Here is a 72,089-nt window from a genome sequence, read left to right as displayed (position 1 = left end):
AAACTGAAACCTTACATAAAGTTAAAGAATTAAAAGTAATTTTTTTAATTTTATAATGTGTCTCACATTGGTCGTTTAATTTTTATTTATAATTTGTTTTCCTTACCTTTACTTGAAATTTTCAATTTTCTTTCTTCCTTTTATTTTAATTTTATTTTTTAAAAAATTTTATTATGCTTCATTTGCCCCTTAATTTTATTGTTTTTCTTTTTTCATTAATTTTGAAAAATACTAATAATATTTTATCTAGAAATTAATTAATACACTTTACAAGCAAAAAAATTTGAATGCGTTGTTGATAATGGATGAAAGTGAAATGTAAAAAAAAAAAAGTGAAATGTAAAAAATATAAAAAAAATTAAGTAGCATTAAGCAAAGGTATATAAAACGAAATAAAAAGTAAAAATACGGGGAATCCAGAAAATGCATGTTGATCAGGACCCTATACATACGTATATATATATATATATATATATTCATTGCCAATCGTATCATAAGATTACTTGAAGTCATCAATAGTGAATGCATTTATAATCCTCACGAAATAGAATCTGTCAATATAAATACATTTACAGTTCTTTTGTCTATTCTTTTCACATTCTGAAAGCCGATGCATCACAACCTCGTTTGAAAATTTTTAATATGGCTTAATTTTTTACAGACCTTTTTTGTCCCTACGAATTCTCAACAAATTGTATTTGAAAAAAGTCTAAAGTTTTAATTCAAATGGTTCAAAGAAAAAATGTTCGAAAAAAAAATTGATATCAATGAAAAGATATAGGTTGCAATATATAGCTGGTAAATAAATCTAGCCATGCCAATAGTTTGAAATAAAACAACAAATTCACGAAACATTTTCCAATACTTCCATTAAAAAAGAAAAAAATGTTTTCCTTAAAGTATGGATATTATTTTATGTATTTGTAATTTTTTAACAAGATCTTGATGTGAAAGGAATGACGTGTTTTGATGGGCAAAGAGGACTTTGACTTCTTCTTTTTTTGTCATTTCACATGCGACTCAAAATACCTCAGAAGAAAATAATGAACGTGATAAGAACATACCACTTGAGTCATGAGTGATGGTGATAGTTACAGAAAAATTAATCATGCTTTTAATATATCATTTATCTTTCTTGTAGAGAAAGACTTGTGTTTATGAAGTCTCCAATGACATTATTTGCTCCGTGGCACTTGAGCTTGACTTGGGCATATTCCTTAAGGTCTCAAGGCTGTCAAACTGTTCATATTAATAATGGTGAGGATTTTTTATTAAATTTTAGTTACCTCTCATATCAATTTGGTCCTTTAAATTAATTTTTTATTGATTTGATACCTAATATTTTTTAAAATTATCATGTGAGTCCTTTAAATTTTAAAACACAAACTGAGTCTCAAATTAATTAATCTAATGTTTATTAACTTTAGTTGTGACTTGTGAGACTTTTTTCTCTAATATTTTTCCTATTATTTTCTCTCCATTTTCTGCTTATTCTTTTTGCTTCAGCTTGTTCCTCTCTTGAGTCTCAGATTTTTTCTTATCTTCTCATTTATTTCTTCTTTTTGCTGGTTTTTTCTCAGCCCTCTGTTCCCCCCCTTTTTTTCTCTTCCTTTCTTTTTTGATGTATTCCGAATTGATCAGCTCTTGATATCATGCCAAAAAAGTGATATACATAAGACTCGTTGGAAATATGGATCAATCATTAATCTAAATAATTATAATTAAAATAAATTCAGCTTGGCAACTCAAAACTCTGTTTTTTTTTTCTTGATGAAATACTACAATCACGTACACCGAATTTACTTAGATGATAAAAAAATGTATACAAATGTGTTTACGTTTTAGCTAGAAAATTATGCATCTAGCTCTCACTTTCCCAGAGACGATGGACAAGAGCTCAGCTAATGTTAAGACGTGTGTGAAATGCCTCTCTTCCACCCCCTTTTTCTTTAACTCAAGTAGGGTAAACAGGTCATTGTCACTTCAACCTTATTTACGGTTAAGTCCCAGGAACCTCACAGCTATTGCCTATTTGTGCATTTAGTGGGACTTTTAGATGTTTAGAATAGTTATGTGGGATTTTCAAGTGGTTTTCTATAAGGTAGTGTTTCTCTTCATAGATTTGGATTTAAAATTTAGATTTAAGGCCTCACATTTCGAATCCATATATTCAAAATTCTACGTCTATGTAAATGCAATAATAAAGATTATTATTAATAGTATTCAAGGGTATATATGTTTAAAGATTTGAATAACAAGAGTTTAGAAAAAAATTTAAATTATGGAGTTAAGATAAAATTTAGATTTGCATGAATGTTTAAAAGCCCAAATTGAGGATTTGACTCAAATCCAAATCCATATATATATATATAGACAACATAACATAATTGGTTTGTTGGACCCAACTATGATAAAGAAATTATGATTTGCTTCCGTGTCCTTTGAATTGGCTAGAGTATATGATTTAATATTATTGGGTCAAGTCGAGGCTAGGCTGAACTTTTCAGGATACAACAGGGCAATTTCTTTGAAGGGAAAATAGCAATGACAAATCACTGGAGAAAATTTATGTTAGTTAAGGACTACTTATTGTCAAAATCTAAATGAAAAAAAGCTCGATAGACTGTTATTAATTTGTAACAAGTAATTGTTAAAACCTGAATAAATACTTGTTAATAAAAAGCTATCCCAAATTGACAAGTATCTATTCAAGTTTTGACAACAAGTAAACCTTAACTGATATAAATTTAAACCAGTGGTCCTTGATTGACATTTTTCGTTCTTTGAATGCTTTTATAGGATAAAACAACCAATTCATTAACATAGTGTTCTTGTCAACCTTCGGCTAGCCAAACGCCGAAACTTAACCTTCGCATCCACTGCCATCCCGACGGCAACACCTGCACCGTCTTTATCTCCAAGATTAATGCTTGCCAAGTCAATGGCATCAAAGTGCTTCTCTCCCTCGGCGGTGTTTCCAGACTCTACTCTCTAAGCTCTGCCAATGACGCCAGCCAAGTTGCTCAATATTTGGGGACCACTTCCTCAAGAGAAAGTTCTGACTAAAGGCGCTTGGGCAGCGCCATTTTGGATGGCATCGACTTCGACATTAAGACCAGCGATGGGCAGCACTGGGACATGCTTGCTAGAGCTTTGAAGAATTTTGACCAGCAACTGATTCTCTCAGTGGCACCGCAATGTCTGATAACCCCATAAATTTGTTACTTGGACTCTGCAATTAAAACGGGGTTCTTCAATTATATTTGGGTTCAGTTCTACAACAACGCTCCGTGTCACTACAATGGAGAGACACTAACAATCTTTTGACCACTTGGAACCAATGGACCGCCGTGCAAGTCGATCAGGTGTTCTTGGGGTTTCCAGCATTGGTGGATGTGGCCACAAACGGTGGGTTTATTCCAACGGACGTGATGATTTCTCAGGTTCTTCCAGCAATCAATCAGTCTTCCAAGTACAGTAAAGTTATGATCTAGGACAGGTCCTTCGATCTCAAAAGAGCATATAGTGACACCATTAAGGCATCAATATAAGTGTTTATCTATGTACCTAGCTTTGAACTGGAAACTTCTAATTAAGAGGGATCAACTTATTATCAGTTGATCCAAGGCCAGTGACAGTCTTTACTTTATAATATATGGGAGATTGGTAGTGTTTGTTTCTACGCACGTGTTATGAGTGAAATAAAATTCACTTTCGTATGTAAAAGATGAATTTGAAATAAAATAAAATAAAATAAGGAAGCGGTTGTAAGTTGGTCTCTCAATTCTTGGTAAAAAACAACCTTGTTTAAATCTTAACTCCAATGTATTAATTAAACAACTTTTGCTTGAATCTTAGCTCTTATTATGGAAAATTACTCCAAGCTTTAATCTTCTCAATAACTTTTTATTTTTATTTTTATTTAAGTATTATATCACCAATATTACCATTGGTTATTTAATATATGATATTGATATTAATGCAAAGAATTTAGCTGGCCATGTGATGTAGAACAAGAGGGGGGACAAGGGTAAGAGAGAAAATAGAAAAAGGAGTGGGAGAGAAAAAATAGGAAGAAGAGAGAGAATATCACCGGTATTATTGAGTTTTATTCTATAATACTCAAAATCTGTATAGAAATAAAAACTATAACTTTATTTATAAAGTTATAAAAAAATAAAATAATATATTTAAATCCTAAATCTAATTTTAAAAAAGATATTGATAAGATGATAATATCTTATTTTTTTTAGTATAACTAAATCTAATTTACTAACTATTAGTTGATTTAAAAAAAATACAAATGACCTAAAATATTTAAGGAACATAATCAATATTAATTTTATGTAATTTATAAATTTTGGATGAATATATAAATAATAATATTTTAATTAATGAATATTAAATTAAAATATTTAATATTTTTATAATATTTATTAAATTTCATTTTAACAAGATTTCAAGGCATCCAACATTCCTCAAAAAAGAGTTCAGAAGTAAATTAGTATCAAAGAATATGGTTAGAGTCCTACTTATAATTGTGCATAGGCCCCATGCATGTACCACATCAGTATAAAATGATAAAGTATATGAGTGATTAATACAAGGGGATTTTTGCTTTTCAAAAAAATGTTTAGGGGAAAAATTGTCCCAATTATTTGTACAGGATGTTTCGCACTTCTCAAAAATAAGTTCAAGGATAAAAATCAACCTTAATCCTTAATGTTATAAATGAGATCCAACTTGTGACTTTCTATTTATAAGAGAGCTTTCATGTCTTCAAGCTATGAGACTATTGGCTTGCTTTATATATATATATATATATATTCACATTCTCCCTTTGGACTATAATATAGGGCATTTTCTAAAATCCTTATTTGGTTCATAATATAGGATGTTAGATAATTTTTATAAATATTTTTTTAATTATACCTCTACTTCATTTATTACTCTCTCTTTTTTTAAAAAAATACATTAACATTTCAATTGTTATTATTGATAAACTCATATAGAGTATTTAATGAGGATATATTTTAAAAATGTAAAATATTTCAAGGAATTAATATTTAACGTAACTTTTTTTGAGAGTTGTGAACTAGTTACTGATATGTTATACTATAGTCTAGAGGGAGTATATATATTCTAGGTAGAAAGCACGTTTGCAGGAGTGGCCTTCCATAATGTCACAATTCCAAGATTATCCTCACTACTGATGTCATTAAAGAGCTGAACAAGTTGGAATTCAAAATTTGAATTCAATGCTCCTTCTGGTCCATTTTAAATGACCCTATTAGCTATTTCCATAAGATTAAGAAAATTAATTTTCATTAGTTTCATGCAAATTTTACTTTTATGATTTTTCAAAATCACCCTTTAATTGATAGATGATAGCTCATTAGGGAAGGAAGAAATGATGGAAAAGCTATCTATTAAGCTAAGAGTTAAAAAGACAAGGACATTTTTGTTTTTGTGACAAAAAATTTAAGTGAGCTCAGTTTTGAAAGTTTACCAACACTAGAGCATGCCTTTAGGCTCAAAGAGTGCTTATAAAAATATTTATTGATTACTCAAGTTGTGGAGTTTGGACGTTTATAAGAAAGGACATTTTTTAAAATGAGTTATAAATGCTTTATTAAATTTTGTAAGGGTTATTGTTTTAAGAATCAATGGATATGACATTGTAAATAGGACCAAAAGGAATAAATAATTCTAATTAAGGGGAAATGATAAGTAAGGATCTCAAAAGAAAATTAATGTCAAATTGGGATTGTTTCACAATTAAAGTTTATAAGTTCAGTACTATTTCTTCTATGTTTTAGTATTAAAAATCTTGATCTGAGATCAATCTTCTTATGAGGTCCTTACTTGTCATTCTTCTTAACTCATACCTTATTGTTTGGAGCCCAATATTTGCATGATAACAATAAATTTTGTTGAAATTTTGGTCCACATTGATATAATATATATGCGTACAGATTTTTAAGATCAAGTTCTCACATGATTAAGCTTAAATTCTACACTCAACATAGCTTTTTCAAGTAAAGGACAATTTTATTGGTGGCCAAACAACAAGAAACATTAAGAATGGAGCGAAATCAACATAATAAATTGATTTAATACAAATATAAATGGTCCTATGCATATTTTCTAGAATAGAGGTGCAGAAGGGGAAGGGGCCAGATAATTGGCACTCTCTCTAGTCCTATATATATATATATATAAGTCACATTCCTAGAAAAATTGATGCTCTTTATTATTAATCTCTTTGAATAAAAAGATAGACTTTTAATTATTATTATTTTCAATTTTACCCTTTCTATTAGTCAATTTCTTTCTTGTTTTCCCCAAAAAAATCAACAGTTTAACTACTTTTTTTTTAACCCGGTGTAGTAGTTAACAATGATTTATATATAGAATCGAACATAGTAAAAGAGAGTATAATAATTCAGAAAAAAAGGGGATCAATTGGCTTTGAATTTCTTAAACAACAATAATTTCATAACACAGAGGGTACACACACACACGTGTACGCAGTACTTATTCATGAACCCCTAAAAGGAGAATTACATTTACACATAAGTGGAAAGCACTCTTATTCCAACATACACACATATAATATAAGCTTTATTTAGGTTTATGGTGATGAACATGATCACCAGCTAATTAGCAGTGGGTGCCTCGTTCTTTAGAGGGGACTTGTATTTTGGTGGAACCTGATCATGTGCTGTAGTTTTAGACTCATTCTCTAGAGTGCTTAATGGCTTGACTCTTGGCGGAGAGTTGTTTATTGGCAATGGTCGAAGAGGTGGTTGTTTGAAATCCCTATGCAGTGTCAATGTTCCGACAAATAGAGGCCATTTGTGTTGGTTGATTGAAGGCTTCACATGAGCAAGAGAGGTTGCTGGGATCAGAAATAACTCAACAAAAACCAAAAGCAAAACTAATAACAATTTGGCAAACATCTTAATTGCTTAGGGTTTATTTCTCTTTGGTGTAGAATGTAGACAGCATGGCTGGGAGTTCTCAGGCCTTTATATAATGTTGCAACTAGCAAATTCCTATATCATCACAAATGTATTTGAAAAAGTTTCAAGGGTCATAATAGTTATTTTCAATGTTGAAGAACCAAGCAAGTAGTCAATTGGTTAGGGTATTGAATGGTGCATGGTACGATTGATTTTAATTCAAATAATATAAATTTAAAGAATATGTATGCAAAATAAAAATATTTAAGATAATTTTTTATGAACAAATATAAGATAATGTTTATTCATACTTCTTATAATACATGGCAAGTTTATGGTTAATCCCACCAACATTATAATAAAATACTATTTTTTTCATCTCAAATTACCAAGATTTAGTCTAAACTTTTCAATTTCATATATAATTATTATGATTAACTAACTTTCTAAAACTATGATAGTGGGTTACAATTTGTTTATATTTAAAAACGGAGGGAGTGTATGTCACATTAATTGCATAACCAAACTAACACAAGCTTTCATAATTAATAAAAATTACCATTGAATCATCCTCATCATATATATATGTGTGTGTGTATAACAATAGAGACAAACCAATCACAAGACATATAAAAACATAAAATAGTATTGTTTTGGGCTATTGAGATTTTATTTAAAAAAGGAAATATTAATTCTTGATCAGTTTTATGATTTTCATTATTGGTTTTGATCAACTTTGTGTCTTGGTTAATTCACTTTTTCTCTGGTTATTATGGTTGGCTGAACTAGACTAAAGGCTAGTTATCAATCGGACCAGCCAATCTTTTTCAATTCTGACAATCAAGGTAATTATTTTGAAGCTATTTGATAACCTATTTGGGATTGAGATTGAAGTTTGGGTCAGAAGAAATTTTGATTCCACTTTTTTCATTGAAGAGTTGAACAGATTAGAATTCACAATTTGAATTCCAATACTTATTATGTCTTTACTATAAGAAGCTAGCCCTTATCAACTATTTTCATGAGATTAAAAAATTAGTTACAATTAGTCAAATGCCTGCAAAAACGTTTAATTTACAACATTTCAAAACCACCCCCTTTGATTGATAGAGTAGTTATTAGGGAAGGGAGAAAGGATGGAAAAGCTATCAATTAAGCTAGAAGTTAAAGATAGACAAGAGGGTTTTTAAAAAAATGAGTTGTAAATATATTAAATTTTGTAAAGTTATTGAAGAACCAATGAGTATGATCTTATAAATTAGAGTAGAAGGGTAATTAGGTCAAAATTATTATTTGGAGCCCATTTGAAGATCACAGTTAATTTCAAAAACATGTAAATGTTATTAAAAGCTTAACCTTAACTTGTATTTTTTGTTAGGGTTTCTTTAGAAATTTAATAAGTAAGTTCAGTTTTTAACAACACATGCATGTTTTCATTAAAACAATATCGAATGCAAAACTGATGGATTCTTATTAAAATAAATTCCCTTGAAGGCCTTAAATGTCATTCTCCTATTAATTTTCACTGTCACACATACTTGTATATTTAATTACTCAAAACAAGGTTAGATAAAGTGTTACAACAGCACTTCCTGATTTTATTTTTACAATATACATTGATGACGATGTTGATGATTTTTTTTTCATTTTCATGCAAACCTTCCATGAGAGATAATATTATGAGCCCAACATCAGGAAGCCCAATATGCATTAGGTTTATAAGTAGTTCAATGGGCTCTTTCTTCTGGTAGGTTAGTCTTTTGGAATGAGCTTTCCTTTTGAATTTATGCTCATACGTTGGTGTTTTTGATAAGAGGTTGATATGACTATTCATGGAAATCACTACTCACAGAGGGTTTCGATCAACAGGAGGCTAAGTGAAGTATCATGGAGTAGAGGTACTAGGGACATTGGCTCTAGAATGTGGTAGCATTGTGAAGTCCAACATTGAGGCAAAATTTGACTTATGAATATTTAAAAAAAAAAGTTATGACAAGAACACAAGTTTAGAAGTAGAACAATGGATATAGAGCTAGCCAGAGTAGGAAATGAAAGATAGTTGAACTAAAAATATTAATCTATTAATAATCACATGTTTAGAAGTAGTATTGTTTGGGCTATTGAGATATTTTTAAAACCAAAAAAGTGAAAAATTGATTTTTGATCAATTTTATCAATTTTCATTGGTTTTGACCACCTCTATCTTTGTTAATTCACTTTTCCTCTAGTTCTTATGGTTGGCCGGACCAGACTAAAGGCTAGTTATTGGTCTAATTGGCCAATCTTATTCAACTCTAACAATCATGGTAATTATTTATAAGTTATTCGATGACCTATTTGGGATTGAGATTGAAGTTTGGGTTGCGAGAAATTTTAATTGTTTATAATCTTATTTGATGACCTTTGTTAATTAAATTACTTTTTCTTGGGAAATTATAAAGAGATATTGAAGGATATTTGAATTATGACATGTGTATGTGTTTTTATTACAAAAGATACTTTCAAGATTGAATTATGACATGTGTATGTGTTTTATGACATGTGTATGTGTTTTTATTGCAAGCATGAAATTAGTTATAAAATTTTATCCTGGCAAGTTTTGATGATTAAAACTATTCATGCGAGTTCAATTTTGAGAATGGAAACTGCATTTTAATAGTGATGACTTTCTTGTGTGTTTGAAAATGAATTTGGAGGAGACTTTATACATAACACTGGTTGCTAACGATAGTTCCATTAGCCTTTAGCATGTCATGCTTAATAACTAGCTAGTTTGATTTTCATGGGCTCTGTTCTCACATTTGTTATTCATGAGTTTAACACCTACATTTGTTTTCGTGGTTTCGAGCCGTGTTTCGTTAGTATTACCATCATGGACTATGTGTTCACGTTTGTTTTGTAGCTCAAGCTGCATTTAATTACTTACCCTCATAGACTATGTGTTCATGTTTGTCTTTATGGCACAAGCCATGTTTGGTTATTTATCCTTATGGACTGTGTTCACATTTATGAATTTTTTTGATAAATCCCTAAAAATATATGAATTTTTAATTAATTGGTGATTTCATACATAATAGTTTTTAATTTAGTAAATATTATTATTCTTATTTATTTATTTAATCATTTTGATTTGTCAAGACCAAATGTTAAAGATGCTTTATCATTATAGATTTAAATGTTCTTATCATTGAAGTTATACAAAACTTTTATTTCAAGTTAATAATTTTGTTTACATTGAATTTCTTTCTCATTTAATTTATGTATCTATTGTATTTTATTCATTTTAATTCTAGAAAATGTTATGGTTTCGATGTTATTCACTAAAAAGTTTTTTATTTGGTCTCAAATAGCTAGCTAACATAGTATCTCTTGCTAACCTTTGGTGGGTTCATGGCTAAATTGACTATAAGATTAATAGTGAGAATATCTTCCTTTTTATGGAAATTCTAAAATCTATGTATTATATTTTGGAAATATCATTTAGAATGCTTCACATTGACTATAGTTAGGGTCCTAATTCTCTTTTGTAATGTTGTCTATTTGTTGATAAGCAATAGAGCTCCGTATTGCTAGATGTATATTGTAAAATTTCTATTACAAAGATTTCGAGAAATACTACTTTTAGGGAAGGTGCTGTCAAAATTTTTACAAAAAGATTGAAAATTTGATTTATATGAAAAATAAATTTAGATACATATAATCATACTAATAGTGTATTAGATGCATTAATTAAGAACTTTCCTTAATAAGGTTTAATGGATGTATGTTTGTGTATATATTCCGTGCTGGTCACATATACTTTTTTTTTTGGCATGACAAATAAGCTCAAAATAATTGCCAATATGTTTAGAGAGGAAAACTTTGAAATTTTTGAAGCAAAAGTAGAAACTAGGAATCACAAGAGGAAACTTCAAAGAATATTAAAATCAATAGAGAAGTTTTGAAGGAAAGAACTTTGAAGTTTTAGAGAAACTTTGAAATTTGAGCTTAAGAGCTTAGAGAAACAACATGAGATGGAGAAACCTCAAAGTTCAGGAAGAACATCAAAGTTTAAACTAGAAGGCACAAAATATTCTCAGTATAGAAAACTTCTCAAAGAGCCATACAAACTTAGAAACTTATTAGAGAGATGCACTATCATACCCTAGATTATGGGAGTGACCGGCATGGGATATGCTCTTAAATACACATCCCTTAAGCCTAATTCAAGAAATGTTTCATTTTAAAAGTACTTTTCATTTAAATAAAGCCTTTATATATATATATATATATATTGTGGAATTTCTAACAAAATTTCCCCTGAAAATAGGATTTTCCTAAAATTTACAATACCAAAATTTTAAAGAAGTATTATAACATCTAGGAGCTCCGCTCCTTCCAACCAACAGATGAAATATTACAAAATAAAGATTCTAACCATAATCTATGTGGAGCACCAATAAAATTATTTATAAAAGTACAATATATATAAATTAAAATTTTACATCGAAACAGAAATTAACCAAAACGATGTCTCAACTTCAATCCCATAACAAAATCTCTTGGATGATTTGGCAGAGGCACAGGCTATCTGAGATCGAAATATTTTCTAATGAATAACGTCCCAACAATAAATAATTAAACATGATTAAAAAGGAAAGTTTGAAATAATTATGTAAGTCAAATAGACAACAATTTTCATAAAAATTTAATAAACTTCAAAATAAAGTGACTCTATAATTTTTTTTTATAAATAAAATCTTAAACCATCGAAATGTCATAACAAATGTTTTTATCACTTCATTTCGAAAAAAAACACATAAATGAAATAAATGGTTATAAATAATTTACTAGATAAAAACAATGAAATATAAAATCACCAAATAGTCAAATTCACAATTTTTTTTGGGACTTATTAGAATGATAAACAAACGTGGACATATAGTCCACGAAGGTAAATAACCGAACATGGCTTATGCCACAAATATAAATGTAGACACACAATCCACGAGGGTGAGTAACCAAACGCAGCTGAAGCCATAACAAATGTAGACACACAGTCCACGATGGTATTACTAACCAAACGCGGCTTGACCACGAAACAAATGTAAGTACTATGCTCACGAATAACCATCCCTCCATTCCACGTGCGTTGGCCATCGCACGAGGCTAGCACCTCTTATAAACACCCTGCTAGCTAGGTGTACCATGGCGCGCCAAGGGCTAGCGGAACTGCCGTTAGCAACCAGTGTTCTGTATAAAGTCTCTTTTTAAAACCATTTTCAAACATACGAGAAAATCCTCACTTTTAAGATACCGTTCTCATTCTCAAAATCAAACTCGCATGAATACTTTTTAAGCATTAAAACTTGCCAGAATAAAATTTCATATTCAATGCTCATGCTTGCATTTATTGAATAATCAAAAATTGCCAATGCTATGATGAATCCTTTTTCGTAGCAATTCAATAATTTCCAGAATGAAAATCCCATAATTAAAATTCAAACTTGTATTTACTGATAAAATAAAATTATCATATCTGGTAAAGATAACTTCACAAAAATAAAATACTTTAATCAATAAAATATCCAATAATCACATTGTTGCTGTAAAAAGGATTTGTATAAAAATGTAAATTTTAGTAAAAATTTTATTGGAATATCAGTTGGGACACTATCCACTTACTTGCATTATTCCTAAGTGCAAAATTCACCCTTTAAAGCTTCAATCCTCCCTTACTACCTCGATCGAGATTTTCTTTCATCCCCTATTCAATAATACAAAACTTTAGTGACCTTTATCCATATTTAATAAACTCCTTTCCTATCACAAAAATATAGTCACTCGGTTCCTAAGTCAATCCGATATAAAACTAAAGTCCTTCGGTCCTTACAATACTCTATATATATATATTCAGAGCTTTATCTATACTACACTTGTTTTCCAGCTCCCCTCAAGCACAAGTAGTTAAATTTTAATCATGGTATGTATACTACATGAGTGCACACCCAATTCTAAAAAAAAATACCTCCATAACCCACCTTATCAAACTCCTTAAGAGCACCCCGAAATGAGTCATAAATCAACATCATAACTTATAAATCATCAAATGTGAAATTTCCAAAATTCAATTAACCTTCGCTAATAACTACACAATCAAAATTCTCCACGACACTAAGTTGACTTAAATAGAGCACATACCAACTGCATCATTATAACAATTAATAAATTAATAAATTACATAATTAAATAAATTCCTTTTAATAGATATAATTCTTAAACTCAAATCAAACAATTTTCTCCTTGATTCCCACTCCAAAATTTTATAAGATAGATATTAAAATCAATCAAACTCTCAAATTCCATAAAAAGATAATTGTCTTTCAATGACAATTCATTTAATCAACAGTATAATCATCATATACATCAAGAATCAAGTCATTATCTAACAAGACTCACTCTCAAACATTCTATTAGCCACTTTGTGAGCATTTGATCCTTAACTATAATCAAGCTTCTTCCTATCCATTTCCTAAAAATTTTCAGCATAGATGTTTAAATTAATTCGCCTTCCAAATTCATTACTTTAGCTGAAAGCAAATCAATTTAGCTCAAAAATTAAATCCCCATTAAAAATCAGTTAAGCTTGAAAGAATTTCAAATCACTACCATGCTCTCCAAACCTGAAGTAAGTAAAATGATTATAGGGATATATCATACTAAAGTTAGAACCAAAAACTTAAATTTCAGCTTTAATAAACCTCAATATTTCTTCCATTCACACAGCCATGCACCAGACCAGCAATGGAAAAACAATATTCAAAGATCTTCACCTTAGGTCCACCGTGACAGAGTTAGGATGAGAAACTCAGAATTCTCTTTAACCAGAAAATGTCGAGGATAGAAAAAAAAAACGTTCTCGCCGTTGTGCACAAATAAATGGGAGAACTAGCAAATCGACCCTCCAACCATGTCAGAAATCACTCCAGTGCAAGATATTGAAGCACCTGGCACAAAACTAACAGGGGAGAACGAAGAATGACAACGGAATAGACACAGCTTCTATGGCCGCGAGCACCAGTGACGCGAGGTAGAGAAAGAAAAATGATGAAGAACTCCTGACTTTCCCTCACAGCAACACAGCAAAGGAGGAGGAAGAAAGTTCATTCAGGGTTGCCGGCGATGACAGGAGGAAGAAACTTTGATCTGTTACTAGCCATCACAGAGGAAGAAATGAGGAACTACAACGAGCACACTCAAACTAGCCGACAAGCTGAACGGAATTAGGAAGAGGACGAAGGTAATAAGGAAAGACAAGCACTCTCTCCTCTGATCTGGAAGGTTCGAAAGAATGAAAAAGAAGAGGCTAATGAATGAACCGACTCTTGCGTTAATATATCTGCCTCTTTTCTCTCTCTCTCTGTTTTGTTTTGTTTTATTCTAGGGTAAAATGGTAATTGCAAAGAGCTGAATGAAAAGAATAAAAATTTTAATGCTTGGTCCTTGGCAGATTCGAACCAAGACCAATGAATAATCATAATCTCCACTAGACCAACTCCTCTCCCTGTCAAATTTGTTCCCAAAACCAATAAAAAGAGTCTTACAATATATTATTTTCTATTTTAAATTTTACTTTAAATTATGGGTTATTACATTCTCCCCCCTTAAAAAAATTCGGTCCTCCGAATTTAAGTATGCTTACTTCAATCTTTGAAAAGTTACGAATACTTAACATCTATTTTACTTTCGACTTTCTAAGTAGCTTTCTCCAATGAATGGTTACGCACAACACTTTCACTAATGCCATTTCCTTCTATCACAACTTCTTCATTCATCTATCAATAATGGTAGTAGAAATTTCTTCATATGATAAATATGGATCTATCTATTTCTCTTCGGACTCGATCACATAGGAATGGTGATATAGGTATTTTCTCTGTTGTACAACATTGATTCGATATCTATTATTACAAACCCTTTCCATTAAATTGAAGATCTTATCCTAACTTCTACTAAGAGCTAAAATATAAGATCCTAACAAAACACCTACAATTGAAACTGTTCTTTCATATTGATCCTTAGTTTGGGATAGTATCCAAAGCTTCTTGAAAGCTTTATCAAGGCATAAAGTAATTTACAGTTCTTAATCCATAGCTAAAATGGTGGAACTTCATGCAACTTTATTACCTCTTCTAATCATTGATGTAATCAAACCAATTTTTAGTATTCTGTCTTAACTTACGCACAACCAAGTAACATGAAAAATCTTATTATTTTAACCTTCCTCACATCATCCTTCAAAATAAATATTTGATATACAATGAGGTTAAATTTCCCCTGTTAGCACACCCTTCACTTAAGACATACCTACTACTATTACATCTAAATCTAAATACTTCCTCCTATCAATAGAAAATTGAACATCACCACACTTTCTACCACTACCAATAACGTTGCATATAAATACTACTCTTCAAGTTAGTATGGTACCTAGCATATTTTGAACACTCTTCTTCTTCTTCTTTTTTCTTCAACTCACTTAATATACTTAAAATATACTATTAGTAACCCATATTAGTCAGTTAAGGAACAATAAGGTTTAATTCCTCTTCACCTAGTTTTGACACATCATGAACACATAATTGTTCTCACGTTTAGATTTTCATAACTTGAGTTAGGAACATCCAATTGAAGCAAATTAAGATTCCCTGAAAAGATATATTCATGTATTATCTATTGCTAAAATTTCAAACTCATTGGAGTCCATTTAGTCTGGAAAAATCATTAAATATCATACCTGATATAGGAAATGCAGAACTATTTCATGACAGCCACTAAAATTGAATTGAAAAATTCTTGAAATATTCTCTAGAGTTCCAAAAATTACCATATCAGGTGAGTGAAATTTCTATATGTCCCCTAAATACTTGTCAAATTTCAACTCAAACTTCAACCTTTAAGGCTTTCAACTCTAGTCATACATTCTATTACACATTTGATTATGTTTTAAGGCTCCATTTCTTGAACTTGCATTCTTTTGAAATTTTTCATCATAAACATATTTCTAATCACTCATACAACATGTAAATCTAATTTGGTGCTTAAGATTGACCTTATGACTCAAAAGGTCACCTTGACTTGCATTAACACATATTGAGTCATATATATAATTCAAATCAAATTATATGAGCTTCAGTGTTCCACTTTGAACCATAATTCTAGTTTCTCATCATATAAATCCCCACTATTATCCTCAAATCATACATGGCATATTTAACTCCTGACAAACTCATTTGAACCTCATCATGAGTAAAGAGTTTAAATTTCTACACTTTATTCTTCATACTTTGTTTTTGTCCTAAAGGCTGATATTTCAAAATTATGAATTTCTCACTCATACTTCTTTTATAATAATTTCATCAAATAAATCTTAACGATACTCATGTAGGTCAACAAGGAATTCTTCACTTTTAGTTGATGGTAAAAGATTCAAACATTTGATCCATCTAAAGCATCTCACTAGCAAGAATTGCTATATCCAGGTATATAAGAATGCTTATCTACTAAGTAAATCCATCAAAACCACACACCATAACCAAGTTTCCTAGCCACAAGTCTGTAAACAGACAAAAATTCATACACAAGCACACAATCCACACATATTCACACACACACACATAATCATATCCTACTGGCACCCTAATCTTAAATACATTACAATATATTTGCTCAAAAGAAAGGGGTTGTAGTTCTTTACAAATCACAAGCAAACCCCTAGCTTTGCTCCTTTCCCCGTCTACCACTGGATCCTTCGCCTGGACCTAGAATATTGAAAAGAAAGGGGTGAGACAACCACAGTCTCAATAACAGTGAAATCTACATTGATTATTACAAAGTAAGCCATAATCAAATAAACGAATAATAAATTCAACATAGTATATAATTTAGCCATTTAAAATGCATGAATGCATGACTTAGGCCGGTATGGCCTTTCATGACCAACAGAATGCCCCCTTGCACTCTTTAACTCGCAGGTAAACCTTATACCTACTTGTACCTCCACAGGCACAAAACATAATCTAAGGCATGATCTAATCCACCGAACCGCCTATGTCCCTTCGACGTGAGTCCTAAGCAGTCAAAGCTAACTCCCTCCCAGAGCCAGCCCGACTTACTCTCCAAGTGAGGGCTACCTTGGCCTAGGCACTCAACCTCACATTTCATATGTCGGATTTCCTCCCCCACTGAGAGGTGTCGAACACTCAATACAATAACCACTTTAGTGCACTGAGCCCACAATACGTAAGACAACACTGAGTACTGACAGTGTGCCATAGAATATCAAAAATCCACACCTTCTCATTGGTGAACTCCCACCAAGATCATGCCTTTTACTCTTGTCTACCTTTCCTGAGTATTGACCATTCAACACTCTAAAGTAGTATAATATTTATAAATCTCATTTCCATAAAAACATTGTTATTAAACAATTAGAAAACATATTTGCACTATAATCAAAGTAGTACCTCATAACCCCTTATAAAGCACATTTAATCTTTTCAAACATGTAATGCATGATAACTAGTAATATTTATTCAAAAATAGCTAAAACAAAGTAATAAGAAATATAAATTTCCCTGTTACCTCAACCCTTTGGTTCCAAAAGGGTTCCCCTTGTACAAAATAGAGCTCGGCTTGTTCCTTACTTCTCAATAAGTTTCACCAACAATTTTCTACAACATACAAGTGATCCATATCACTTATCATGACAAATAGCATTAATGAAGACTATAACTCATACCACACAACTTGGGTCTATGAGCCATAATCCATCCCAATGGTCCATATATTAAACCAACCATTCACATAGTATCACTTAACCACCAAAACCATTTATTAGCCATCATTAGGCTAATTTTCAATTTATATAATTTTTTAATCAATTAAAAACCTTTACTTAGTGCCACCAACTTTCACCATTAGCCCGTATAATGAAAACCAAACCTTAATTTAAATCTTATTGGGCTCAAATAGCAAAATTATAACTAAATCAATAGGCTTAAACCATTGAGGAGCAAAAACCCAATTTCTCAGGGTTTATTTTGTGCCTAAAACACCTCTTTTCATCCAATTATTCACTCAAAACATTAGATCACTATATAGAAACTCAAAACATGCTCCCTAGGATCTAAAGAAACAAAAGCTTACAAGAATAAAGCCTTTGGGATCAAAATTCAAAAATTTCCTCTTCCAAAAATTGAAGAAAATCAAGAGAAAGGGAAGAGGATTGAAGTAGGGAGTTTACCTATCATGTAGCCGAACTCGCAACGGTCGCAAAGACTCCTAGATTCAAGCCTAACTCCCTCTCTTTCTCCTCTCTTCTCTCTCTCTCTCTCTCTGCATTTTGTTCTTCTTTCCTTTCTCTGCGTTTTTGCATCTCTTTTCCCTTATAAAAGCTGATCTAAAAGTTTGGGAAAAATTACAAGAAATGGCCCAACATTTTTATTATTGCACAAAAGCCCGGGTCAACTTTGGTAATTTTTCCTATAGTTAAAAAATCAAATAAAACTAAACTTTTGCTTAGAAAAATTCAAACTCTAGACCTCTATGAAATTATTCTAAATTTTAATTTAATTATAGATATTTTATTTTATTTTATTTTTATAAATCTGAGTCTTAAAATTTTAGGATGTTACATAACGTCCCAACAATAAATAATTGAACATGATTAAAAAGGAAAGTTTGAAATAATTATGTAAGTCAAATAGACAACAATTTTCATAAAAATTTAATAAACTTTAAAATAAAGTGACTCTATAATTCTTTTTTAAAATAAAATCTTAAACCATTAAAATGTTATAACAAATGTTTTATCACTTGATTTTCAAAAAACCACATAAATGAAATAAATGGTTATAAATAATTTACTAGATAAAAACCAATAAAATATAAAATCACCAAATAGTCAAATTCACAAATTTTTTTAGGGACTTATTAGAATGATAAATAAATGTGGAGACACAGTCCAAGAAGGTAAATAACCGAACATGGCTTATGCCACGAATACAAATGTGAACACACAATCTACGAGGGTGAGTAACCAAACGCAGCCGAAGCCATAAAACAAACATGGACACATAATCCACGAGGGTATTACTAACCAAACGCGGCTTGAAACCATGAAACAAATGTGAGTACTATGCTCACGAATAACCATCCCTCCGTTTCACGTGCGTTGGTCATCGCACAGGCTAGCACCTCCTATAAACACCCTGCTAGCTAGGTGTACCATGGCGCGCTAAGGGCTAACGGAACTGCCGTTAGCAACTAGTGTTCTGTATAAAGTCCTTTTTTAAAACCATTTTCAAACATGTGAGAAAATCATCACTTTTAAGATACCGTTCTCATTCTCAAAATTAAATTCACATGAATACTTTTTAAGCATTAAAACTTGCCAGAATAAAATTTCATATTCAATGCCCATGCTTGCATTTATTGAATAATCAAAAATTGCCAATGCTATGATGAATCGTTTTTTGTAGCAATTTAATAATTTCTAGAATGAAAATCCCATAATTAAAATCTAAACTTATATTTATTGATAAAATAAAATTATCATATCTGGTAAAGATAACTTCACAAAAATAAAATACTTTAATCAATAAAATATCCAATAATCACATTGTTGCTGTAAAAAGAATTTGTATAAAAATGTAATATTTCAGTAAAAATTTTATTGAAATATTAGTTGGAACGCTATCTACTTGCCTGCATTATTTCCAAGTGTAAAATTCACCCTTTAAAGCTTCAATCCTCCCTTACTACCTCGATCGAGATTTTCTTTCATCCCCTATTCAATAATACAAAACTTTAGTGACCTTTATCCGTGTTTAATAAACTCCTTTCCCATCACAAAAATATAGTCACTCGGTTCTTAAGTCAATCCGATATAAAACTAAAGTCCTTTGATCCTTACAATACTCTATATATATATATATATATCCAGAGCTTTATCTATACTACACTTGTTTTTCCAGCTCCCCTCTAGCACAAGTAGTTAAATTTTAATCATGGTATGTATACTACATGAGTGCACACCCAATTCTTAAAAAAAAAATACGTCCATAACCCCTTATCAAACTCCTTAAGGCACCCCAAAATGAGTCATAAATCAATATCATAACTTATAAATCATCAAATGTGAAATTTCCAAAATTCAATTAACCTCCGCCAATAACTACACAATCAAAATTCTCCACCACACTAAGTTGACTTAAATAGAGCACATACCAACTGCGTCATCATAACAATTGATAAAATTAATAAATTACATAATTAAATAAAATTCCTTTTAATAGATATAATTCTTAAACTCAAATCAAACAATTTTCTCCTTGATTCCCACTCCCAAAATTTTTATAAGATAGATATTAAAATCAATCAAACTCTCAAATTCCATAAAAGATAATTGTCTTTCAATGACAATTCATTTAATCAGCAGTATAATCATCATATACATCAAGAATCAAGTCATTATCTAACAAGACTCACTCTCAAACATTCTATTAGCCACTTTGTGAGCATTTAATCCTTAACTATAATCAAGCTTCTTCCTATCCATTTCCTAAAAATTTTCAGCATAGATGTTTAATTAATTCACCTTCCAAATTCATTACTTTAGCCAAAAGCAAATCAATTTAAATCAAAAATTAAATCCCCATCAAAAATCAGTTAAGCTTGAAAGAATTTCAAATCACTACCATGCTCCCAAACCTGAAGTAAAACGATTATAGGGATATATCATACTAAAGTTAGAACCAAAACTTGAATTTCAGCTTTAATAAACCTCAATATTTCTTCCATTCACACAGCCATGCACCAGACCAGCAAAGGAAAAACAATATTCAAAGATCTTCACCTTAGGTCCACCGTGACAGAGTTAGGATGAGAAACTCAGAGTTCTCTTTGACCAGAAAATGTCGAGGATAGAAAAAAAAATGTTCTCGCCGTTGCGCACAGATAAATGGGAGAACTAGCAAATCGACCCTCCAACCATGTCAGAAATCACTCCCAGTGCAAGATATTGAAGCAGCTGGCACAAAACTAATAGGGGAGAACGAAGAATGACAGCAGAATAGACAGAGCTTCATGGCCGCGAGCACCAGTGACGCGAGGTAGAGAAAGAAAAATGATGAAGAACTCCTGACTTTCCCTCACAGCAACACAGCAAAGGAGGAGGAAGAAAGTTCATTCAGGGTTGCCGGCGATGACAGGAGGAAGAAACTTTGATCTGTTACTAGCCATCACAGAGGAAGAAATGAGGAACTACAACGAGCACACTCAAACTAGCCGGCGAAAAATGACTCTGCTTGGTAATTATTTACCCTTGTGGACTGTGTGTCCATGCTTATTAATTATTCTGATTAAGTCCTACTAAAGAAAGAGTTTTGAGACTTATTTTCCTTAAGTTTGATTTTGAAAAGTAAATGGGTATTTTTATTGTATATGGATTTTGTATTGAGAAACATAAATTCCAAGGTGTTTAAGGATATGAGGAAAATTGAAGGTGGAACTTGAATTTCTAATAATTTTAATTGAATTCATATATTCATATGTTATACATTTACCTAGTTGTTGGTGTTGATAATTATGAGTATGTGTTTATATTATTACAATTGATTATTCTAATAAGTTTATAATTAACTCATTTATGTTACTTTTTATTATTTCTTCTAACTGTAAATTGGAACATTATTCATTGAAAATATTTTTGTTTTCAGGTAGCATAGCTGATAATATACCTCATGTTGACCTCTGAGGGGCTCGTTGTTTAATTGATGAGATGATCTTTTAAGGATACCTTCCTTTTGAAGTAGATATTTAATTATGTGTTATACTTTAAAATTATGATCAGATACTCCATGTTAACTATAGATAGGATTATGGTCTATTATCTATTTGTCTGTTGATAATTGAATTCATGACTCTGCTTGTTAATTATTTACCCTTGTGGACTTAATCGAAGATGCATATTTATCATTTTATCCAAATGACTCTGAATCTCTCGATGAATGGATGCCAGCTATATTAAGGATATGGACATGTATATAGATTAAGAAATTTATCATTAATTTAAAATATAACTACAGATCGACCCAAAAAAAAAAGAATAGAGTTATTTCCCATAGTAACTTATGAAGCATTGATCCTTCAAATTGCCTCATATATCCATATCAGTATCATGTCCAATACTGATGCTTCTTCGATACATTTTTATAGAGTATCAAAATATTATATTTTAATTTTAAATTTTTTTATTCTTGAGACGTATTTCATACTTTTAGATTACGAATAGGTACTTTAAAGTTGATACTTCAAGACTATTTTTAAAAAATTAAATTTTGTGAAATATTGTGACATTAATTTTTTTATTCCTAATATATTTATGTAATTTTATTTTAAAATAAAAAATTATATCTTCATTAAAAAATAAGTTTTAGATATAATAAAAAAATAAAATGTATGAATATAATCTTTTGGCATTTAAACCCTAAGAAAGGAACTACTAGTAGAGATTAGGCAATAAGCAATTAGATATAGATAGAATAAAAGTACAAGTAATAATTATGTTTTGCTTGATATTATTTTATAGGGCTATATATGTATGCTATTTTGGATATTTTCTAAATTAAAATTATATTTTTAATGCTTTTATTATTTTTTATAAATAAATATATATGTGTGTTTGTGTGTGTGCACGTATAAAATACATATCGTATCTTAATTTTTTAAAATGAAAGTATTGAAGTATCAAATACTATATATGTATCAGTATTCGTGCATCAAAGATAGTAACAAGCCCAAGAGAAACACATTATTATTTTCGAACGTACTCATGGTCATGGAGTCTCCTGTGAGAAACATAGGTCCTATAACTTAAACTCTCACCATAGGTTGCTTCTCTTGCAAGGAGAGTCGAGTCTATAAATGTGACCAATAGGTATTGAAAATGAAAATTAAAGTTAAAAAGGTCTTTCCTCCAAAATATTGTGCAAGATTAAAATGGTAACTGCCTATTTATTATCCATATGTTCAAGTTGTGCAAGCTATTTGCAAAAGCCCTTTGATAAAATAGGATGAAGGAGAAATAAAGGAATAAAATAATTAATTCTGTCTTTTAAAAAAGAGTAGTTATCACTTGATTCTGAATCAATTACTTCTTTTTCATGTTATAGCCATCCTTATGATAAGTGGGGGTATGGAGGGAGGGGGAGAGAGAGATTCTTGGAGTCTAGACACATGTCCTGACCTTAGTGAGTTCTCGGTACCCAATTAACTCAAATGAACTCTTTGTTATCTCAGAGAGAGAGAGAGAGAGTAAATTCTATATTCATTGAATTTTGATAGTCTTGTTCTAAAGGCAAGCATAATTGTGACATTACAATAGGCATGCATTGACTTGAATAGTAGAACGTATGGAAAAAGCATTAATATAAGTCTTTGTTTGGTATACGGAAAAAGGAAAATGCAAATAGGTACATGTCCCTTTTCTGTTTTAGAAAATTTTTTTACCCACCAAGCAATGAATAATATTGGCACCCAATTTTTCTAGTCACTCAATTTCTTTTTCTTTGATCAGGGGTGGGTTGTCCATCATGAAGACATCTACAACTAATGGAACCCACACATGGTTAGAGCCCATCACCCAGGTGAGTTTCATTGTGTATTTCTCATAGGAGAAGATGCCCTTGTTGAGGTTTGGTCAAAGTCTCCCCCTATAATTTCAATGGATTTAACATTCCAACTTATAACACTGGTGACTAGTGCAAGCTGGAAGGTTCAAGGAAATAGAGTTGTACCTTCATTAATAGCTACAACTTTTATTGATGGCACTTTATCATTCACCCCTCATAAAAGTAAAGTAGGTGGATGAGAAGGACACTGGTGGCCCCTAATTACATGGAATTTTAGTTTCTTTCAATGACAAGAATGAACTATCACTACCAAAAAAAAAAAAGACTCTTGATGGTAACTTTTAGTAGTAGCAAAAAAAGTAACTGTCAAAAGTTTAATTTTCACGATGACAATTAGAAGTAACTGCTAAAAGTCAACTTTTGGTGGCGACATTGTATTGCTGTTAAAAGTCATTACCAAAAGTGAATTTTTAGTGGTGATTTTTAAAAGTCACAACCAAAGGCCCCTTTTAGTGGTGACTTTTAATTGCCATTGCTAAAAATAACTTTTAGATTTTCATAAAAAAAATAGAATAATTAATCTTTTAGTCCTTTAACTCACTTGTAACTCAGTCCCTCAACTATAACTCATTGCAACTCAGACCCTCAACTTTTGATTCACTTATAATTTGATCATTATTTTTTAATTTTTTTAAAAAATTTTCTTATCAAATAAGAGGGATAAAGGAAATGCTCATATATTGTTCTAAAATACTCTCCTCTTACTCTTTGATATGAGATCTAAGCTAACATAGAAAAAAAGAATTAAAAAAAGCTAAGAAACTAAGTCATAGTTGAGGGACTGAGTCATAACAAGTCATAGTTGAGGGAATGAGTTACAATTAAATTAAATGTTGAAAGACTAAAAGATTAATTTTTCTAAAAATATTTAAAAAGTTTAAAACAGTTTATGTACTTATTTTAAGTGGCAACAAACTGCCACCACCAAAACTATTTTCATAAAAAAAATAATTAAAAAATAAAAATAATTTTTATCATTATTTTAGCAATGACAGTTTGTCACCGGCAAAAGTATTTTTATAAAAAATTATTAAAAAATTAAAAATAATTTATGTAATTATTTTTAGCCAAAATTATTTTCATAAAAGTTAATTAAGAAACTAAAATTAATTTATCTAATTACTTTTAGCCAAAAGTATTTTCAAAAAAATAATTAAAAAATTGAAAATAATTAATATAATATTATTTTTATTGGCAATAGGTTGTCGCCACCAAAAGTATTTTCATAAAAAATTTAAAAAATATTTTTATAAAAATTAATTCACATAATTACTTTTTCTAAAAAAAATTGTTGCCACTAAAGGTATTTATATGTAGAATGAAAAATAAATTATATATAAGATCAATAATTATTACTTTTAAAAATAATGCTCTTGTTCAGCTAGTATTTTAATAATGATCTTATTTTAATAATTACATTTAAAAAATTTCTTGTGGATTATTTTTTAATAATGATCTTATTAAGCTAGTATATATAATCAAGCTAAGTTATATATAAATTATAAATGAATTAGTTTTTATAATTTTTTTATGAATTATTTCAAAAAATTTCTTTAAATTATAATTAGGCTAAGTTATACATAAATAGCATTAGAATGTTAAAGTTGTATAGGTATTGTAAGATGCAAATGGCATTGTAAACTACTTGATATATTGTACAGTTGATACTTGGCTTGGTATATACATGGTGTCTACTCCATCTATTGGGCTCTACTTTTCACTAACACATGGTTATTAAAAAAAATGCTCCATATTTGATGATTATTTTAAATTACAAAGTTATTAGAAAGTTTTTCTATTATCTTGAGATTGAATTTGTTAAGGATACTTTAAAGAAAGTCCAAACTAATCTAGATCGAGTTAAGATAAAATTTTTTCTATTTTGATCATGAAATATCCACTTCGATTTTGAATTTGGATTTTTTTTGTTTAGCATCTACTTTTAGTTTATCACATGTCCACTCGTTTCCTATCTTAAAGATAATAAAGAATAATTGTTCAAAATGACTATTAAAAAATTTATAAGATTAAAATAAATTTTTTATTAATTTTTTTAAGATAATTGAAAAATTGTAGATAAAATTATTTTTAATAAAAGAAGAGGAAGCATTTAACTTGTAAAAAGATATAATTTTAATCATTTATTTATTAATTTTTGAGAAAAATATGGAGAAAAGTAAAATATATATATTTAAATTAAACTAATATAATACATACTTATAAATAAATTATATACCTAATTATTTTTTAAAAAATAAAATAAAATTTAAAAATTGGTTAAAATGTTTATAACAAAATTATTTAATATTTAAAAATTATTTCATTTTAAGTTCATTTTCCTAACAAAAATAATATTTGCTATAAAAAATAATATTTTCTTAAGAAATATATATATATATAAACACTCATATTAATAAATGATAATAAAATATAATATATTTGTATATATTTCTAATAATATATTATTTGATATATGTGTATTTAGTTAAATAATATATATTTAATTTCACATATAATACTTGCAGGTGCATGGCGGGGTGATGTGGCATGTGCTGTAGTATGAGGAGGTGCATATGTGGTAGGTGATGTGGCACAACGTGTCAGGTGATGTGGCATGAGATGCCTCTTTTATTTTTTTTAAATGACTTTTAAAGTCGCCGCCAAAAGTCATTGCTAAAGGTTTTTAGTGGTAAAAAAATGTCATCACCAAAAGTCTAGTTGCTAATGGTTTTTGGGGGTGAGAAACACAGTCGCCGTTTTTGTTTTAGTGTATACTTCCTTCAATCCCCTATTATAAGGCGTTTTTTACTTCTTCTATAATAAAGAATGAAAGTTAATTGAAATTTTATTTTCTTTTGACCACATGAATGAACTATACTCCTTTTAGTTCCTATTATAAGATTTTTTTAACTACTTTACTAAATCAAAGAATGATAGTTAACTAATTAAATTATCTTAAAATAAATAGAATTCCAACTTTATCCCTATTTAAAATATGTTGACAATAAACGGTAACACTAAAAAGTCGCTGCTAATTCTCAACTTTCAACGGTCACAATAAAAGTCGTTGCTGAAATTGTGACTTTCTGAGGCAACAAGTGCGACATGCACTTGTCACCGCTGAAAGTCTGACAATCAGTGGCGACTATATCTTGTCACCACAGAAAGTCACACTTTTAGCGGCGACTTTTACTGTCGCTGTTGAAAGTTGAGAATCAACGGTGACTTTTTAGTGTCACTGCTAAAAGTCATTTTTTTGTAGTGGTATCAATAAAAAACCAACCAAGAATATCAATAAAGGATTTATGAAAAAAATTAGTATCTAACTAGGATTCTGGATAAATTAGATATTTATTAAAATAATAACTTTAATTGTCAATTTGTTGATGTTTACTTGTTCAAAATAAGGGTAAGATGTTAAATTCCTTTCGGAGTTATTCATCAATATTCTCCCTCTATGAACTATGATGCACATACGCGATACGTGAATCAAATATTCGATATGTCAATATTTTTGTTTTTAGAAATTATTGGATACATTACATATATGATACGTGCATATATACACACACATGAAAAGAATTAAAAATATACTTTCAGTTAAGCAAATATCTAAACTAATATATTTATATAGTCATTTATAGTAATACCAAATAAAACATAATTATTAATTGTATTTTTATAATAGAAAAAATTGTGGTTGAGGACCTCTAGAGCAAATCTATTGCCAAAAAGGACCAAAAGAATATGAAATTGTTCTACAGGACCAACGGATCTAAAAGTAATTAAAATTTGTCATAAAAAACGAAATTGCCTCATGTTTTTTTTTTTGAAGGATCTTAACCAAAATAATTGATAACCACTAAGCTACCAACACTTTATGTTATACATTGCATAAAATTGTATATATTATCAAGTTTATTTTTATTTTCACAACCACTATGTATCAAGAGTTTAATGATTACTCGTCATTTCACAAATAATTATTAGTTAAATTACTGATGAGGACTCATTAAAAAATTTAATATGCACCATTTTTATAAATATTTACTTGCTTTTTTTAAATCAAAAGTTTACTTGCCAAAAGTTTGTGCGAACTTGTTCTTTCAGTAAAAGTTTAATTTTTAAATTATTAAGGAAAATTATCAAAGTTAGTAAAAGAGATTTCTCATCTCACAAATGATTGCATATTAAAATACTGTATCTTGTTAAGAAAATTAATATGGAGAATTACATCCAAGTCCCACTAACACACAATATATCACTTAAAGGTACATTAACAACTAAGTTTAGGTGACCAATTAATATCCACAAACTTTTTATTTTAGTAAAATTTACTTTTCAAATTAGGAAAAATATAACTTTGGGTCTTGTATTTTACTTGAATTTTGCTATAGGTCTCTACACTTTTTTCAATATTCAAGATCCTTATGCATTTTTCTGGTGTTATAGATCATCTTGCAAGAACCTATAGCAAAACTTGAGCAAAATATAAGGATCCAAAGTTATATTTTATTGTCAAATTATTAAGGAAAATTGGCAAAGTTAGTAAATGAGAACTTGTCATTTCATTAATGGTTACTTGTTAAATTACTAATAAGGACTTGTCATTACTAGTGCATTTTAAATTTTTTTAACAAGTCTTTGTTATTAATTTAATAATTAACTATTTGTAAAATGACAAGTCTCCTTTACAAACTTAACAAATAACCATTTGCATATTAAAATATAAAAATGTGTGCATGTTAAATTTTTTAACAAGTCTCCATTAGTAATTTAACTGTAATGGTTGAAACAAAAGAAAAAGCTAATATTTGATTCAAGGTAAGAATTTAAATATTTTACATTTTTTTTCATTTTTAAAATTTTTTTAGGCTAACAATTAGCTGCTTTCAACTTTTGTCTTTTTTTCTTGACCTTGAAAATTATGGCAAAAACGTATGGATGAAAATGAGAAATATTGATACACAACTTCACTAAAATCATATTTCATTAAAATTTTATAAATTTAACTATATTTTAGTTGATCTTTTAGGATTTTAGGATCCAAGTGTCATTTCACTATACACTTTGTTTATAAAAATATGAAAATTTAATAATTTTATTAATTGATGTGATCTCTTAAACAGTAATCAACCACAATGCTTTGTGGCAAAGATAAATTTTGAAATAGAGACAGGTTTTCCTCAAAAAAGAGAAATTCTAAACAACATTATTATTGCTGACCCCATGACCATTCCTTTTCCAATGCGAAATTTCATTGATGAATGCAGCTCACAATTGCCTTTCTATTTTTCCACAAGTTATCTTCTTATTAATTTCTCGGTTGACTAAGTCAAGGTTTTTTTTTTTTGGGTAAAATTTCTAAGTCAAGCTTTTGATAGGCTTTTGTTTTATAATTTATTTAAAATCTTGGATTCTTCAATACTAATTAGGTGCCAACTTATTATAATCTCAAGTGTAGTTAATAAAAAGAACAGAGAGAATCATATGTAAGGACTTGTGAACAATGTTATTATCTAATAAGGATCATTAACAAGTCATCATTAAAAAGAAAAAAAACAAGTCTAAATTTTCATTTTAACAATAATCCATTTCGTATTTGATCTTTGCTTATGATTAACATTTTTCATAGGCATGCGGTTGAAATTTGCAACATATATTAGCATTAAATCAACGGTGCAAATTTTATAATAGGAGAATTTGAGTGGCTCTACCTTTTAAAGTCTTGGGTCAAGTAAATTCCCCAATATTGTAACATTTCCTATTATATTTCTCCATTGCAAAATAGCTTTTGTATACTATTTTGTTAATTATAATTAGCTATTTTAGACCAATATTGGTCAAGTAAATTCACCAATATCATTACTCTTATTTCAATGCCGATCAAAGCTTTCGTCTCCTTGTGAAGCTACTAAGAAGAAAAAAAGAGAGACTTTCAACTATGATTATAAAAAGTTGCCGCTAAAAGTCTGACCACATATGGTATTTAAAATTTCTTAATTATTTTCCATCTCAAACAAGTTTTTGCAGATTATTTTGTTCATTATAATTAGCTATTATAGGTTATCACAATTAATTGCATTATTATCCTTACTCTTATTGCCAAGCTGGTCAGTCAATCATTCTCAATGATTATATATAGTGAAGTTTTCTTCTCCTTTCTCTTCATCCTAAGAAGCTCTAAGCCTATCCAACATGGGAAATCTTTTCTTTTATTTCTCCTTCTCCATTTTCTCCATGCTCTGTCTCATGGTTTGCCCATCTTTATGTCATTCCAATTTTACTCTCGATGGATTGACACTTCTTGCTTTCAAATCTTCTATTAGGGACCCGTACAATCACTTGAAAAATTGGTCCAACCCATCATCTTCCTTTTGCAACTGGTTTGGAGTCACATGTGATTCTAACCATGAGAAAGTGAGAATCCTGAGTCTTCCTGAGATGGATCTTGAAGGCACCTTACCATCACAAATTGGAAATCTATCCTTCCTAGAAAAACTTGAACTACAAAGCAATAACTTTCATGGTGGGCTGCCAAAAGAGTTGCTTCAATTGCGCAAATTGGAAATTCTAAACTTGAGTTATAATGCACTTAGTGGAGAAATTCCGACTTGGATTGGAAGCTTGTTTATGCTTCAACACTTGAGTCTTGGCAATAATAGTTTTGGAGGTCTCATTCCTCCAAGCATATGCAATTTGTCTAAGTTGGTGACCTTGGATTTGAAGTCTAATTCTATCAATGGATCTATTCCATTAGATATTGGAAGACTTCAACACCTGAAAGTTTTATTCATTTCAAGAAACATGCTTTCAGGAAGTATACCTCCAACTATCTCTAACTTATCATCACTTGAACACATTTCTTTGTCTGTCAACTTCTTAGAAGGTATGTCTTGTATAATATATATGTGATGATATAAATATTTATTCTATTTCAAAATTGATGAATTTATCATTTTTTTGTAATTGTTTATATCAATCTTATATGTGATGTCAATCTAACTTGGGGCTTGCAATTTACTATGTCTTTTCAAAGTTAGTCCTTGAACCGAAAATTCTCAAACATTTTACAATTATATGAAACAAATTAACTATACCTCTATAATTAAGCCATCATCCCTAGAACAAATTTGACTACTCTTCAAAAATTATGCCTTGAATGAGTTCTCTCTGACAAAAGATATTTTTGTTTAAGTAGACAATTTAATTAAATGTTATTGGGAATTCTCTTTCAACATGGCACTTTTTTTTTACGCTACAATTTTTGAAATTCCTTTTGTAGTTTTCAATTGTCATAAGTTGATGCATGTATATCTGTATATTATGCGGTTGGTAATATTGACTAGAGATCAAATTATTGAATGTGTATGAGATAAAACAATAATGTATTCCCAAAATTATATGTCTTACTCTTTCATTGGATACTATTTTTTATATAAGCACTCACGAAAAAAATACAAGGTTATTTTTTTTTTTTGCCATATTGCAGGACATATTCCCAAAGAAATGAATAAGCTTACAAATCTGAAAAATATGTACATGGGTATGAATAAGTTGTCAGGGCAGATACCAAGCATCGGAAACTTGTTCATGCTTGAAAATTTATATCTTACAAGCAATAGCCTCCAAGGTACATTTTTAACGAATCATAATTTTTTACTATTGCTTGCTTTTTTTTTTTGGGACAATTATGTATAGGTCATGTGAAGCATACTTATTTACAAATAAGTCACACGTAATTTAGAAACTAGAGCCAAGTCCTTTGGAATCTGATTGTAATTTGAAATTAAAATGCACTGATAATACTACCTTTACTTGTAATGTATAATCAGTTTAATTATTAAATATATGAAGTTACAGTTGTAAAAAGTTAAAGTAATAGTTGTGAATTATAGATGAAATATTTGTAAACAATTAATATTAAACTTTATTAGTAATGTACAGATTTATGAAGTTATAGTTGTATAATGTTGATGTAATAGTTGTAAATTATTGATGAGGTAGTTGTATAAATTTATATTAAACTTGTAATGCATGATTAGTTTAATTATTTGATATGTAAAATTATAGTTGTAAAAAGTTATAGTGATAGTTGCAAATTATTGATGATATAATTGTGAAATACTTGATTGATGTAATGTATTTTTAATAAGGACATTATTATCTTTGCACCTTATTTTCAAATTATACTCAAGTCCCAAGGAACCTAGCTATGATTTTTTAATTTTACGAGACTTATTTGTAAATAAATCTGCTCTATGAGACTCATACATAATTTTTCCTTTACTTTTTAACGGGAATCATTAGAAGCAACTTTTTTGAGTGATCATAATTTTTGAAAAGCATCCATTCAAATATATGTCAAGTTGATGATTTCAATGGTTTTATTTAGGAGACAACATATTTTCATTAAGTTTATACTACAAAATAAATCAAGGACCAATTTATTTGTGATTGAAAAATCAGTGAGTTTTACATCATTTAGATTTTTTTTAAAAAAAAGAGATATATGTTGTAGAGATTTTATAAAAGCATATATTATTTTATGTTTAGCTATAGTAATGAAAATTTATTATTATTTAGTTATTTTTATATTTTATGATATTTTCATGGATCTCTATTGGTAAAAAAAATTATTATTTAGTTATTTTAAAAGGGCAAGACTTAGATACTTAGTCTTATATACTTAATGTATAGTACTTGCATCCAATCAAATTAAAACAAGTGAAATTTAATGTGTTAGTAATATTAATAACAAAAAATTATTGTAGAATAAATAATTTATAAGTGATATGCATATTTTGATTTAATTAGAAACAAGTACCATAACATATAAAGCTGAGTATATAAAATTTTTCCTTTTCAAAAACTATTCAAAATAGCTTTTCAAAATAGTCAGAACTTAGAAATATGTCTTTTTTATATTTTGATTATCTTTAAAATTTTAAACAAATATAATAAAATTTTGCAAAATAATTTTTTATAAAAAAAATTTGATCATCTCGTAAAAGGAAGATCAAACAAATGGTCCCCAAATTAAATCTCCAACTTTAATTTATAACTTCTTTTTACAAGAATTCTTAAAAATCATAAAATAAATTCTTGGGATTTCATTATATTTTATGTTTTTAAATTAAAATTCTTCTTTGTAAAATTTTTAAACCATGTATGTGTGTGTGCGTGTATAAACTCAACAGACTATATGAAATTTGTTTCCAAAAGATAAAACTAGAATTGTGGGAGGTGAGAGGAGCAAAATTAGAATGTTTAATTTTATGCAACAAAATTCACAGCATTGTGATTTTATTGTGTTGCAATATTGCAGGAAATATTCCGAATGAAATAAGCAATCTCACAAATTTGAATAGCATATACTTAAGTTTTAATCAATTGTCTGGTCACATACCAAGAGGCATTGGCAAGTTCACTAGGCTTGAAGAATTATTTCTGGACAACAATAACTTAAAAGGTATATAAATACTTTTATCAAATTAAAAGCTAGCTCTGCTTAATTTTCCGTTAATATGATATTTTATGCATGAGCAATCAAAGTAGAGTTTTTTTTACCACATTGCAAAAGAAATTATTTCTTGACAGTAAATATAGAGAATCTCTTAAATCCAAAATTTATAAACATACATGATGATAATAAGTTTCTGAGCATTAATTAACCTTAAACAGGTATGGTGAATATATATATATATGTATGCTCAAGGAATTGGAAAATTGACTTTTTTTTTTTATTATTTAGATTACGACGCACAGCTTTCACAACTTGTACTACAAAATTTAACAGACTATATCAAATATTCACCAACTTAAATTTCTTAATTAAAAATATATTTTAACTACACATTATGCTTTGGGATTGGTACGTAGCAATTCAAAAACATATATAATTAATGGGAATTATCTTTTATTATCATTTAAACAAGCTTCTTATTATTTAAAAAGTAAATTTTTTTATGAAAAGTTAAAAAAAACTGCCACCCCTTATTAAACTTGTTAATTTATCAAGCAATATAATTCATCAAAATAAAAGTAAAAAACTAGGCTAATATAGACTAAATTGTTTTCAAAACATAGAACAAAAATTATATACTATATATATCATAATTTTATTCATGATTTTAAGTGTTTGCTCATCTTTTGAATATATAAATCTATATATGAGGACATTCATGCTTTAGATATATATAATCTTATTTTCATTTAGGCCACTAACTTTAAAACACAAAATAACTTCAAATAACATAGAAAGTATGCGTTACCACAAATTTAAGTGTTGCTCTTTTTACTTACAATGATGCTTTGTTAATTTTTTTTTTCTATTTGTAGGAAAAATTCCCAGTGAAATTATAAGTCTTGCAAATCTGAGGATGATCAGCCTAACGGTTAATCAGCTATCTGGGCCCATACCAGGAGGCATTGGAAACTTGACTATGCTTCAACACTTGTATCTTGATAGCAATGATTTAGAAGGTACATTTTCATACCGTCATTTTCTTTTAATGAGATATTTTATACTTTATAATGACTTCTTTTCTTAATTTTTTTCTTTGAATCATGCATGTTCATTCCCCTTATCATTTTCAACTTCTCTCTGAACCTCTCCTTGTCTATTCTTTTTCTATTTAGATCTAATGCTTGAACCGGTGAATCAACCAACCAACATGTTTTTCATGATCCCCAAATTTATTGATAAATTTTTGACTAGTTCACTACACATAAGATTTAATGATTTATGCTAGACTTGACCACAGGCTAGTTCACATCCAATCGGCTAGTATGGACCAACTGTTAAAACCATGATGTAACTGACTATTTAGGTTTGTAATAGTATAAATTAAAAATAATTTTAGAAGCTCAGGCTAGCGAACTAAAAACTTATCATCCACCACTAAAAACAATACCTACAAGAGCATTTATTTTAGACATAAAAAATGTGAAATTATATCACAAAATTCTGCCCACTAAATTAGTAACGGATCAAAGCATAATTATAAGTTTGTTGCAAATGCCCAAATCCATCACAAATTTGTCCAAAATTTTATGTCTAAGTAGTGGGTAAATCTAAGTAGTTAGACATTTATAATTTTCTTTATATTTTAATATTAGCTATCATTGATACTTTAATTAATATTTGTATTATAGGATCAATACCTATGGAAATTGGTAATCTTCAACAGCTTGAGATATTACAATTATCTCAAAACAAATTGAGAGGGTCTATTCCATCAGAAATTTTCAACATGTCAACTTTGGAGGTCCTGTCTCTAGCAAACAATTTTCTCTCAGGAAGTCTTCCATCAAAATTTGGATTTGGCCTTTCTAATCTACAAATGCTTTATTTATGGGGCAACAAACTTTCTGGAAAAATCCCAAATACTATATCTAATGCTTCTAAGCTAACCACTCTAGAATTGGAGGAAAATAATTTTGAAGGGGTTTTACCAAACACACTTGGGAATTTAAGATACTTAGAAACCCTTTCAGTGAGTAATAATAATTTTACCATTATAGATAGTTCTGATTCTAAAACTGGCCTTTTCAATTCAATGTCAAATTGTAGACATTTGAAAAGTTTGATTCTCTCAAAGAATCCACTGCATATGAAACTTCCCAAGTCCATTGGAAACTTGTCTAATTCTCTACAGGTGCTAATTGTAGACTCATGCAGGATTAATGGTAACATACCATCAGAAATTGGGAATCTATCTAACTTGTTCCAACTATCATTGGCTGAAAATTTTTTAAGTGGATCAATACCAAAAACAATTAGCAACATACAGGCTCTTCAGGATTTGAATCTTAAAGGCAATGAACTTGGTGGCTTGATTGTTGATGAGCTTTGTCAAATTAGAAGACTTGCCTATCTATATTTATCTCGAAACAAGTTTTCTGGAGCAATTCCGCCTTGCTTTGGAAATCTTATGTCCCTGCAAAAACTTTACTTGGACTCCAATGAGTTGATTTCTGATATACCTTCTTCCTTTTGGAATTTAATTGGTATATTGGAAGTAAACCTATCTTCCAATGTTTTAGTTGGAAATCTATCATTCAAGATTGGCAACTTAATAGCACTTGTATCATTAGATTTGTCAAGAAATTGTATATCAGGCATCATTCCATCAGCCATAGGTGGCTTGCAAAATTTGCAAATTCTCTCATTGGCACATAACAAACTGCATGGGAAGATTCCTGAATCACTTGGGAATTCTCTAAGCTTAGTGAAGTTAGACTTTTCCCAAAATCAACTATCTGGTGAGATTCCTAAATCTATAGAGTCACTTATATCCCTTGTGTACATCAATCTCTCTTTTAATGAACTACAGGGTGAGATTCCAAGTGGCGGAGTCTTCAAAATTTTAACATTTGAATCTTTCATGATGAATAAAGCACTTTGTGGTGAGCCACAAATGCAAGTGTCTCCATGCAAAAAAGGAACACGTAAAAGGTCAATGGAAAAATTGATTTTGTTGAAATGTGTATTGCCAATGGTTTTGTCCATAGCTTTAATTGCTACAGGCATTGTGATCTTTCAACAAAAGCAAATAAATTCTAGGCATACCATTAGAAAAGTTTTATCTACTTTAGGAATGCCAAGAAAGATTTCTTATTTTGAAATTTTGGATGCAACTCATAGATTTGATGAGAGTAACTTACTTGGAAAGGGAAGTTTTGGTTCTGTGTTCAAAGGAAAACTTTCAAGTGGAATAATGGTTGCTGTTAAAATATTCAATTTTGACTCAGAAGCATTGTCAAGGAGCTTTGAGGTAGAATGCAACGCAATGCGTAATTTGCGCCATCGAAATCTAGTGAAGATCATTAGTAGTTGTTCCAATGCTGATTTGAAGTGTTTGATAATGGAGTTTATTCCTAATGGAAGCCTTGAAAAATGGTTATATTTTGATAACAATCATTTGGATTTTCTACAAAGGCTGAATATAATGATAAATGTAGCATATGCTTTAGAATATCTTCATCATGACTTGTCAACACCAGTAGTCCATTGTGATTTGAAACCAAGTAACATTTTGTTGGATGATAATATGGTTGCCCATGTGAGTGACTTTGGAATTGCCAAATTTCTAGATAAAGGGAAATCTAAGACGCACACTGAGACAATAGCTACAATCGGTTATATGGCACCAGGTAATCAACTTAAATCTTTATTATTCTTCTTTTGCACCATTTAAATTGGAGTTACTACAGTAAGATACATATATTGTCTCTCATTTTCCAGACTAACAAAAATTGAATGAAATTAGAGAAAAAATAAATTTTTATTATTTATGTGAAATGATGCACTTGTTTACAAACATTATGTTTTTATACATGAGAAGTTGAATTGACAAACTACAGCACATTATTAAAGTTATCAGTGTAAAATAATTGCAATTGAATCTAATTTCCCTAATTCTTATATACAACTTTTATTGGTTATTTCCTTACAATTTTGATGGATTTTTTATATTAAAAAAGAACTATTCTTTTTTTAACTAATTTAGTATACTTATATTGAATTCTATGTTTTACTTTCAAACTTGAATGTGATGGTGTGTTTTAATGTATGTCATTGTGTTCGGCCAAAAAAAAAAATTGTATGTGGGCTCATGTTCATCAATGTAGTAAGTAGTTTTAATATAGCATATACAACAATTTGAGATATATATTCCTGTCAAAAATATATCCCATATATTGTATTTGATGAGAATGTTTTCTGACAGTTTTTATGTTCTAAAAACCATGCATTTAAAGTACTGTTTGGTTGTTATTTCAAAACTATTATATATATATATATATATCCAAGAAATTCTAAAGAATGCTTCAGTAAATGTAAAGGAATTTGTGCTATTAGTTAGTTATTATTTTACTTGTTATATCATATATAAGTTACTTGATATTTGACTTTGGTTGAATTAAATTAAATCATATGCAGAATATGGATCTACTGGAATTGTGTCAACAAAAGTTGATGTGTATAGCTATGGAATAATACTAATGGAAGTGTTCACAAGGAAAAAGCCAACAGAAGGTATGTTTGTCGATGGATTAAGCTTAAAGACTTGGATAAGTGAATCAATGTCACATGCATTGATTCAAGTCATGGATTCCAATTTATTACAAGGAGATGAACAATATATTGGTAATATTTTGACAACTACATCCACTATATTTAAATTGGCCTTGACTTGCTGCTCTGATTTTCCAACAGGACGTTGCAATATGTTAGATGTTGTAGCGTCATTGAACAAGATCAAGGACCTATTTATGCAAAGAAGTCAAGTTAAAAAAATTTAATATTAAATCTATTTTGCAATTGGTGTTGTTGTCTATCCTTCATTCCTCGACTATCCCTAAAGAAAATGTTGGATATATGTAATACCTTGTGAGAAAGGGTGATATGATGATATGTTCTTCTAAACATTAAATACTAACTATGAGTTGTGAATTTGTAAAACCTGTTCATTTTTATTTTCATGAGTTGTACTTGTCTTACATGGATTGTGAGCCTTTTGATTAATGATATGTAGGGGTCCATATATTTAAGTTTCTAAAGATTTTATCCAAAAAAAAAATTATCTTAGCTTTACACATACAAAAATGTCCATCCATCCACACCTAGAAAAATTTAATTTAGTGACAAAATTAAAATGAGAAATTATTCTTTCCTCGCTAAACTCTGAATTAGCTGACAAAAAAATATAAATTTTTTCTATTTCTAAATTTCTTTTCAATTAGACAATATAATATATTAAACAATAAAAATATAAGTAAAAAGTTAACTGACAATATAGTCATTTTAATTGAATAACTATACCCCAAAAAATGGTCATCGGCATTGCGATTATATTCTTCTTTCCAATTATGCCAAGGGAGAATTTGTAAGAAATTTTTACATAGACCCAAGGCATTACATCATTTATATATTTTCCAGTAAAAATATTCATGTCAGATGGCTGTAAATATAAATTGATTTTGCAATTGATAATGGTGGAGAGAAAAAATAAAAGAAATTAAAGAAACACTCTGTTACAAAAATTAATTTATTATAAATAATCACATGATACTTTATTTAATTGAAATAGTGCAATTTTATTAGGTAGAACATGGCTGATATGGTGCACCTAGTCCATGCAATAATTTTTTGAGGATTTGCTTCCACTGTATATGATTGTAGGAAAATACAAGTTACATCTTAAAAATTTAATTTAATGACAATTACAAAAAAATGTGTTAAAAAATATTTTAGTAAAGGATCACAATAGACAAATAATTTAAAATTAGGACCACGGAACTCTGAAATTACCTTGCATCACCAAGGGATTAAATTGAATGGGAAAATTATATATTTAGCCATATATATATATTTAAGGTTCTTTTTTCCAATCAAATTAAGATATGTGGATAATTTATATATATATATATATATTCTATAATAAACTCTTGTTATTAATATTACTACAACATTAAAATCCATTTGTTTTAGTTTAATTAGATAAAAGTACATTAAATATGTAAGGTTAAGTATCCAAGTCTCCTCCTTGAGAAATGACCAAAAAACCCTCCATTAAAATTTAAAAGTACTCCCAACCATCGTCGTTGCCACCACTAGAGAGTTCTATAGGTTGGACCACCACCAGCTGGAGCTCTAGCCATTAGCCAACAAAATAATTACTTAAAAGTGACTAGGGCATTTGAACCACTAAGCCATTGGCACTATTAATTATATGCTACAAAATGTTATATATAAAATGAACCAAGTTCCTAAACCAACTTCAGTAACATCATGATGACTAATTATAACCATAACTTAACTTGTAATTGCAGTACAGTGTAGTTTATTAATTCATTAAAGGAACTTGTTAACAATCTCATTTAAATATCCAATTGTTCTATGCTATGAAAGTGCACAGGTCATGATAAATAATGCATTTTGAATACAGTATCGTTCTCACATAGACTTGCATTGTCTTAAAAGTATGATCAAGCAAAAGAAATTGCAAATTCAATTAAATTGAGCAAAGCACGTACAATTAGTTGGACAAGATTGGTTGCTTCAATTATATTAAAACTAGAAAATAAACAAAAGCAAATGATTCTTAGGCTAATCAAGAATGAAATGGGACTTTGGATTATTTGTTTCCCGTGTATTGAATGTATAACACTAAAAATTACATCCTCTTATAAATGTTCTTAATAAAAATAAGTGCTGACTTAGGGTTTTAAAAATACTTGAATAAGCGCTCTCAATGAATATGATCAAGTTTTTAATTTCCTTAATTGCTTAATAAATATTTTGTTACAATTAATCAAATCCAATTTTTAAGTTTCAACCCTAATGTGGCTATAAAGGTTTAAAAATATATCTCTATCTTATTAACAAAGCCATCTATTTATCATGCAAACTTCAAGTTCTTGCATTATTTTATCCAAATTATATACTTAAGCTAGCCTTCTCAAGCATCACTCAAATGAATAAAATATCTAAATTATGGCTCATAACTTACAAGCATTAAGAGAAGAGTAAAATAAACACTTATATAAAATCAATCACAAAAGTGATAGGAAAACGTTAGTATTAATCAATCCATAAAAGTATTCAAAATAATTATAGAACAAAAGTGTTTAGCTACTCATAAACATCCAAAAGCTACAAATATACAAAATATTCAAACTCATATCATATTACAAGTACAAGAGAGGAAAGGGAAGAACAAGAGGAGCAAAAGAAATAGAACTTCAAGCATCTTCAAAGTTTCATCTCTTGAGCTCAACTCGTTCAAAGCCAAAACCCTAGCAAAACCAAGCTCCTCAAGTGTCTCAAGGTCAAAGTTCCAACTCAAAGCAACAACAAATATATATATATATATTCCAACCCCAAACTTCAGCTTATAATCAAAATGTTTCGTTTTGTTGTTAATGGCAAAAGTCGCAAGTCTAGGCTAAAGATTATTCACCTTTTTTCTGATTTTTTTTTTTCATATTTGGTTTGTTCTCCACACTTTTCCCATTTGGTGTGGCTATTCACCTTTTTATCTGATTTTTTCATCTTTAAACTTTTCAAAAGCATCAATAAAGAACTAGAAAATTCCTTCAATATAATCATAAACAAAAATAGGAGAAATTTTTCCCAAAACTATCAATAGAAAGTTATATGTCTGCAAAACCAAATATATATAAGATGCACATTTGTTCTTAGTTTGGAGTCCAAAATATGTACAAAAGTGTCAAAATATATTAAAATCCTAGAAAATTGTGTTCAAATTACATAAAATTCTAGAGGTTAACACCAATCTCGTTGACTTATTGTGATCAAGTGTACTCATTAAAACCATAACGTCACTTTTTTATTTTAGTAATTATTACATGTTTTTTTTTTTTTGCCAGCAGTATGAGTACATGTTAACTCATTAAAAAAACATGTTGAATATGCTTTTTATTCTTGTATTATATATATTATATATATAGATGAGTTTATCATGGAAACTTGAAGATCATCTAATACTTAAAATTAGACAGGCTTTTCTTTTAATAAAATGTCTTATAAAAAATGAAGTGCACGTGCAGAAAAAAAGTGGCCCATAATTTTTAAAATGTACAATGATATTAAATTTTATTTTTTGAATTAAAGGGCAGGCATTAATTAATAATCTGAGGTTACAAGTGGGATCAAACTTACAAATTCCCATCCAACTTACAGGGGAGCTTATACGCCACTAGGCTATAAGAATATTGGCATAACAATATGAAATTGAATATCATAAACCCAAACCTATTTACAAGAAACAAGTTATATTCCAAAAAAGATTAATAATTATTACGTATAAATCACAATTTATAACATCATTGTTCTAATGTAGAGAAAAAATTGCATATGTAAGTCGCTAATGAGATAATGCGATCATCAAAAGTAAAAAATTATTGCCTTTCGTGTCTTTTACGTTCAGAAGACTAGTTTAATTTGAATGTCATAAATCAATAGTTTTATGGGATTTTAATGTCTAGCTAGCAAGTCAATCTTTCCCTCAAAACACGTTCTTTTACTTTTCTTCACCCCAAACACTAAGTGTATCCTCCACTTCCTCTTTCGAACCATAAAGCAGAGCCATAACACATGGATCTGACTTCAGTCATCTCATCACACTGGCACTCATCAGTGTGATGAGATCTGGACCATCCAGATTTTGATCTGGATGGTCTAGATTTAAAGTAATATTTTATTTTATATTTATTAAATAAAAATTTTGAAAATTATAAAGTAGTTTTAACAAATTTTTTATTTTTAGTCTGGTCTAGACTTAATTTAGAGGGTCCAATTTAATATTAAAATTTTATAACTACTATATATTAAACTGTACAGAGTATGCTTGGATAGTTAATATATAGCAATTATAAAAATTTTAATATTAAATTAGACCCCCTAAATTAAATCTAGACCAGATTAAAAATAAAAAATTTATTAAAATAATTTTATAATTTTTAAAGATCATACATAGTACATTTGGATAGTCAATATATAGTGATTATAAAAATTTAATATTAAATTATACCCTACAAATTAAATCTAGATCATATTACAAATAAAAAAATTATTAAAACTATTTTATAATTTTTATTTTAATAAATATAAAATAAAATAATATAATATAATAATGCTTTAAATATGATCTGGATGGTCTAGATCTCATCTAGGTGATGAGCCAGTAAATGAACCCCCTAACATACTCATTACAATAGAGATCATTCAATTATTCATAAAGAAAATCACATGGCTTCTGTTAAACAAGTTTTCCTTTCATTACTAATTCCTTCTCATTGCTTCCTTATTAGAGATCTCCAATGCCACTGGCAGCAGCATTTATTATCATTTTGTGATAGCATTTGCAACAAAAAATTCTGTCGCAAACCTTTCCATCATAATTCTGTCACTAATTTCAGCGCTAAGGTTTTAAATTTTATTATATGATTTATAATATATATATTTATATGTAATTTATTATTTTAAATTATTTAGATATTACTAATAATTATAATAATTTAAATGATATATTTAATTATTTTTTGATAACCTAGTAACATACCTAATTATTGTTATTTAAAAATAAAAATATTTTATTGATATAATATAAAATTATAATATAATATAAAATAAGTATTATATAAAAAATTAATTTATTTTATTGATAAATAAAAATAATGTTAAATAAAATAATTATATTTAAATTATATATTTATTGATATGTGTGTGTGGGCAGTTAAATATTATATATTTGATTTATCAATTAATGATTAAAGATCTCCTTCAACTTAATTAGTAATAAGATTGGACGCAAAGACTCATGAAAGTGTGAAGTTTTGGATTCGAACTTAGCCAAGGCACACATTTGAAGTTATTTGCAGTTAATACATGACGTGAAGGTGACGTGGCAAGTACATGGTGATGTGGAGGTGATATGGTAGGGAGGGGTGATAAGGTGGTAGTAACATGGCGATGAAGTGGCACTACCCACTAGGTGACATGGCAATGTTGATTTTTTTATAGAATTTTTATTTGTGATAGATTTAGCGACGGAATGCATCCTATCACATAATTGTAATAGCTTATCATTGTTTAGCAAAGGAAATATTTCATCACTGATTGGCGACGGAATTAATGACAGAATTGTAATTCCATCATTAATTAGTGACAAAATTTTAAATTCCGTCGTTAATGAATTAGTGACGGTCTTTTTACCGACAAAATTATTCTATTACTAATTTCATTGCCAACCCATTTAGCGACTAAATTTATATTGATTAGTGACAAAATTTCTAATCCACTATTCTTTTGTAGTGTCTCTACTCCCCAGTGATAGACAAGAAAAATCATATTTTGTTAAAATTTTATAAATTTAACTATATTTTAGTTGATCTTTTGGGATTTTAGGATTTAAGTTCATTTCCCTATAAACTTTGTTTATAAAAATATGAAAATTTAATAACTTTATTTAAAAAATTTATTACTTGATGTGATCTCTCAAACAGTAATCTACCTTAATGAATATTGACAAAGAAAAATTTTGAAATAGAGACAGACTTACCTCAAAAAAGAGAAATTCTAAACAACATTATTGTTGCAGACCCCACCACCATTCCTTTTCTAATGTGAAATTTCATTGATGAATGCAACTCACATCTACTTTTCTATTTTCTCTGCAAAGTTATCTTCTTATTAATTTCTCAGTTGTCTAAGTCAAGCCTTTTTTTTTTTTTGTTACGACATGTCTAAGTCAAGCTTCTTGTTTTTTTTTTTTTTGTGTGGGTAAAATTACTAAGTCAAGCTTTTGTTTTATAATTTATTTTAAATTTTGGATTCAATACTAATTAGGCACCAAGTTATTATCAACTCAAGTGTAATTAATTAAAAAAATAGAGAGAATCACATTTAAAAACTTGTGAACAATGTTATCTTAGATAAGGATCATTAACAAGTCACCATTGAGAGACAAAAATTTTACATTTCTATTTTAACAATAATTCATTTTGTATTGATCTTTATTTTTGAATAATATTTTTCATAGGCATGCGATTGAAGTTTGCAACACATATTAGCATTAAATCAATGGTGCTAATTTTTATAATTGGAAAATTTGAATGGGCTCTACTTTTTAAGGTTTTGGGTTAAGTAAATCCACCAATATTCTACCATTCCCTGCTATTTTTCTCCATTGCAAAATAGCTTTTGCATATTATTTTGTTCATCATAATTAGCTATTTTAGACTAATATTGGTCAAATAAATTCACCAATATCATTACTCTCATTTCAGTGCTGATCAAAGCTTTCTTCTCCTTGTGAAGCCACTAAGAAAAGAAAGAGAGACTTTCAGCGGTGATTATAAAAAGTCATTGCTAAAAGTCTAACCACCTACGGTAGTTAAAATTTCTTAATTCTTTTCCATTTCAAACAAGTTTTTGCATATTATTTTGTTCACCATAATTAGCTATCATAGGCTATAACAATTAATTACATTATTATCCTTTCTCTTATGACCAAGCTAATCAGCTAACCATTCTCAAAGATTATATATAGTGAAGGTTTCTTCTCCTTTTTCTTCATCCTAAGAAGCTTTGAGCCTATCCAACATGGAAAATCTTTGCTTTCATTTCCCCTCATCCATTTTCTCCATGCTCTGTCTCATGGTTTGCCCATCTTTATGTCATTCCAATTTTACCCTCGATGGATTGACACTTCTTGCTTTCAAATCTTCTATTAGGGACCCTTACAACCACTTGAAAAATTAGTCCAACTCATCATCTTCCTTTTGCAACTGGTTTGGAGTCACTTGTGATCCTAACAATGAGAGTGAGAATCCTTCCTGATCTGGGTCTTAAGGGCACCTTACCCTTACAAATTGGAAATCTATCCTTCCTAGAAAAACTTGAACTACAAAGCAACAACTTTCATGGTGGGCTGCCAAAAGAGTTGCTTCAATTGCACAAATTGAAAATTCTATACTTGAGTTATAATACTTTTAGTGGAGAAATTTTGATTTGGATTGGAAGCTTGTTTACGCTTCAACACTTCAAAACGTTTTAGGAGTTGAGTCATTTTGAACTGGCGGTCGGATCGAGAATTGGAATCAAATCGAGAATCGGATCCAGTTTTCAAAAACTTGACTGTACAAAAAAAAACCTTTTTCTTATTTTTATCAAATTTTTTTAAAAAAATGACTAATTTTTTTAATCATTTGATATTATGTTATATCACATGGCTTGTTAAGTTATGATAAACTTAAAATATTTGATTTTTTAAGTTAAATAGCAATTTCATATGTATTTCTTATATTTAAATTATTATACACATATATAATTTTTTTAATTTAATTATTACGTCGTCCACCCAGTTGAACCATGCAAACCGTAAACTGCTGACTTTTCCGGTTCAATGTCCGGTCTAGTTCTGAAAACATTGAATGGATCTATTCCGATGGATATTGGAAGACTTCAACACCTAAAATTTTTAAACATTTCTAGAAACATGCTTTCAGGAAGTATACCTCCAACTATCTCTAACTTATTATCGCTTGAACACATCTCATTGTCTCTCAACTTCTTAGAAGGTATGTCTTGTATAATATATTATAAACATTTATTCTATTTTTCAAAATTGATGAATTTATAATTTTTTTATAATCATTTATATCAGTCTTATACTTGATGTCAATCTAACTTGGGGTGTACTATTTACTATGTATTTTCAAAGTTAGACCTTGAACCAAAAATTCTCAAACATTTTACAAATACATGAAACAAATTAACTATATATACCTCTATAATTAAGCTATCATTGCCAGAAAAAATTTGATTATTCTTTAAAAATTATTCCTTCAATGAGTTATCTCTGACAAAAAATATTTTTGTTTAAAAAGACAATTTAATTAAATGTTATTGGGAATTATCATTCAGCAAGGCACTTTTTTTTTTACACTATAACTTTTGGAATTTCTTTTGTACTTTTCAATTGTCATAAGTTGATGCATGTATATCTATATATTATCTGGTTGGTAGTATTGACTAACCAGATATTGAATGCATGTATGAGATACAACAATAATGTATTCCCAAAATTATATGTCTTACTCTTTCGTTTAATACTATTTTTTATATAAGCACTCACGAAAAAGTATAAGGTTATGCTTTGGCCATATTGCACGACATATTCCTAAAGAAATGAATAAGCTTACAAATCTGAAAAATATGTACATGGGTATGAATAAGTTGTTAGGGCAAATAACAAGCATTGGAAGTTTGTTCATGCTTGAAAATTTATATCTGCAAGCAATAGCCTCCAAGGTACATTTTTAACAAATAATAATTTTTTTTATTATTGTTGGCTTTTCTTTTTGGGACAATTACGTATAGGTCCTTTGAAGGATACTTATTTACAAATAGGTCCCATATAATTTAGAAACTACAAGTAGGTCCCTTGGGATCTAATTGAAATTTGAAATTACGGTGCACAGATAATACTACCCTTATACTTGTAATGTATGATCAGTTTAATTATTAAATATGTGAAGTGATAGTTGCAAAAAGTTGAAGTAATAATTGTAAATTATTGATGAAATGTTGTAAATAATTAATGTTAAACATTGTTAGTAATGTATAGATATGTGAAGTTATTGTATAATGTTAATGTGATAGTTGTAAATTACTGATAAGGTAATTGTATACAATTAGTATTAACCTTGCAATGCTTGATTAGTTTAACTATTGGAGATGTAAAATTACAATTGTAAAAAGTTAAAAATGATAGTTGTAAATTACTGATGATGTAATGTATTTTTAATAGGGACATTATTGTCTTTGCACCTTAGTTTTAAATTATACTCAAGTTCCAAGGGACCTAGCTATGATTTTTAAATTTGGTGGACTTATTTATAAATAAGTCTGTTCTATGAGACCTATACATGATTTTTTCTTTATTTTTTAATGGGAATAATTAGAAACAACTTTTTTGAGTGACCATAATTTTTGGAGAAGCATCCCTTCAAATGTATGTCAAGTTGATGGTTTCAATGGTTATATTTAGGAGAGAACATATTTTCATAAGTTTATACTACAAAATAAATCAAGGACCAATTTGTTTATGATTAAAAAAATAAGTGAGTTTTATATTGTTTAGATTTTTTTAAAAAAAAAGAGATATATGTTGTAGAGATTTTATACAAAGCATATATTATTTATGTTTGGCTACAGCAATGAAAAGTGATTATTATTTAATTATTTTTATATTTTATGATATCTTCATGGATTTCTATTCATAAATAAATTATTTTTAGTTATTTTAAAAGGGTAAGACTTAGGTACTTAGCCTTATATACTTAATGCATAGTACTTGCATCCAATCAAATCAAAACAGTTGTCACATCCCGGTTCTAAGCGTATGACTGGCACAGAGTATGAGATAACCTCACATTCCATGAGCCTTAATTAACCAAAAATTAAGCTAAATTATTAATATAAAATTTTTATATGTGTTTATAAGGTTTGTAAAATTTTAAGTGTTTGTAGAAATTTTGGCAGAGCCTCCCCATATATAATTATGGCATACATGGAGCACTAATTATCATTATATAATATAATGAATATTTACATTAAAATAAATGATTGAAGCGTGCATCCATCGTCCAAAAAGCAATAAAGCCCCTTAATGATCAACAAGAGGTGCAAGGTCAATTATGTTATCCGAGACCAAAGAAGTTTTTAGTGAGTAACATCTCAATCAAAATTATAGATAAAACACATAAAAGTAGTAATTAATATAATTTAGTTAAAAATAAATCAATGGAATATTAAGTCACATAAACAACCAATAAATGACAACGTTACTCAACAACATAACCGTGGAATAAACCAATAAATTTAAAATTTGTGATAGGTTATCAAGAATTGTACAATAAAATAAAAATATACAAAAAAGAATTCAAATGATGATATAATCAAGGAAAAATCTATAAATAACTAATATAAAACAATATTTTTTTAAATCTAATCTAGGAGGAAATTTATTATATAAAATCATATATAATTAAACAATAATTTATTTATTAGAATAAATTTAAAAATAATAATTCTCAAAATTTCACATTTTAACGGGACTTAATCACAACGATTAACAAGCATGGACACATAGTCCATGAGAGTAAATCACCAACAAGTGCGGCTAGAAGCCACGAAACAAGCACAAGCATGTAGCCCACGAAACAAGCATGAGTACAATGCTCACGAATATCCATCCCTCCATTCCATGTGCGTTGGCCTGCGCACAGGGCTAGCACCCTACAAGCACCCTACTAGCTAGGTGTACCATGGTGCCCCAAGGGCTAACGGAACTACTGTTAGGAACTAGCGTTATGAACTTAGTCTCCCTTCATTTTCCATTGCTTAGATTTATTTTTATTTCCTCCATACACGAATAATTGCATAAAAAAATTATCAACATGGAACTAAATAATTAAACTACTTCTAAGAAACAATACCATTTGTCGTATATCCATTTCAATTATTACTTATCAGCAATATAAATCAGTAAAATCAATGCATTTTCAATAACAAAACAATTGTTAAAAAAAAATAGAATTACAAAAGTATTTGTACAATTTATAAAGGAATAATAGTAAAATTTAAATGAAGGAAATTTATAAACACTTTACTAAAAATTGATTTGGAATGCTACTCACTCACCTGAATTCTCAAAAATCTTATGGTCCGACTCTCTTAATTTCTTACTTACTCTAATGATGCCCCAATTTAATATAGCATGTAAACCACCACATTTCATGTCATTATGATTTCCTTTCTTAATATAAGCAAGTGAAATTAACATTTAATGTCTTCAATTATTCATTAAATTTCTCAATAACCCCTTAAATTTTGACCAAACCCTTCAAAAACATCTATTAAGTAGTCAACAACACTAGGCACATTCAAGCACAACCATTAATGTAACTCTTTTTCTAAGCTTAATAAAATTTTAATAATTCTATTCCCATCAACTTCTTCTTTCAAGCATACTTGCAAATACTGTGAGTATATCAAAAATTTGGTTCACAATAATTATCCAATAATTTAATCAACCTAATAACTTTATTATTATCATTCAGCTCACTCCAAACTACAACCACTTACTTAAAGTACAAATCAATTTACTTAAAATTATAACAGACATTAGGAGGAGCAGAGACACATTCTTGGCCAGGGGAAGGAGAAAGGATGATTCACGCTGCCTATAAATTCAAAGGAGAAGAAAGGATCGCAGTCTAACCTTGAATAGAAGTACAGAAACAACAGCCTCTCCTTAGTTCATAAACTACGCCAAAAGACAAAGGTAGAATTCAACCTAGTTGCTCCATGTGAGGAAGAAGCAGAATCAGCATATATGTATATATATACATAAACCTTGAGCTTTCTCTACAAACACACACAGTGCCTAGCAGTAGAGGAAAAAGAAAAACTAAGGCTGAATATGCTTGCTTACACCCCCTTTGTTAGTCACCAAACAGAACAAAAATTCAGGTCATCACCGGACAAACACGGACGAACAGTGAAGAGGAAGATAATGAACGAGTTCTGTAGCGAGCAGAAGAGAGGATCAACAATTTACCTCAAACTACGGCAAAGCGATGACAGTTCAAGATCAACACGTGGTCGAGATTGGTGAAGGAAGCAAGCTCTGTTCTGCAACTCAAATAAGGAAGATGGAAACCAGAAATCGTGACCACAAAAAGAGAAAAATTTAGCTTATCATACACCTATACATAACGTTCAGCAGATAGAGAGCAAGAAGGATTGAAGGCACACACAAGCACACGCACACGGATGCTCTACCTACATGGATAAGCAAAAGATGACAGCAAAGGAAGAACAGATTCTAGTGAGCCACTTCTAGCTGCCAATATGCACCAGTTCAGCCACCGGTGAGAGGAAGAGCAAGCCAAAGGTGAAGAGATAGAGTTCAATGGTGATGAGAAGAGAGAACTCAAGCTCGGTGAAGAACAAATGCGAATGCTCTGTTTTTTACCATAAGATAAGGAAGTTTGGGAAAATTACAAGAAAAGCACCAGAAAAACTACAAAAAAAGACCCAACGAAAGTTAAAAAAGGACCCCAAATTTCCTATAATCTAAAATAAAATAAAATCAAATCAAATCAAGTCAAAGTTGCAAAAAAAAAAAGAAACTTATTTTAATAAAATATCCCTTGGAAGGAAATTTTGTTCAAATTAAAAAATTTTGTTGTTACACAAGTGGAATTTAATGTGTTAATAATATTAATGACAAAAAATTATTGTAGAATAAATAATCAATAAATGATACGCATATCTTGATTTAATTGGAAACAATCACCATAACATATAAAGCTAAGTATATAAAATTTTTCCTTTTCAGAAACTATTCAAAGTAGCTTTTCAAATTGGTCAGAACTTAGAAATATGATTTTTCTTAGATTTTGATTATTTTCAAAAGTTTAAACAAATATAATAAAATTTCACAAAATAACTTTTTTAAAAAAATAAGTGATCATCTCGTAAAAGGAAGATCAAACAAATGGACCCCAAATTAAATCTCCAACTTTAATTTCATAACTTCTTTTTACAAGGATTCTTCAAAATCATAAAATAAATTCATAGGAGTTCATTATATTTTATGTTTTTAAATTAAAATTATTCTTTGCAAAATTATTAAACCATGTGTGTCTGTGTGTGTGTATAAACTCAACAGACGATATCAAATTTGTTTCCAAAATATAAAAGTAAAATTGTGGGAGGTGAGAGGTGTGGAATTAGAATGTTTAATTTTATGCAACAATTCACAGCATTATGATTTTATTGTGTTGTAATGTTGCAGGAAATATTCCGAATGAAATAAGCAATCTTACAAGTGTGAGTTGCATATACGCAAGTGCTAATCAATTGTCTGGTCATATACCAAGAGGCATTGGCAAGTTCACTCGGCTTCAAGAGTTATTTTTGGACAACAATAACTTAGAAGGTATATAAATACTTTTATCAAAATAAAGGCTAGTTCTGCTTAATTTTCGGTTAATATGATATTTTATGCAGGGGCAATCAAAATAGAGTTACTTTTCTTTTTTTGACCACACTGCAAAAGGAATTATTTCTTTACAATAAACATGGAGAATCCAAAATTTATAAACATAGATGATGATAATAAGTTTCTGCTCATTAATTAACCTTAAACAGGTATAGTGAATATATACATATATATGCTCAAGGAATTGGAAAATTGACTATTATTTTATTTTATTATTTAGATTACGACGCACAGCTTTCACAACTTGTACTACAAAATTTAACAGACTATATCAAATATTCACCAACTTAAATTTCTTAATTGAAAATATATTTTAACTGCACATTATGCTTTGGGATTGGTACGTAGCGATTCAAAACCATATATAATTAATGGGAATTATCTTTTATTATCATTTAAACAAGCTTCTTATTATTTAAAAAGTAAATTGTTTTTATGAAAAGTTAAAAAAAAACCGCCACCCCTTATTAAACTTGTTAATTTATCAAGAAATATAATTCATCAAAATAAAAACAAACAAACTAGGCTAATATAGACTAAATTGTTTTCAAACGTAGAACAATATATATATATATATATATCTCATAATTTTATGGATGATTTTAAGTGTTTGTTCATCTTTTGAATATATAAATCTATATATGAGGACAATCATGCTTTTTAGACATATATAAGCTTATTTTCATTTAGACCACTAACTTTAAAACACAAATAATTTGAAATAACATAGAAAGTATGCGTTACCACAAATTTAAGTGTTGCTCTTTTTACTTACAATGATGCATAGTTATTATTATTATTTTTTTGTTTGCAGGAAATATTCCCAATGAAATTATAAGTCTTGCAAATCTGAAGATGATGAGCCTAAGGGTTAATCAGCCATCTGGCCCCATACCAAGAGGCATTGGAAACTTGACTGTGCTTCAACAGTTGTATCTTGATAGCAATAATTTAGAAGGTACATTTTCACCAGAATATAATGTACTACAAACATTTTCTTTTTACGTGATATTTTATACTGTATAATGACTTCTTTTCTTAATTTTTCTTTGAATCATGCATTTTCATTCCCCTCATGACTTTCAACTTCTCTCAAACCTCTCCTGTCTATTCTTTTTTATTTAGATTTGATGCTTGAACTGGTGAATCAACCAGCCAACATGTTTTTCATGTTCCCCCAATTTGTTGACAAATTTTTGACTAGTTCACTACACATAAGATTTAATGGTTTATGCTAGACTAGATGACAAGCTAGTTCCCATCCAACCGGCTGATTTGATCTAATTGTAAAACCATGATGTAACTGACTATTTAGGTTTGTAATAGTATACATTAAAAATAATTTTAGAAGCTTAGGCCAGCAAGCTAAAAACTCATCATCCACTACTAAAAAAAATACCCTGCAAGAGCATTTATTTTAAACATAAAAAATGTGAAATTATATCACAAAATTGTGACCACTAAATTAGTGACGGATCAAGGCATACTAAGTTTGTTGCAAAGGCCCCAATCCATCACAAATTTGTCCAAAATTTTATGTTTAAGTAGTGGGTAAATCTAAGTAGTTAGACATTTATAATTTGTTTTATATTTTAGTATTAACTTTCGTTGATACTTCAATTAATATTTGTATTATAGGATCAATACCTATGGAAATTGGTAATCTTCAACAGCTTCAGATATTAGATTTGTCTCAAAACAAATTTAGAGGATTTATTCCATCAGAAATTTTCAACATGTCAACTTTGGAGGTCTTGTCTCTCTCAAACAATTCTCCATCAAGAAGTCTTCCATCAAATTTTGGATTTGGTGGCCTTTCTAATCTTCAAAGGTTTTATTTATGGGGCAACAAACTTTTTGGAAAAATCCCAAATACTATATCCCATGCTTCAAAGCTAACCGCTCTAGAATTGGACAACAATAATTTTGAAGGGGTTTTACCAAACACACTTGGGCATTTAAGATACTTAGAAACCTTTTCAGTAAGTGATAATAATTTTACCATTATAGATAGTTCTGATTCTAAAACTAGCCTTTTCAATTCATTGTCAAATTGTAGACATTTGAAAATTTTGATTCTCTCAATGAATCCACTGCATATGAACTTCCCAAGTCCATTAGAAACTTGTCTAATTCTCTACAAGTTCTACTTGTAGACTCGTGCAGGATTATTGATAACATACCATCAAAAATTGGAATCTATCTAACTTATTTCAGCTATCATTGGCTGAAATTTTTTTAAATGGACCGATACCAAAAGCAATTAGCAACATATAGGCTCTTCAAGATTTGAATCTTGAAGGCAATGAGCTAGGTGGCTTGATTGTTGATGAGCTTTGTGAAATTAGAAGACTTGTCTATCTACATTTATCTCAAAACAAGTTTTCTAGAGCAATTCTGCCTTGCTTAGCAATTCGGCCTTGCTTAGGAAATCTTATGTCCTTGCAAAACTTCACTTGGACTCCAATGAGTTGATTTCTGAGATACCTTCTTCCTTTTAGAATGCAATTGGTATATTGGAAGTAAACCTATCTTCTAATGTTTTAGTTGGAAATCTATCATTCAAGATTGGCAACTTAACAGCACTTATATCATTAGATTTGTCAATAAATCGTATATCAGGCATCATTCCATCAGTAATAGGTGGCTTGCAAAATTTGCAAATTCTCTCATTGGCACATAACAAATTGCATAGGAAGATTCCTGAATCACTTGGGAATTCTCCAAGCTTAGTAAAGTTAGACCTTTCCCAAAATTAATTATTTGGTGATATTCCTAAATCTCTAGAGTCACTTATATCCCTTGTGTATGTCAATCTCTCTTTTAACAAACTACAAGGTGAGATTCCAAGTGGCAGAGTCTTCAAAAATTTAACATTTGAATCTTTTATGTTGAATAAAGCACTTTGTGGTGAGCCACAAAAGCAAATGCCTCCATGCTAAAAAGGAACAAGTACAAGGTCAATGGAAAAATCGATTTTATTGAAATGTGTATTGCCAATGGCTTTGTCGACAGCTTTAATTGCTACAGGCATTGTCCTCTTTCAACAAAAGTGAATAAATTATAGGCATACCATTAAAAAAGTTTTATCTACTTTAGGAATGCCAAGAAAGATTTCTTATTTTGAAATTTTGGATGCAACTCAGATTTGATGAGAGTAACTTACTTGGAAGGGAAAGTTTTGGTTCTGTGTTCAAAGGAAAACTTTCAAGTGGAATAATGGTTGCTATTAAAATATTCAATTTTGACTCAGAAGCATTGTCAAGGAGCTTTGAGGTGGAATGTGACGCAATGTGTAATTTGTGCCATCAAAATTTGGTGAAGATCATTTGTAGTTGTTCCAATGCCGATTTGAAGTGTTTGATAATGGAGTTCATTCCTAATGGAAGCCTTGAAAAATGGTTATATTTTGATAACTATCATTTAGATTTTCTACAAAGGTTGAATATAATGATAAATGTAGCATTTCCTTCAGAATATCTTCATCATGACTTGTCAACACCAGTAGTCCATTGTGATTTGAAACCAAGTAACATTTTGTTGGATGATAATATGGTTGCCCATGTGAGTGACTTTGGAATTGCCCAATCTTTAGATAAAGGGAAATCTAAGATGCACACCGAGATAATATCTACAATTGGTTATATCGCACCAGGTAGTAACTAGCTTAAATCTTTATTATTCTTCTTTTACAAAACACCAGGTAGTTACCCCATTTTGTCTCTCATTTTTCAGATTAACAAAATCAAATGAAATCAGAGAAAAAATAAATTAGTTCTTATTTATGTGAAATGATGCACTTGTTTACAAGACATTATGTTTTTATACATGAGAAGTTGAATTGACGAACTACAACACATTGTTAAAGTTATCAGTGGAAAATAATTGCAATTGAATCTAATTTCCCTACTCCTTATATAAAACTTTTATTGGTTATTTCCTTACAATTTTGATGGCTTTTTTTATATTAAAAAAAGAACTATACTTTTTTAACTAATTTAGTATACTTATGTTGAATTCTTTGTTTTACTTTCAAACATGAATGTGATGGCGTGTTTTAATGTATATCGTTGTGTTCGGCCAAAAAAAATGTATGTGGGCTCATATTCATCAATGTAGTAAGTAGTTTTAATATAGTGTATATAACAATTTGAGATATATATTCCGGTCAAAAAAAATATCCCATATATTGTATTTGCTGAGAGTGTTTTCTGACAGTTTTTATGTTCTAAAAACCATACATTTAAAGTACTGTTTGATTGTTATTTTAAACCTATTATATATATATATATATATCCAAGAAATTCTAAAGAATGCTTCAAGAAATGCAAAGGAATTTGTGTTATTAGTTAGTTCTTATTTTATCATATATGAGCTACTTGATATTTGACTTTGGTTGAATTAAATTATATCATATGCAGAATATGGATCTGTTGGAATTGTTTCATCAAAAGTTGATGTGTATAGCTATGGAATAATACTAATGGAAGTGTTCAATGGAAAAATGAGCTAAAAATATTTTAGTAAAGAAACGCAATAGATAAATAATTTAAAATCAGGATCACTGAACTTTGAAATCACATTGCATGACCAAAGGATTAAATTGAATGGAAAAATTATATGTTTAGCCTTATATATATTTAAGGTTCTTTTTTCCAGTCAAATTAAAAAATGTGGATAATTTATATTATATATATTCTATAATTAACTCTTGTTATTAATATTATTACAACATTAAAATCCATTTGTTTAAATTTGATTAGATAAAAGTACATTAAATATGTAAGGTTAAGTACCCAAGTTTGGTCCTTGAGAAATGATAAAAAACCCTCTATTAAAATTTAAAAGTACCCCCAACCATCATCATTGCCACCACTAGAGAGCTCTACAAGTTGGACCACTGCCAGCTGGAGATCCAGCCACTGGCCAACAAAATAATTGCCTAAAAGCAGCTAGGGGATTTGAACCACTAAGCCATTGGTACTATTAATTATATGCTGCAAAATGTTATATATAAAATGAACCAAGTTCCTAAAAAAGGTTTGCTAACATCATGATGACTTATTATAACCATAAATTAAACTTGTAATTTTAGTAGTGTATAGTTTATTAATTCATCAAAAGAAACTTGTTAACAATCTCATTTGAATATCCAATTGTTCTATGCTATGAAAGTGCGCAGGTCATAATAAATAATGTAATGTGAATAGAGTATCATTCTCACATAGGCTTGCATTGTCTTAAAAGTATGATCAAGCAAAAGATATTGCAAATTCAACTAAATTGAGCAAAGCACAATTAGTTGGACAAGATTGGTTGCTTCAATTATATTAAAACTAGAAAATAAAGAAAAGCAAATGATTCTTATACTAATCAAGAATGAAATGGAACTTTGGATTATTTGTTTCCCTTGCATTTAGTGTGTAACACTTAAATTACATCCTCTTATAAATGTTCTTAATAAAAATAAGTGTTAACCTAGGGTTTTAAAAATGCTTGAATAACCTCTCTCAATGATCATTATATATTTTTTAATTTCATTAATTGCTCTCTTGTTACAATTAGCAAAATACAATTTTTAAGTTTCAAAACTAATGTGGCTATACAAGGTTAGAAAATATCTATATCTTGCTAACAAAACCATCTATTCATCATGTAAACTCAAGTTTTTGCACTATTTTATCTAAGATCTACACTCAAGCTAGTTAGCCTTCTCAAGCATCACTCAAATGAACAAAATATCTATATTATGGCCAATCACTTAGAAGCATTAGGAGAAGAGTAAAATAAACACTTACATATAATTCATCAAAAAAGATAGGAGAAAGTCAGTATTAATTAGTTCATGCAACCATTCAAAATAACTTTAGAACAAATGTGTTTAGCTACTCATAAACATCCAAAAGCTACAAATATAGAAAATATTTGAGTGATTTTTGTCTGATTTTTTTTCCCTTATTTGGTTTGTTCTCTGCACTTTTCCCATTTGGTGTAGCCATTCACCTTTTTATCTTATTTTTTCATCCTTAGACTTTTCAAAAGCATCAATAAGGAACTAAAAAAATGCAACAAAAATAGTATAAATTTTGCCCAAAACTATCAATATAAAGTCATGTGTGCAAAACCAAATATATAAGATGCATATTTGTTCTTGGTTTGGATGTTCAAAATATGTGTTAAAATATATTAAAATCTAAGAAAATTGTGCTGAAATAACATAAAATTCTAAAAATTATTAATAATAAAAAATTTTATTTTAAAGTACAGACATATATTCTTAAGTTTAAATTTAATTTAAAAATTAAAAATACTTTATTTTTAAGGAAAAAACAAAAAGGGACCCAAAAAAGTTGCCTGAGCCCTTCTTTCATGGCCGGGCTTCAAAGTCTGATTTTTTTTTTTAAAAAAAGTTAATTTTTTAAAACCCAAATACTCATTTCCTAGTGGTGGTGATCTAAAGTAGAATGAGAACTTCAAATGAACCATAAAAGTATGTTTTGACTTTTGAAAACCATGTAAAAGTAGTTTTACTATTTTTCTAGAAGCAATACATACTTCCATGCTTAAAGAGTGTTCATAAAGATATTTATATAGATTACTCATTAATAAGACTATCACATTATATGGTAGCAAGATTTAAACTTATTAACCAAATTTAGAACAGACATCAAAACTTGCCAAAATAAGAGCATTAAAGTGCTTCTCTTTCTCTCCATGGAAGCAATGGAAGTCACTCCCTCAACTCCACCAACAAAGAGAGAATTAGAGAAAAGAGAAACTCAAATAAAGGGTACAATTCAATATTCAACTCAATTTCTTCAAAACTAATTTGAATACAACTGAGAAACTCTAAGATTATTTATGGAGCTTAAAAATATTAAAATAATAATAAATGAAATCTTAACATAATCCTAAAAGATAACAACAAGGATAATCTAGATTTATATGTTTAGGTATCCTATTTATTGGAAATAAAGAAAATCTAAAATAATCATAAAAAACTATAGATAAGAAAATCTAATTAAACCCTAAATAATCTAATGGAGATTCAATATCCTTATTTAAACAATCTTAATAGAATAATTTTAAATATCTAAAATAAAACTAATTGAATCTCATCCATATTCCATCAACAATCTAGTTCATTGCTGCTTGGTGATGCACGATTTTGGATGCCATCGATTTCGATATCGTGGTTAGTTCAATTAGCATTAGGATGATCTAGCTAAAGCTTTAAAGGACTTGGACCAGTAGTTGATCCTCTCCGCTGCACTGCAATGTACATTCCCAGATGCTCTCTTGTGCTCGGCGATTAAAACCTACTTGTTTGATTACGTTTGAATTCAATCTTTCAACCACCCTCCATGCCAGTACACCAATGGAACATGACAAATCTTGTGAATGCATGGAACCAATGGACCAGCATGCAAGTCATCAAGCAAGTGTTCTTGGGCATTCTGACAGCACCGGACGCGGCTAACATTGGCAGGTTTATTTTCGCAAACGTTCAGACGTCTCAAGTTCTTCCAGCTCTCAAAGGGTCTTCTAAGTATGGCCAAAGTGGATATAGCAAAGTCATTAAAGATAATGTCTAAAGAACTACTCAAGAGTGTTAGCTTTTTAATGGTTAGTTGATCACTAAAACTACTTCCATTGATCAGGTCCTACTTCTATGATAGATATACCATAAAAAAAATAATTAATAAAATTAATTAATATATTTCCAAAATAATATAATTTTAATTTCTAATTTATATTTTTGCATATGAAAATATAAATTATTCATTAGAAAGGTCCTACATCCATAAGAGGATTCCAACCCTTATCTTGGTATGAATTACATTTAATTTGCAGTGGGGACTAACCATAGTGGTTTATAATTTCTTAATTTCTATTTTTATTTGTTAATTTGAGTTGATCCTAGTGTTTTTAAAAATTTATGGCAAATATACGTCTTTAATGATTTAATATTTCACAACTTTCATTGTAATCCCTTAATTTTATAAAGTGTTTTTTCAATCTGTTAATCCTAATATAGTTAGTTTTATTAACAAAAAATGCTGACATTAAATTTTTAAAGGTTGACAAAATATTCTCCAATATTGACAGATTAAGTTTTTTTTTTTAAGTAACAATGACTGACATAAAATTTTATTATTTAACTAACGGGTGAGAACTAGAGGACTGAAAAATTTCATAAAACTAAATATCCAAACTGAATCCTTACATAAAGTTAAAGAATTAAACTAAATATCCAATGTGTCTAACATTATATTGGTCATTTAATTTTTATTTATAATCTGTTATCCTTAACTTTACCTCAAATTTTCACTTCTCTTTCTTCTTTTTTGTTTTAATTTTATTTATTAAAAATTTTATTATGCTTCATTTTTTCCCCTTAATTTTATGTTGTTTCTTGTGTTTCATTAATTTTGAAAAATAAAATAATATTTTATTTAGAAATTAATTAATACACTTTGCAAGAAAAATATTTGAATGCATTGTTGACAAGGGATGAAAGTGAGATTTAAGAAAAAGTGGAATGTAAAAAATATAAAAAAAAAATATCATTAAGCAAAGATATATAGAATGAAATAAAAAGTAAAAATATGGGGAATCCGGAAAATGCATATTGAACCGGACCCTGCACACACACAGACACAAATTTATCGCCAATCATAACATAAGATTACTTGAAGTCATAAAAAATGAATGCATTTATAATCCTCACGAAATAGAATCTGTCAATTCAAATACATTTACAATTCTTCTGTCTATTCTTTTCACATTTTGGAAGCCGATGCATCACAACCTCGCTTGAAAATTTTTAATATGGCTTAATTTTTTACAGACATTTTTTTCCCTATGAATTCTCAACAAATTGTATTAGAAGCCAAAGTCTCAAGATTTAATTCAAATGGTTCAAAGAAAAAAATGTTCGAAAAAAAAATGATATCAATGAAAATATAGAGGTTCCAATACTTCCATTAAAAAAAAAATTTCCTTAATGTATGGATATTCTTTTATGTATTTGTAATTTTCAACAATATCTTGCTATGAAAGGAATGCCGTGTTTTGATGGGCAAAGAGGACTTTGACTTCTTCTTTTTTTGTCATTTTACGTGCGACTGAAAGTACCTCAGAAGAAAATAATGAACGTGATAAGAACATACCACTTGGGCCATGAGTGATGGTGGTGGTTACGGAAAAATTAATCATGCTTTTAATATATCATTTATCTTTCTTGTAGAGAAAGACTTATGTTTATGAAGTCTCCAATGACATTATTTGCTCCGTGTCACTTGAGATTGACTTGAGCATATTCGTTTCATATTATTTAGTCAAGGGCTCAAGGCTGTAAAACTGTTCATATTAATAATGGTGAGGATTTTTTTTTATTTTTAGTTAACTCAAATATCGATTTGGTCCTTTAAATTAATTTTTTTATTGATTGGATACCTAATATTTTTTAAAATTATCTGGTGAGTCCTTTAAATTTTAAAACATAAACTGAGTCTCAAATTAATTAATCTAATGTGTATTAATTTTAGTTGTGACTTGTGAGACTTTTTTTCTCTGATATTTTTCCTATTATTTTCTCTCCATTTTCTGCTTATTCTTTTTGCTTGAGCTTGATCTTCTCTTGAGTCTCAGATTTTTTCTTATCTTCTCATTTATTTCTTATTTTTGCTGGTTTTTTTCTCAGCCCTCGGTTTTTTTTTCCTTTTTTTTTCCTCCTCCTTTCTTTTTTGATGTATTCGGAATTGATCAGCTCTTGATATCATGACAAAAAAGCGATATACATAAGACTCATTGGAAATATGCATCAATCATTAATCTAAATAATTATAATTAAAATAAATTCAGCACGGCAACTCAAAACTCTTTTTTTTTTTTTTTTTTTTTACCTTGACAAAATCCTAAAATCAGGTCATTGTCACTTCGACCATATTCACGGTTAAGTCCCAGGAACCTCACAGCTATTGCCTATTTGTGCATTTAGTGGGTATGTTTAGAATAATTATGTGGGATTTTAAAGTGGTTTTCTATAAGGTAGTTTCAATTCATAGATTTGCATTTAAAATTTAGACTTAAAACCTCACATTTCAAATCCATATATTCAAAATTCTATGTCTATGTAATTGCAATAATAAAGATTATTATTAATAGTATTCAAGGGTATATATATTTAAAGATTTTAAATAACAAGAGTTTAGAAAAAATTTCAAATTATGAAGGAGTTAAGATAAAATTTAGATTTGCATGATTTTTTAAAAGTCCAAATTGAGGATTTGACTTAAATCCAAATCCATATGTATACAACATAACATGATTGTTTTTTGGGACCCGAACTATGATAAGGAAATTATGATTTGCTTCCGTGTCTTTTGAATTGGCTAGAGTATGATTTAATATTATTGAGTCAAGTCGAGGCTAGGCTGAACTTTTCAAGATACAACAGGGTAATTTCTTTGAAGGGAAAATAGCAATGATGGATCGTTGGAAAAAATTTATATCAGTTAAGAACTACTTGTTATCAAAATCTAAATTAAAAAAAGCACAAATAGACTGTTGTTAATTTAGAATAAATTATTGTTAAAACCTAAATGAATATTTATTAAAAAAAACTATCTCGAATTGACAAGTATATATTCAAGTTTTGACAACAAATAATCCTTAATTAATATAAATGTATACCAGTGGTCCTTGATTGACATTTTTCCTTCTTTGAATGCTCTTATAGGATAAAACTACCAATTCATTAACATAGCCTTCTTGTCAACCTTCGGTGTCAGCCAAACTCTAAAACTTAACCTTCGCATCCACTACCATCTCGACAGCAACACCTTCACCGTCTTTAGCTCCGAGATTAATGCTTCCCAAGTCAATGGTATCAAAGTGCTTCTCTCCCTCGGCGGTGTCTCCAGACTCTACTCTCTGAGCTCTGCCAATAATGCCAGCGAAGTTGCTCAATATCTTAGGGACACTTCCTCAAGAGAAAGTTCTGACTAAAGGCCCTTGGGCAATGTCATTTTGGATGGCATTGACTTTGACATTAAGACCAATGATGGGCAACACTGGGACAAGCTGTAATATCTCAAAAATTTTAAGACTCGGATTTATTTTAAAAAATAAAATAAAATATCTATAATTAAATTAAAATTTAGAATAATTTGATAGAAGTCTAGAGTTTGAATTTTACTAAGAAAAAGTTGGGTTTTATTTTATTTTTAACTATGGGAACAATTATCAAAGTTGACCCGGGCTTTTGTGCTATAATAAAAAATGTTTGGCCCTTTCTTGTAATTTTTCCTAAAGTCTTATATAAGCTTTTTTAAGGAGAAACTGAACACAGATCTACGCAGAAAAAAAAAAGAACAAAGAGCACGAGAGAGTGAGAGGAAGACGAGAGGAGAAAGAGAGGGAGTTGGGTTTGGATTTAGGAGGTTTTATGACCGTTGCGAGCTCGGCTACACAATAAGTAAACTCCTTTCTTAAATCCTCTTCCTTCCCTCTTGATTTTCTTACATTTTTGGAAGAGAAAATTTTTGAATTTTGATCCCAAAGGCTTTATTCTTGTAAGCTTTTATTTCTTTGGATCCTAGGAAGGATGTTTTGAGTTTCTATATAGTGATCTAATGTTTTGAGTGGATAATTGGATGAAAAGAGGTGTTTTGGGCATAAATTAAACCCTGAGAGATTGGGTTTTGCTCCTCAATAGTTTAAGCCTATTAATTTAGTTATAATTTTGCTATTTGAGCCTAATAAGATTTAAATTAAGGTTTGGTTTTCATTATAAGGGCTAATGGTGAAAGTTTGTGACACTAAGTGAAGGTTTTTAATTGATTAAAAATTATATAAATTGAAAATTAGCCTAGTGATGGCTAATGAATAGTTTTAGTGGTTAAGTACTATTATGTGAATGGTGGGTTTAATATATGGACCATTAGGATGGATTATGACTCATTGACTCAAATTGTGTGGTATGAGTTATAGTCTTCATTAATGTTATTTGTCATAATAAGCGATATGGATCACTTATATGTTGTAGGGATTGTTGGCGGAATTTGTTTAGAAGTTAAGGCACAAGCCAAATCCTATTTTGTACAAGAGAAACCCTTTTGATACTAAAGGGTTGAGGTAATAGGAGAATTTATATTTCTTATTACTTTGTTTTAGCTATTTTTCAATAAATATCACTAGCTATCATGTATTATATGTTTTAAAAGATTAAATGTGCTTTATAGGGGGTTATGGGGTACTACTTTGATTATAGTGCAAATATGTTTTCTAATTGTTTAACAACAATGTTTTTATGGAAACGAGATTTCTTTACATGTATTGTAATCATAAGGAATAGAAGTTGCACTTAAGGAAGTGTAACTAAGTAAGGTACCTTAGATAGGCTAAGGAACTATTTAAGGGAGATTTATAAATGTTATACTACCTTAGAGTATTGAAGTGGTCAATACTCAGGAAAAGTAAATATGAATAAAAGGCATGATCTTGGCAGGAGTTCATGTCGAAGGGGCATAGGTGGTTCGATGGATTAGATCATGCCTTAGATTATATTTTGTGCCTGTGGAGGTATAAGTAGGTCTAAGGTATACCTACAAGTTAAAAAGTGCCAGGGGCATTCTGTTAGTCATAAAAAGCCATACCAGCCTATATCATGCATTCATGCATTTTAAATGGCTAAATTATACACTATGTTGAATTTATTATTCGTTTATGGCTTACTTTGTAATAATCAATATAGATTTCTCTGTTACTGAGACTGTGGTTGTCTCACCCTTTTTTTTTCAATATTTCCAGGTCCAAGCAAAGGAACTAGTGGAGGACAGGGAAAGGACCATAGCTATGGATTGTTTGTGAATTGTAAAGAACTATAACCCCTTTCTTTTGAGCAAATCTATTGTAATGTATTTAGAATTAGTATGCTAGTAGGATGTGGTTATGTATATATGTGTGAGTATGCGTAGATTGTATGGCTTGTGTATGAATTTTTGTTTGCTTGTGGACTTGTGACTAAGAAACTTGGCTATAGTATGTGGTTTTGATGGATTTATTTAGTAGATCAAGTTTCCACTACAAGCAAATATTTATTTTGATATATATGTAATTCCACAAGCAAATGTAAAGTGGTTGCATTGCAAATGGTGTGCTATGAGTACACATACACCTTGGATAAGAGAGTGGGTGCGTGGACCCCACAGAGATTTTTGAGCCAAATGAAAATATTTAGCATGTGTATTCATATGTGTATATGATATTTAGAATAGTTTTTAGCCACTCTTGTGTGATTTGTGCATTTTGGGGATTTAGGGTCCATTTTGAGAAATGTTCTATCAGGTGTTTTTAGCCCTATTTGACGTGTCTAAAGTGTTCTCACAAGTTTGTGACCATTAGGATGAGATTTGGACAATTTTGAAAATGATTTTTACCAAAAAATTGCACTTTTGCATCTGGGTGTCTAAATCTTAATCTGACTGTTGGATTTCTCTAAAATTTAGGTCACAAGTAAAACCTTTTATAAACTTCGTGTGGGCTTTAGAATCACATCGATCAGATACCGGATGGAGAAACGATACACTTTGAAATTTGGTCCGGAGGAGCTGTCATGACAACAACATTGATGATGTTATAACATACACGAAATTCAATCTTTCTATTGGATCTTTCCAAAATTTGGTATGCTAATAGTAATATTTAAAAGTGACATATGGGCCCATAACCCATAGGTCCCAGGATTGAAACCTGGCTCTGATACCAAATGTAACACTTGCCCCGAGTGTTATCCAAAAATCACATAATTTAAATAAACTAAGTGTGGTTAAGGAATTAATCCTAAAACCAACTTAGGAAACAAACCATTTAAATCACCAAGCTGATACACGATTGCAAAGTAAACATTTAAAATATTTTTTTAAACTAAAATTTTTTTATAAGTTTTGTCTATAGAGCACGGAAGCAAGCTAGGCGAAAGTGAGGTAAAAAGATGCTGTCATGACATCATTAAATTGCTGTCATGACAGCCCTCCCGGGCTAACTTCTAGGAGGCACTGTTCTGTCATCCGATCCCCGATCAAAAAAATTTTAAAGCTCACATATCACATTCAAAGGGTACTATAAGTGTACTAAATTTCAAAAAGATACAAAGTCAAATTAAAAATTAGACATGTTAAAAGTTTGGTCATTTTTGCTGTCATGACAGGGTGTTTATAAGAGGTGCTAGCCCTGTGCGATGGCCAACGTGTGGAACGGAGGGATGGTTATTCGTGAGCATCGTACTCATATTTGTTTTCATGGCTTTAAGCCACATTCAGTTAGCATTACTCTCGTGGACTGTGTGTCCACATTTGTTTCGTAGCTTCAGCTGCGTTTGGTTATTTACCCTCGTGGATTGTGTGTTCACATTTGTTTCTAGCTTCAACTGTGTTTGGTTGTTTACTATCGTGGATTGTGTGTCCACGTTTGTTTATTGTTCTAATAAGTCCTTATTATATGAATTTGATTGTTTAGAAATTTTACATCCCATTGGTTTTAAATAATAAATCATTTATAATTATTTATTTTGTTATATTTTCTTCCTTGCAATCAGGTAATAATATTATTTGATATGATATTTTAATGGTTCGAGATTTTATTTAAAATTTTATAGAATACTTTTATTTTGGAAGTTTATTAAATTGTTATGAAGATCGTGCCTCTTTAAATTGCATAATTATTTCAACTTTCTTTTTATTCATGTTCAATTATTTATTGTTGGGATGTTATTCACTGAAAAATTATTTTGGTCTTAGATTCATTAGTTGATGCTGATTCTATTGCTGACCTTTGAAGGGCATACAGCTGTATTGGATGGAAATTTTACTTGGTATTGTTACCTCTTGATGTAAATATTTAAGACTAATGTATTTTAGTTTAGAAGTAAGATTAGTTGCTCCATATAAGCTATAGTTAGAGTTTTATTTTAAAATATATGCTGTTTGTTGGCTGGAAGGAATTGAGCTCCTGATGGAAACCATGTTTAGGAAAATTTTTGTGTTATAAAATTTTTGAAAGATCCTATTTACAAGGGAGGTTCTGTCAAAATTTTTATAAAAACGTTGAAACTTTGTTATGACAGTTAATAACAAAAGTTTTAGAATTTTCATAAAATCTAATTTTTTTAGAAAACAGAATGAATCATTTTAAGGCTTATGAGAATGTGCAATGTAGTTCGCACCCGAGCTGGTCATCCTATATTTTTTAGGCGTGACAGTCAATGTAGCGCATTATAAATGTTATTTTGAAAACATACTACAAAGATTTTAGAATTTACATAAAAAGGAAGATATTCTCACTATTGATTTTCTAGTCAATTTGGCAACGAACCTGTCAAAGGTTAGCAAGAGGTACCACGTTAGCAAGCTATTGGAGACCAAATAAAATATTTTTTAGTGAATGACGTCCAAACCATAACATTTTGTAGAATTAAAATGAATAAAATATAATAGATACATAAATTAAATGAGAAAGCAATTCAATGTAAACAAAATTGTTAACTTGAAATAAATATTCTGTATAACTTCAATGATAAGACCATTTAAATCCATAATGACAAAGCATATTTAACATTTGATCTTGACAAATCAAAATGATTAAATAAATAAGAATAATAATATTTACTAAATTAAAAATGATTCTGTACGAAATCACCAATTAATTAAAAATTCATATATTTTTAGGAATTTATCAAAACAATTCACAAATGTGAACACACAGTCCATGAGGGTAAATAACTAAACATGGCTTATGCCACAAAGACAAACATGAACACATAGTTTATGAGGATAAGTAACCAAATGCAACTTGAGCTACAAAACAGACGTGAATACATAGTCCATGACGGCAACCAAACGTGGCTCATAGCAACGAAAACAAACATAGGTGTTAAACTCATGAATAACAAACATGAGAATAGAGCCTATGAAAATCAAACTAGCTAGTTGTTAAGCATGACGTGCCAAAGGCTAACAGAACTTCTGTTAGCAATCAGTGTTCTGTATAAAGTCTCCTCCAAATCCATTTTCAAACATGCAAGAAAGTCATTACTATTAGAATACAGTTTTCATTCTCAAAATTAAACTTGCATTAATAGTTTTAATCATCAAAACTTGCTAGGATAAATTTGATAACTAAACCAAAATTATTAAAGCTGATAAAAAAAATTTCATCAATTTTGAATGTATCCTTTGTAAGAAAAAACACATACACATGTCAAAATTCAAATATCCTTCAATATCTCTTTATAATTTTTCAAGATAAAAATAATTTAATTAACAAAGGTCATCAAATAAGATTGTAAATAATTAAAATTTCTCGCAACCTAAACTTCAATCTCAATCCCAAATAGGTCATCAAATAGCTTATAAATAATTACCATGATTGTCAGAGTTGAATAAGATTGGCCAATTAGACCAATAACTAACCCTTAGTTTGGTCTAGCCAACCATAAGAACTAGAGGAAAAGTGAATTAACAAAGATAGAGGTGGTCAAAACCAATAAAAATTGATAAAATTGATCGAAAATCAATTTTTCACTTTTTTGTTTTTAAAAAATCTCAATAGCCTAAACAATACTACTTCTAAACAAGTGATTATTAATTAATTAATATTTTTAGTTCAACCGTCTTTCATTTCCTACTCTGACTAGCTTTATATCCATTGTTCTACTTCTAAACTTGTGTTCTTGTGATAACTTTCTTTTTAAATATTCATAAGTCAAATTTCACCTTGATGTTAGACTCCACAATGCCACCACATTCTAGAGCCAACATCATAGTACCTCCACTCCATGATACTTCACTTAGCCTCCTGTTAATCGAAACCCTTTGTGAGTAGTCATTTCCATGAATAGTCATATCAACCTCTCATCAATAACACCAATGTATGAGCATAAATTTAAAGGAAAATCTCATTCTAAAAGACTAACATACTAGAAGAGAGAGCCCATTGAACTACTTATAAACCCCATGTACATTGGGCTTCCTGATGTTGGGCTCATAATATTATCTCTCGTGGAAGGTTTGCATGACAATGAAAAAAAAAATCATCAGCATCATTATCAATGTATATTATAAAAACAAAATCAGGAAGTGCTGTTGCAACACTTTTAATCTAACCTTGTTTTGAGTAATTAAATATACAAGGATGTGTCATGGTGAAAATTAATGGGATAATGACATTTAAGGCCTTCAAGGGAATTTATTGTAATAAGAATCCATTGGTTTTACATCTGATATTGTCTTATGAAAATATGCACGCATTGTTAAAAACTAAACTTACTTGTTAAATTTCTAAACAAACCCTAACAAAAAATACAAGTTAAGGTTAAGCTTTTAATAACATTTACATGTTTTTGAAATTAACCATGATCAATCAAATGGGCTCCAAATAATAATTTTGAATTAATTACTCTTCTACTCCAATTTATAAGATCATACTCATTGGTTCTTCAATAATTTCACAAAATTTAATAAAATATTTACAACTCATTTTTTTTAAAAACCCTCTTGTCTATCTTTAACTTCTAGCTTAATTGATAGCTTTTCCATCCTTTCTCCCTTCCCTAATGAACTACTCTATCAATCAAAGGGGGTGGTTTTGAAATGTTGTAAATTAAACGTTTTTGTGGGCATTTGACTAATTATAACTAATTTTTTTAATCTCATGACAAAAGTTGACAAGGGCTAGCTTCTTATAAAAAAGACATAAGAAGTATTGGAATTCAATTTTGAATTCCAATCTGTTCAACTCTTCAATGACAAAAGTGGAATCAAAATTTCTCTCGACCTAAACTTTAATCACAATCCCAAATAGGTCATCAAATAGCTTCAAAATAATTACCATGATTGTTAGAATTGAATAAGATTAGCTAGTATGATTGATAACTAGCCTTTAGTCTAGTTCAGCCAACCATAATAACTAGAGGAAAAATGAATTAACCAAGATACAAAGTCGATCAAAACCAATAATGAAAATCATAAAACTGATCAAGAATTAATATTTCATTTTTGAAATAAAATCTCAATAGCCCAAAACAATACTATTTATGTTTTTATATCTCTTGTGATTGGTTTGTCTCTACTGTTACACACACACACACATGATGAGGATGATTCAATGGTAATTTTTACTAACTATGAAAGCTTGTGTTAGTTTGGTAATGCAATTAATGTGACATACACTCCCTTCGTTTTTAAATATAAATAAAATTTAACCCACTATCATAGTTTAAGAAAGTTAGTTAATCATAATAATTATATCTGAAATTGAAAAGTTTAGACTAAATCTTGGTAATTTGAGATGAAAAAAATTGTATTTTATTATAATATTGGTGGGATTAACCATAAACTTGCCATGTATTATAGGAAGTATGAATAAACATTATCTTGTATATTTGTTCATAAAAATTTATCTTAAATATTTTTATTTTGCAAACATATTCTTTAAATTTTATATTATTTTAATTAAAATCAGTCCTACCATGCACCATTCAATACCCCAATCGGTTGAATACTTGCTTGGTTCTTCAGCATTGAAAATAACTATTATCACCCCTGAAACTTTTTCAAACATGTTTGCAATGACATGGGAATTTGCTAGTTGCAACATTATATAAAGGCCTAAGAACTCCTAACCATGCTATCTACATTCTACACCAAAGAGCAATAAACCCTAAACAATTAAGATGTTTGCCAAATTTTTATTAGCTTTGCTTTTGGTTTCTGTTGAGTTATTTCTAATCCCAACAACCTCTCTTGCTCATGTGAAGCCTTTAATCAACCAACACAAATGGCCTCTATCTACCAGAACACCAACGCCACATAGGGATTTCAAACAACCGCCTCTCCCACCACCGCCAATAAACAACTCTCCACCAAGTGTCAAGCTACTAAGCACTCTAGAGAATGAGTCTAAAACTGAAGCACATGATGAGGTTCCACCAAAATACAAGTAACCTTCAAAGAATGAGCCACCCACTACCAATTAGCTAGTGATCATGTTCATCACTAGAAACCTAAATAAAGCTTATATTATATGTGTGAATGTTGGAATAAGAGTGCTTTCCACTTATGTGTAAATGTAATTCTCCTTTTAGGGGTATCATGAATAAGTACTACGTACAGTTGTGTGTGTGTGTACTCTCTATGTTATGAAATTATTGTTGTTTAAGAAATTCAAAGCCAATTGATCCTCTCTCTTTTTTTCTGAATTATTACACTCTCTTTTACTATGTTCGATTCCATGTATAAATCATTGTTAACTACTTCACTAGATTCAAAAAAAGTAGTTAAATTATTGATGTTTTTTGGGGAAAAAACAAGAAAGAAATTGACTAATAGAAAGGATAAAATTGAAAATAATAATAATTAAAAGTCTTTCTTTTTATTCAAAGAGATTAATAATAAAGAGCCAATTATCTGCCCCCTCCTTCTCTGCACCTCTATTCTAGAAAATATGCATGAGACCATTCATATTTGTATTAAATCAATTTATTATGTTGATTTCACTCCAATCTTAATGTTTCTTGTTGTTTGGCCCCCAATAAAATTGTGCATTACTTGAAAAGGCTATGTTGAGTGTAGAATTTAAGCTTAATCATGTGAGAACTTGATCTTAAAAATCCATACACATATATATTATATCAATGTGGACCAAAATTTCAACAAAATTTATTGTTATCATTCACATATTGGGCTCCAAACAACAAGCTAGGAGTTAAGAAGAATGACAACTAAGGACCTCATAAGAAGATTGATCTCAAATCAAGATTTTTAAAGATTTCTAATACTAGAACATAGAAGAAGTAGTACTGAACTTATAAACTTTAATTGTGAAATGATCCTAATTTGACATTAATGTTCTTTTGAGATCCTTACTTGTCATTTCCCCATAATTAGAATTATTTATTCCTTTTGGTCCTATTTACAATGTCATGTCCATTGATTCTTAAAACAATAACCTTACAAAATTTAATGAAACATTTATAACTCATTTTGAAAAATGTCCTTCTTGATAAATGTCCAAACCCCACAACTTGAGTAATCAGTAAGCATTTTTATAAGCACTCTTTGAGCCTAAAGGCATGCTTTAGTCTTGGTGAACTTTCAAAACGAAGCTCATTTAAATTTTTCGTCACCAAAAAAAAAATTTCCTTGTCTCTTTAACTCTTAGTTTAATAGAGAGCTTTTCTATCCCTTCCCTAATGAGCTATAATCTATCAATTAAAGGGTGATTTTGAACAATCATAAAAATAAAATTTACACGAAACTAATCGGAACTAATTTTTTAATCTTATGGAAATAGTTAATAGATGGACCAGAAGGAGCATTGAATTGAAACTTTGAATTCCAGCCTGTTTAGCTCTTCAATGACATCAGTAGTGAGGACAATTTTGGAATTGTGACATTATGGAAGGCCACTTCTTCAAACGTGCTTTCTACCTAGAGTATATATACTCCCTCTAGACTATAGCATAACATAGTAGTAACTAGTTCACAACTCTCAAAAAAAGTTAGGTTAAATATTAATTCCTTGAAATATTTTAAATTTTTTAAATATATCCTCATTAAATACTCTATATGAGTGTATCAATAATAACAATCAAAATTTTAATGTATCATTTTTTTAAAAAAAGAGAGTAATAAATGAAGTAGAGGTATAATTAAAAAATATTTATAAAAATTATCTAATATCCCATATTATAAACTAATAAGGATTTTAGAAAATGCCATATA

The 72,089-nt window shown here is 29.4% G+C and overlaps 3 protein-coding genes across 3 annotated transcripts; all 3 read left to right on the top strand.

Annotated features, from left to right (window-relative positions):
* The first annotated feature begins 1,885 nt into the window (after nt 1–1,885).
* Nucleotides 1,886–3,494, top strand: LOC129317456 (acidic endochitinase-like). Its single transcript, XM_054961782.1, has 4 exons — nt 1,886–1,914; nt 2,827–2,952; nt 3,069–3,199; nt 3,274–3,494. Exons 1-4 carry the CDS (start codon nt 1,886–1,888, stop codon nt 3,492–3,494), a joined length of 507 nt encoding a protein of 168 aa, XP_054817757.1.
* A 26,402-nt stretch (nt 3,495–29,896) lies between these two features.
* LOC129317455 (receptor kinase-like protein Xa21) lies at nt 29,897–38,133 on the top strand. The gene is made up of 7 exons (XM_054961780.1): nt 29,897–30,405; nt 30,469–30,587; nt 31,191–31,331; nt 33,027–33,170; nt 34,040–34,183; nt 34,856–36,856; nt 37,644–38,133. Exons 1-7 carry the CDS (start codon nt 29,897–29,899, stop codon nt 38,003–38,005), a joined length of 3,420 nt encoding a protein of 1,139 aa, XP_054817755.1. The 3' UTR covers nt 38,006–38,133.
* Nucleotides 38,134–49,873: 11,740 nt separating this feature from the next.
* LOC129317454 (receptor kinase-like protein Xa21) lies at nt 49,874–54,969 on the top strand. Its single transcript, XM_054961779.1, has 6 exons — nt 49,874–49,964; nt 51,097–51,240; nt 52,118–52,261; nt 52,942–53,285; nt 53,805–54,040; nt 54,450–54,969. The coding sequence occupies exons 1-6, from the start codon at nt 49,874–49,876 to the stop codon at nt 54,967–54,969; spliced, it is 1,479 nt and encodes a 492-aa protein (XP_054817754.1).
* Nucleotides 54,970–72,089: the final 17,120 nt, after the last annotated feature.

This window comes from Prosopis cineraria, unplaced genomic scaffold (assembly GCF_029017545.1).
Source record: "Prosopis cineraria cultivar Desert tree isolate PC_DT_omini unplaced genomic scaffold, ASM2901754v1 PC8, whole genome shotgun sequence".
NCBI classification, from domain to species: domain Eukaryota; kingdom Viridiplantae; phylum Streptophyta; class Magnoliopsida; order Fabales; family Fabaceae; genus Prosopis; species Prosopis cineraria.
Note: the sequence above shows the minus strand (reverse complement) of the source record. Positions and strands in the feature narration are given on the sequence as shown.

Bases quoted from the DNA above. Each gene is read 5' to 3' on its own strand.
- LOC129317454 (XM_054961779.1), top strand. From the start codon at position 49,874: ATGACAGTTCAAGATCAACACGTGGTCGAGATTGGTGAAGGAAGCAAG. The intron at 49,965-51,096 runs GTGACCACAAAA...GTAATGTTGCAG, and splicing joins GAAGATGGAAACCAGAAATC to GAAATATTCCGAATGAAATA. The intron at 51,241-52,117 runs GTATATAAATAC...TTTTGTTTGCAG, and splicing joins GGACAACAATAACTTAGAAG to GAAATATTCCCAATGAAATT.
- LOC129317456 (XM_054961782.1), top strand. From the start codon at position 1,886: ATGGACAAGAGCTCAGCTAATGTTAAGAC. The intron at 1,915-2,826 runs GTGTGTGAAATG...TCATTAACATAG, and splicing joins AGCTCAGCTAATGTTAAGAC to TGTTCTTGTCAACCTTCGGC. The intron at 3,200-3,273 runs GTCTGATAACCC...ATTTGGGTTCAG, and splicing joins TCTCTCAGTGGCACCGCAAT to TTCTACAACAACGCTCCGTG.
- LOC129317455 (XM_054961780.1), top strand. From the start codon at position 29,897: ATGGGAAATCTTTTCTTTTATTTCTCCTTCTCCATTTTCTCCATGCTC. The intron at 30,406-30,468 runs GTTGGTGACCTT...AGATATTGGAAG, and splicing joins AGCATATGCAATTTGTCTAA to ACTTCAACACCTGAAAGTTT. The intron at 31,332-33,026 runs GTACATTTTTAA...GCAATATTGCAG, and splicing joins TACAAGCAATAGCCTCCAAG to GAAATATTCCGAATGAAATA.